The sequence below is a fragment of the Patiria miniata genome, unplaced genomic scaffold (genome assembly GCF_015706575.1).
Source record: "Patiria miniata isolate m_02_andy unplaced genomic scaffold, ASM1570657v1 HiC_scaffold_7, whole genome shotgun sequence".
Lineage (NCBI taxonomy): Eukaryota > Metazoa > Echinodermata > Asteroidea > Valvatida > Asterinidae > Patiria > Patiria miniata.
This window is the reverse complement of record NW_024037074.1, coordinates 8,072-79,121: the sequence shown is the minus strand read 5'-3', so window position 1 is coordinate 79,121 and position 71,050 is coordinate 8,072. Positions and strand designations below refer to the sequence as shown.

At 40.4% G+C, this 71,050-nt stretch overlaps 1 protein-coding gene and 1 long non-coding RNA gene across 4 annotated transcripts; both read left to right on the top strand.

Annotated features, from left to right (window-relative positions):
* The first annotated feature begins 23,331 nt into the window (after positions 1-23,331).
* On the top strand, positions 23,332-38,811 carry LOC119746055 (centromere/kinetochore protein zw10 homolog). 3 transcript variants are annotated; one of them, XR_005273685.1, is made up of 5 exons: positions 23,340-23,413; positions 27,397-27,593; positions 34,532-34,681; positions 37,402-37,465; positions 38,796-38,811. XR_005273685.1 is itself a non-coding variant. In XM_038222823.1 (3 exons), the coding sequence occupies exons 1-3, from the start codon at positions 23,374-23,376 to the stop codon at positions 36,276-36,278; spliced, it is 279 nt and encodes a 92-aa protein (XP_038078751.1). In that variant the 5' UTR covers positions 23,332-23,373; the 3' UTR covers positions 36,279-36,412. The 3 variants fall into 3 exon arrangements, 1 of the variants encoding a protein (XP_038078751.1); XR_005273686.1 differs by lacking the exons at positions 37,402-37,465; positions 38,796-38,811 and adding exons at positions 35,192-35,319; positions 36,237-36,412; XM_038222823.1 differs by lacking the exons at positions 34,532-34,681; positions 37,402-37,465; positions 38,796-38,811 and adding an exon at positions 36,237-36,412 and having other exon boundaries at positions 23,332-23,413.
* An 8,787-nt stretch (positions 38,812-47,598) lies between these two features.
* Positions 47,599-50,993, top strand: LOC119744244. The gene is made up of 2 exons (XR_005273550.1): positions 47,599-47,646; positions 49,263-50,993. It is a non-coding gene; the product is annotated as an uncharacterized LOC119744244 (long non-coding RNA).
* The last annotated feature ends 20,057 nt before the right edge of the window (positions 50,994-71,050 follow it).

Here is a 71,050-nt window from a genome sequence, read left to right as displayed (position 1 = left end):
ACAAAACAACTTTATATGAGGGCATTCAAAAGTAGAGGCCAACAAGCACTGTATTATTCAGATAAGTTTTCACCATGGGAATTACACATTTTTCTTTTGAGATATTTTCTTTAAGAATGATTAAAAGTATGGCACAGTCTTACCTAGCAACTGCAATTGGACGAGCTCGTGTTTCCATGACTCCTGGTCTCCATTCTGTGCATCATCAGTGACAGGAGATGCTAATGAGACGAGAGAAGCTGGGGCTATCCTTGAGGGCTGGATGAGTCCTGACTCCTTGGCTATGGAGATGCTCCTCACAGAGTACAGGCAATCATTACTGCTCCTCCAGTGAAGGTAAATGAAGCAGGTCTATTATCCCTGGGCCCAGCACAGGAGTAAAATGCCATGGGTATAGAAGACCCGTAGGCTTGCTAAAGTCAGGACACATTGCTATGGGTGCCGAGTCCTTGGGTATAGGTGACCCATCGGACTGTCCAGTGAGGATGGGCTAAAACATGTCACCACCAGATGTCGATATCTTAGTGTGGCTCAGCCATAGGAACCAGTGTCAGCTTGCTGCCAATAGATCCTTGCTGGTGCCAGGTTGGGCAGTTTCATCCTATCCCATATTTGCCAAGGGATCTTTATTCACAGAGTCCCGTAGGTGATGTCTTGCACTTCACCACATTCGCAGCAGATTCTCCAAGTCTGCACTTCAGGTCCTGCTTGTCCTTGTGGGATTGTAAAAGGCTGTGAATACTGATTAGTGTGCCCTTGTAAAATAATATAGCAACCGCCAAACAACTGGCCAGTGGTAAGGTGGTCTTCCAACTGACATTCAATTTGGCGTTGGCACTATGCTGAAGTTTCATTGGAGTCAACATTGATTTGAATTTGTTGACTCTCAAGCAATTTGATCGTCAGAGAAAGCAAATCCCAACTTAAGTGTCCTACATGTATATATTAAGACCTGTTCTGTATACCAATACTCTAATATAGTAAAATGCCATTTTTAATATATTTTCAAAGAGTATGGTGGCATATTGATCTCATCTAATCAATGCTCGCAGTAGCGTTAATCCTTCATCATTACCTTCAGCATTATTCCCATGCAATATTCACATGCAACTAAACTTTCAAAGTTAAGCTGATGAGTATAAAGTATTGACTCGGACATATTCAAGTTGACTATGAAAGGACAATAAATATTACCATATTATGCTATGAATTATCAATAACATATATGCGTACGAGTAATAACTTGAGTACTATATTATTCAAACATTTCCAGAGTTTTCTAATTTAAAAGAATAATTTCATATTTTACTGGTATTTTCAATGGTTTTTGATAGTCGGTAATTGAAGAAAGTAAAATATTTATGGTTAGAAAGTTGGCACATGATCCATATGTGAGAAGAATTAGATTACCATTTTTATTCGTCAAGGTAGGTCTATATCGTGTTTAAATGAAATAATCAGAGAACAGTTTCCAAATTACATTTTGATGAAACACTGAGGCACACAGAGTATGGTGGCATTAATGTTAAATCTATTTTTGCAGTAACATTACCCCCCCCCCTTCATTGCCAAAGGAATTATTCCAACGAAATTTTTACATCCATTTGTTTTATTTGCAAAGTTAAGCTGGTGAGTATACAGTATACATGTAGATTCCGACATATTAGAGTTGACAACTACATTTGTATAAAGCATGTGAAGTGCTGCTATGAAGCGCGTCACCTTTTCAGTTTGGTAGCGCACGATCATTGAGGGCGTACTTGTGGGAAAAAGAGGCGTTGCGCATTAGTCTGTTGCTAGCCAGGGAACAGAGTGCTGCATAGACTCAAATCGGGGTAATAGCACACCAGGCCCGTCATTTTTAATCCTTGTTCTGTTCTTTCAGTAAATTTTACTTTATCAAGAATGTGGTGATTTTGAGATGTGAACATGTTTTTTTTTCTTGTTTTGTTTTGTATTATAGTGCAATATTGTGGCACATGTATCTTCTGTGCATAGTTCTTATAATTTACTATTTCACTGTATTGATGTCCTTTATATTATTATATTGTTATTGTTACGTGTGTGTCACTATTTATAGCTATAGCTTCCTACGGTTGTGAGTCCAAGGGCAGACTAGCGTAGAGTGGATGCCTTTGAGATCTGGGCATACAGACGCGTTCTCCGAGTGTCGTGGATGGAGAGGAGGACCAACCGCTGGGTATTGGATAGCACAGGGAGTGAGTTGATGCTGAGACAACAGATGGCTGTGCGGAAGATGCATTTCTTTGGCCATGTCATGCGCCGCGAAGGAATTGACAAAGAAATAATCCAGGGATTGGTCTATGGGAAGGATGTCATCCAACAACATCATGGAACCAACATAAAGCAGTGGACCAGACAGGGACTTGCAGCAGCATCAAGATCAGCAGTGGATCAAGATTGTTGGCGTAGACTAGTAATGGCCACTGAGCGCAAATTGCGCCATCGGACTGAAGAGAGAGGGAGGTACTTGACCGTGATTCATTCATGTGGTATCCCCCATTCAACATGTGGTATCCCCCCTTCGGCCACTACGTTCACTGTTTAACCAAGAAGAATCGTGATTTCATATGGGACGAGTAGTGTGACAGCTCTTTCAACACCCTCAAGACAGGATTGCAGGAGGTCACTATCCTGGGTTACTCTCAACTGGAGGGCCAATACATACTCGATCTGATGCCAGCAGGGATGGGATCAGTCAGTTCTCTCGCAAATTTAGGAAGGGAAAGAAAGAGTTATCACCTATGCAAGTCTGGCATTGTCCGAACCTGGTGCCTACCTATGTTGCCCAATACCTACATGTTCCACAACCCTATCCCTGGAAGTATCTGCATCTGAGGCCTTTACTTTTAAAAGATATGCCAGGCCTGTACAAGGATTTTCAAATGAGTGTCATGTATCGTTTCTATCGGGGAGTGTTCATATCAAGTAGCAAAGACTATTCATAAGATAGAATTTGCATCAATATTAGGTTTTGTCCTTCATCGACGTACAAACGCTGTATACTCAGTGTGTTCAACCCGAGTGAAAGTCAGCAAAAGCACTCGGGTGGGAATCGAACCCACAACCTTCTGCTTTGTTGAGCAGACGTCTTACCACTCGACCACCAAGCACGTGAGGTTGTTTAACTTTTACTCGGGTGTAACACACCGAGTAGACAGTGGTTATATGTCGGTGAAGGGCAAAACCTAATTATTGCAAATTGTAAAGACTTAAATTGTGGAAGCAAAGTGTCTGCAAGATATAAATCACACAACAAAAATATGATTTAGCTAAATAACACTTTTCAACGGTACATGTATTAGTACCCGTCTCTGGTGCAGGCCTGCAATGGTGATTCATTCATGTGGTATCCCCCATTCAACTACTATAGTGGCATGGTGGCAACGTTGGAAACATTTCCATGCACTTTTCAGCTCATAAAAGGACTGGTCACAACAAACCGCTGACTTTGAGTGCTACATTTGGACTTCCGACCCGGTGCATCATTCACATACAGGTGAACAGCTAGCCAGCTGATACTACAGCTGCGTAATACACTAACTTTCAGTTTTTACCAACAAGAGTGTCCTTACCCTTCCAATCACCATGGCCAGTTCACATCGAGCAACAAAACAATGGTGTTTGGACAAGAATGAAACTGTCAAATCCTTCGACATCTGGAAACACAACCTACAATACATATCATTTCAAATATTTCAAGCTTCCTTGTAAAGTTCACATGGAACTCCACCGAGTAAATAAAACCCAATCCTGAGCTTATTTGGCCAAAACAAAAACAATGAACACGTTATATTCAACCTATCATAAGCTATCCATCTCCACATCAGAGAAAACAGCCCTGAGTAAAGATTTAAACTTTGTTCCCACTCCGGCCAAACCACTACCAAAGACGAATGAGAATTGCATACCTCATGCAAAACAAACCATTCAAACATACAAAGACCATTCAAACCTTGTGAGGAACTTTTCGAAGTCTTCTTCCTACTGGAAGAACGAGATACACTCACTACAAGCACGGCCACTACGTTCACTGTTTAACCAAGAAGAATCGTGATTTCATATGGGACGAGTAGTGTGACAGCTCTTTCAACACCCTCAAGACAGGATTGCAGGAAGCCCCTATCCTGGGTTACTCTCAACTGGAGGGGCAATACATACTCGATCTGATGCCAGCAGGGATGGGATCAGTCAGTTCTCTCGCAAATTTAGGAAGGGAAAGAAAGAGTTATCACCTATGCAAGTCTGGCATTGTCCGAACCAGGTGCCTACCTATGTTGCCCAATACCTACATGTTCCACAACCCTAACCCTGGAAGCATCTGCATGTAACCCTAAGCATCTAACCCTAAGCATCTAATCCTAAGCATCTAACCCTGAGCATCTAACCCTAAGCATCTAACCCTAAGCATCTAACCCTAACCTAAACCTAACCATCTAACCCTAAGCATCTAACCCTAAGCATCTAACCCTAACCTAAACCTAACCATCTAACCCTTACCATCTAAACCTAACCCTACCCTAAGCCTAACCCTGAGTATTTTGGGGGACATATATAGGTATTGGGGAACAGGTACTGGGGAACATCGGGTAGACCCCGTCCAAACCCAAACCTAATTACTGTGTAACAAGGCGTAAATTGCTAGCTGCTGTCCAGCTTCCTCAAGCATCGAACGCAACACCTCTAGGGCCGAGTCACCAGTAGAAGAAGCCATGCAGGCGGGATCTCTACATGTAGAGCCAATCAAATGAAGAGCCAATCAAAACAAGCGAGGCCCAACTAAAGAACGACACCATAACCTGGGTTCTGAAGGAGAAAAACGCAGCAGTCGACCATATCAGAGTGCTGTATCAATACATGGTCCAGCATCAAAAACTTACTGGTCCAACTGGGACCAGTTCGGGTGAGCTGGTGCCAGACATCGATCTTGAGGAGACATTGAGCTGGACTGCTACCAAGATGACAAAATGTGTTCATCGTCACCAAGTTTCAGTCCGGCATAGCAACCAAGATCAGAAAAGGATGTGGATGTTTGACATCATCTTCAATGCCAAGCTTAAGAAGAAATGAACCATTAGGTCCCAAAATTTAGTTTTGTTCGTTTGAGCGACCAGAATGATTCAAGGTGTAACCATCAATGCTTGGAATGTTAAGGTGTGGCTGAATCACATTCCGTTCTTTATATTGTTTCCATTGAGATTTCTCTCCCCGTGCATTGATGCGTATTCTGATATAAAAGCGTCACGAAAGCCAAGCCTTTTCATTCAGGCTTAAGCTTCAACGCTGAGTATCTTTGCTAGACAATGTGCATTACCACTTCATGTTCACGTGAAGTTACATGTAGAAAGATTCTGAGGCCATGTCTACCCAAGAAAACATACCACAAGCGTCAAACGTGAATGCTGAAGTTTTGTTTCAAAAACTTCAAACCTACTTCGATGAGAAGTTTGACAATATATCTAGTTCAAGTTCCAAAAGAGATGAATCCTCGCTGAAAGAACTGAGAAATAATTGGACGCGCAAGAGTTATCCAGGCCGGGCAACACAGCGCAGTTTGTTTTTTGTGGGGACATCGAGATTGTCTTCGACAACATCAAGCTCGCTTTACTAAAAAAAAAAAAAAAAAAAGACGTACAAAAAGCATTGACACAATTCAAAAAGGAGAGGAGCTAATAGCTGCAAGAAAACGACAAATAAAGATCGCAGATAGTAGCAAAGCAGGTTGGTTGACGATCAGCCAATTAGAAAAAGGAGACAAAAAACATCTGACAGCTGACGAGCACAAGAAAATACAAATTGCAGAAGAGGCTGCCCTTAGGAGCTGGAAGGTAGAAAGCGGCAAAAGAGATCATCCAGCGAGCGACACTATCAAGATGGTACTTTTATCAATAACAAGATTGGCGCTGATCGCAGTCTTTTTCAAGGTAGAGTTTCACTTCTTATGCTTTGTCTTGTTTCAGAGTGGCCTGAATCATAGCCACAATCCCATGCTTTAAATAAATATCAATAAGAACATTATCAGAAATGTTTGTTGTGTGAATTATTGAGGTTGTCTCGTTAGAATAAAACTGCTTTTCATGCAGATGAGCGTAGCGAAGGAGCATGAAATTATTCTTTCTGAGTACTGCTCCCATTAGAGACGTCCCATAATTTAAAAGTGTTATTAAAGTGCTCTTAAAATATTCTAAAATCATTCTTAACTTGTTTGGAAAGGTTCTTAAATGGTTCTTAAATTGTTATGAAAATGTTCTTTAGAGTTTTTCTCTTAATTTAAACATTAAACTGTAAGACATCTCCAGTACCACAGTTAACAAGAGGTAACTTTTCATGTTGGCAAAATTGTTATTTTTTATTAATGTAATTTGTGAGTTATGTGTATAAGCTTTCAGGTCGGGACACCCTGGCTTAATTAGAGGGCCCATTGTAATGCAAATCATACATCGCTACGAGTGTTGCTATGAAGCATGTCACGTGATCAGCTGCATAGTGCGCTTTCATTGATGGCGTACTTGCATGAAGTCGCAGCACATCAGTCTGTTTGCTAGCCAAGGCACGGAGCACACGAACAGTTTACCCGATGGTAAGTCTACACTACACTAAGCTACGAGTCATACGCTTCACTGTGTACAGCTGGAGGTCCAGACTGCACCGCCATGTCAGTGTGACGAGCCGACATGCTTATTGGTTGGGCCTGTGACTACACATTTTCATTATTTAATGCGTGGCTTGGATGCGCTGCATAGCGAACACTGCATTGACTTAAACTAGGGTAGAAGCACATACTGTGGAGGCATGCAATCGAAGCGTGAGTCCATTTCCTACCCAGGCTGCTAAGGATTTCACCTATCATTTTTTTAGCATTCATTATTAATAAATATGTTGAATCTAGTAACTGCTGTCACTGTCTCTTTACTGTATTGTCCACTGACTCATTCAGTTTTCTTGCCTATACATGGGGATATGATTTCTCTAAACGGTGAGGATTACTGGTCCCACTTAAAAATACTAGTTTCCTAATTCGTTTAACTGGAGGAACATAGGGAGCAAATTGCTAGTTCAGGAATATTTTTCAAGCAAAATAATCAATTGAATTAAATCATGTTACAGCCTAACATTGTACTGAATCATTTCTAAAAAGTCAAACAAGCCCTTTTGAAATACTGTGTGCCTCAGTGTTTTATCAACAGATATTTGGAAACTTTTTTCTAAATAATGATTATTCAAATGCTCGTGTACGTTTACTGTTTTCAGGCATGCAACTGGACTTTAGGGAAAAAACAAGGAAACTCCAAAACCACACAAGACTTTGTATGGTATTTTCAATTCGTAATAGCATTCACGATAAGTTAAAACAAGGAAATTAGCAGATCTGAGGAAAACTTGCATGCCTGGGTTTTGACTTTAGTTTAATTTGTTTTGACTTTTGTTCAATTTGTTTTTTTTTTCTTGATTTTTGATACCAAACAATGGAAGACAAAGTAAAGTAATAAACTGCTGACAATTATTTAAATTCGGTCATTACTGTTAAGTAGACTTCAACATTTATCTTTTGTTTGATCAGTCACAGACAGTCAAAATTTCACTTCTTTCCCCTGCCATGCCTTTTACTCGGGCTGTCACCAACAGTCAGATCTTGTTTATAGGCACTGTGACAGTCCATTCCATCAACAGACAAAAGTAGGAGATTGAAAGGTGTTCAAGTCACAGTTGGCTTATCAATATATGACAGTCAAAGCATAGCTGTATCAAGTTACATAAACAGTCACAGCCAGTCAATCCTGCTTTATGAAGACAGGGAGCACTAAACTGTTAAAAACAGTCACTTAATCTCATTTGACTGCTGGGCTGGACTTGCTGAAATTGCCCCCCCCCCCCAGGAGGGAGGGTTCACTGAGCATTTGTTTATAAAATATCATGTCATTTTAAAAGTATTTTGTTTTTTTAATCAGGACTATGATTTGTTTTTGACATTTATGCCCTCGCACTTACTACGTGGACAAGCACAAAGTTTCGACTTGAGTACGCCTACTTGAGGCAACACTTACACTCAATTAATAAGCTAGTGAAAACAGCATAATCCTTCTTACATGTAGTTGGGTTTGCCTTCTCTGACCCCAAATTCTTTAGAAAATAAAGAAATCAAATGACACCAACAAATTGCATATCAAAAGTAATTAACAATAAAAAGTAACACAAATTTGAAGTTAAAAAAAATTGAAATGTTGAATGTATTTAATAGTAGAATTAATTTTTTTATCAAGTATCAAAGATTTAAAAATGTTGCCATGCTGAGTCACAAAGTCAGGTTTAGGATAAGGGGGGGGGGGGGGGTTCATAGACTTGTTTTTTCTTTTTGTTCCAAACAATTTCTATTTCAAGAGCTCTGGTGAACATGTTTTTCAAAGGAAGTGACAAAATTAAGTGGTTACTCACCATATGCATGCATGTGCATTACTTGTGTGGCCGTCCACATAAAAGACAACTGGTGCCAATGGTTTGGCTTTGCATGGTTTACCTAATGTGGGTGATGACCTGCTTGCAACAGCAATACTAGCATCCAGTACAATTAATTGAAATAAAACAACGTAAAGGGCTGTGGCTTTCAGTGTGAACTTTTACCCAATTTTCTTTATGACTAAACAAATTAGCAAGGGATTACTTTGAATTAATCTTAACCTAAAAAAACCTAATGAACTAGACCTTCAATCCAGCCATTGACTTGAAGTTGAAGGCAACTAACTGAGGTTAGAACTAGAATTGTGTGTCTAGAATGGGAGTGTACATGCCTGGCAAGGAGGGTTGATGCATGGCAGCTTTGATTGGAATAACATTTTGCACGTAGGACAGTATCGGTAAAGAAGGGATGTAATTATGGCAAGTGATGGCAATAGGCCTAGAGACATTAGACAACATGGCAAGAATTATCACTTTACGCAAGAATTAATTGGCACTTTAGGCGAGAATTGGCACTTGAGGCAAGAGTTAGCACTTTAGGCGAGAGATGGCACTTGAGGCAAGAGATGGCACTTTAGGCGAGAGATGGCACTTGAGGCAAGAGATGGCACTTGAGGCAAGAGATGGCACTTGAGGCAAGAGATGGCACTTTAGACAAGGATTGGCACTTTAGGTAAGAATTAATTGGCACTTTAGGCAAGAATTAATTGGCACTTTAGGCAAAAATTAATTGGCACTTTTGGCAAGAAATAGTTGGCACTTTTGGCAAGAAATAGTTGGCACTTTTGGCAAGAAATAGTTGGCACTTTAGGTAAGAATTATTGGCACTTTAGGCAAATATTGGCACTTTAGGCAAGAAAGTGGCAGGCAAGACAGGACAATTAACATAAGGCAAGAAAGGGCAATTTTTGTTCACTATAGAATGTCAAGTGAGTACATGTACATGAATGTTACTTACAGAGCTGAGTTTTGAGGACAGACACCCACAGACAAGCTAAAAGGGGAACTAGATGTTAACTATTGGTGGAGTGAGTATTGGAGGCCTGTGGAATATTGAGATGCTAGCACAGCAAAGGACTCCAGATATCACTGATGATGGAACTGATGTCCTGCAGAAAAATCCTGTGCCAGACATCCAAGGCCTTTCAGACTTGGCAAGGATTGTGGCACTCAATACTTATGATGAGGTGCTACCGATCGGTAAAATGCTGAATTATCAAAAATTTCCTGCAATCTCCCCAAAGAACCATGCGCCTTATGTTCATGGAGTCCAGCGCTAAGATCCTCACCGATGTACCCAATGTAGACCTTTCTGTATTCACAGGTTTACATCAGGTTAGGTCTCAGAGTCTTACTCATCCTTGTAGGCTATTGCAGATCATGTTAGGCATGGAAAACCTAGATGCCAGTGTCATTCAGGAAGGACTAAATGCAATAAGAGCTGCCTATGAAGGGAAGTGTAATGGACCAGATGAACCTGATGGGTAGACCTTGAGTATACGAAACACTTCAGTCAGTGAAAGACTTCGGATCAAGTGTCTCAACTTGATGTACCCCAAATCGGTTGTGTTGGATTGTTGCCTTGACATAGCAAAGTTGTCGCAGGAAAGGATCGTGGTCAACGATGAAGGATTGCCAGACAAGGGTGCCAATGACTGATGAATAGATCCCAGGGCACTGGACAGATTGATTGTGGAGATGCCTATCAATGTGTGGCTCTCTGATAGACAAAAGGGCTGAGAATACTGCCAGACTGCCTGGAGGCCTCAATATCCAGGAAGAAGATTCGATCCAAGGTGAGCCAGATGCTGCTGTGTGTGAACCAGCTGAAGTGTCTCAGGAACTGCTGGAGGTACTGTGCTGTGTGATAAAATGATGAAAGTGTCATCCACAAACTGAAGATAACTGTTGCTCTCAAATCCACGAAAGCTGTACAGAACTATATGATGATATTGGCCAGAACTGGAGATGGGGTTAATCCTGTGGAAGTTCCAGCTGACTGCTTGAAGAATTGACCTGTCCACTGGATGAAGGACAGCAGGATGTAGATGGGTAGGAGATCACAAACCTAATCCAGAGAGAGGGTTTCACACTCACACAGCTTGTCTTCATGAAGGTTTCCTGACCGAGACCTTGAGACATGCCTCACCCATGGGATTGGTGATGAATACCTGGAGTCTCCACTGAAGCTGCACATGGCTTTGTTGGGATCACAAGTAAAGGTTTTCGCAGCAGCAGCAGCAGCAGCAGCAGCAGCAGCGCAGCGCAGCGCAGCGCAGCGCAGCAGCAGCAGCATGATGATGATGGTGATGGTGGTGGTGAGGGTGAGGGGGGTGGTGGCGGCCGCCAGTGGGGGTGATGGGGATGGTGAGGGTGATGATCCCAATGACACCATGAGCGCAACCTCACAGTGTTCCCAACGACACCATGGTCAACCCCGATGAAGGCTACCAGATATTCACTGCCATCCCCACAGGCTACTCATGCCTCGGTGCCAAGGGGGACTCCGACTTGACTACGCCCTGCAGAAATATGAAGCCCCACACTCCAAACCAGGTTCATGATCTGCGACCCACCTACATCCTGCTGTCTTTCTTCCAATGAACAGCCAGTTGTCCAAGCAGCCTTCTGGAACTTCCACAGGATCAACTCTATCCCCAGTTTTAGTCAATGCCTTCATATAGGAGTACTGCCTTTGTAGATCTGAGACCAAGAGTTTGTCTTCAGTACACGGATGAGACTCTCATCACTTCATCATACAGCATGGGACCTCCAGCAGGTCCTGAAAGACTTCAACTGGATTTACAGCAGCATCTGGCGCAGTGAGGATCAGGCGCCTTGAATCTCATCCCCGGATGCTAAGGTCTGAAAACAGTCTGACAACACCCTCGACCCCTGAGTCTATTAGAGATGACCGACAGACACTGACTGGCAACATCGACAACCAATCCTTCCTGCACCCGGAAATCCAAACACCAGTCAAAGAGCAACCTTGTCCGGGAAGCCTGCATCAGCAACCACAATCCTGGCCGGCAACAACTTTACCATATCAAGACAGCACTACAACACAACAGATTCAAGGCTCATCCAGTCAAGACGCAAGATCCAAAGTCTTTCACCTACCAAAGGGTCCCCTACACCCAAGGTCGAACCCACAAGGCTCACCCCGCCTATTACACAGCCCAACACAGGCAGTTCTCATCACATCCAGTACTTCCTAAATGACAAAGGTATCCGGGCTTTCCACACCCACAAGATCCACAATAGCCCACAGGACAAGCAAGCCTCCAAGACCGAACCTGATGCATCCCCTGCGAATGCAGAAGGTGTACACTGGGTACACCAGCAAGAGAACTCAACGCCAGACAGCACAAACACAGAGCACATGGCAGATGGGGAGAATTACAGGAAATCAGTGAACACCCAGCACTCACCAAAAGGGACACCATCATCATGAGTATCAAGCAGCTACATCCATGCTCTGTCCGTCTAGCAATGAAGGTCAGCAAACAGACGATAGCTCTGCAAAACTTCAGCATCACCATCAGAGACATCTGTTACCCTCTACATGTACGTAGTAGCTCAAACATCCACAGACCTCCAATTGCCTTCCTCCTCCAATTTCTTAGACCTCCTCCTCCAATGTCTTCTAAGGATGTGACGTTTCATTTTGTAAATGTTTAGCAAACATTTAAAGAACCATCTCAATGTTGAGCCCTTTCACAAAGACTGACGACTGCCCATTGTGCAGACCAACATGATCGACACAACAAATAATAAATGAGTAACATAATAAAAAGAGGGCTGTTATTGAAAACAATAAAAAGATGAGCACGTAGCCTGAAAGTAATCTAGTACTGCAGTTCTCCTTAGCTTTTAGCAAATTGAATAGGTTTGGATTATTTTTGTTATGCATGCTCAACTCAAAGGAAGATAGAGGAAAATAGGTTCCTGTTTTTAAAATTTGAGTTTTGTTAAAACTTTTGGAAAAATACGATTTAGAATTTTGTTTATTATTTTAAATGTTTAAATGTGTAAATGTCACATCCATAATTTCCTCACTCCACCAATACATAGTTCCCCTTTTGCCTGTGGATTTCAGTTTAATGTTTACACTCAGCCTGCAGAGGACAAAAATACTTTTTGATATCAGATTTTATGTATTTATTGAATTTGTTAAAAGCACAAGTAAATTAATATGCACAGTTTAACTAGCTAAATTAAATGTATGATGTACATCTTTTTTCAAAGTGGATTTTTGTTAATTTTCACCTACTGCTTGTAATTGTTTCAGCTTCTTTTAAAAAAATTCAATGTACCCACTGACACCCTATAGTGAACATAGTTGAACAGTGCAACTGCCAATGCATCAACCTTACGCTAGAATCATTCGTGGGTTAATCTCTACCCTAAATGCTTGCGATAGTTTATCATGAATTTCTTCCTGCATGTACACTCCCAGCAAGTTCTTATTAAAAAGGGGCCTATGGGTCATTCTTCAGTATGAAGTGTCTACTTTCATGTCCCGACACTTTAAGGCACTATAGCCTAATTGGAAAAAATATGGAATGAAAATTCGATTTTTGAGCAGTGAAATTAACTTAAACACGACTCCTATTATGTGCAGTGTTAAAAACTCTTTAACATAATGGACAAGATGCTCATTCTTTACAATACTCCCTCAAAACCCCCTGAAAATGCATGTCCCAGTGTATTTCTCAATATGTACCAACTGCCATAATTTGTAAAGTAAACAACTTGCAAAGGTAATTATACCTCCAAAAGCCAAGTAATATAATAATTGTCATTTCCGTCACAAAAGGTGTGACGGATATGACTTTTGCATTTTTTTCACAATGAATATTTCTTTTGGCCCTATTGAAAATAAAGGAAGCCAGCATTATTTATACAATACAATAAAGATTAAATTAACAGAGAGAGATATGTTGCAAGGATGAATGAAGTCCCTGAAAGCCATCAGCCCTGTTTTTGGTACATAATAATTGTCAATTTAATATTGATCTTCGATCAGGCCAATTAAATATGTTGAACACTTTCAAGTGCTTCAACAAGGGGGGGGGGGAATGCACATATTGTGACGTACGTGAGTAACCACTAGCTTAATTGTCACTTCCTTAACATGCTGAAAATCCAAAATGTTTAAATAGGATTATGTGAAAATCTTAGATCTACGGTTTATGGAAAAGGTACGTTGATGCGATTGCAAAGCCCGCGCTTTGTGAATGCACATCGCCATGATCGCAACCTTGGTAATACGATTCTTTCCCTGTTAAATACTCACGACCAGGCCATGAACTTCTTGCAGTTTTTCAGGGGTTAATAAAATGGAGTTGACGGCGGACGCACTGAACCAAGTACCTCCCAAATTAGCAGAGATACAACCATGAAAACATCCGGAGAAAGTGACCCAACATGGCGACGACACTTGCGAGACGGGCTTGAGTGCAGGGTCTTTTCATTGTGACATGTGCATGCAGCGCTGACATGACAACAAACCGCCACGTGTGAATTGTAACCATTCATTTTGCACCTGTCAGTGAGCGTCACAAAACAACACCACCTGTATGCGCCATCTCGTGGGCCGTCATACCTTGGGAATTTTCGTAAACATTGGTTTCGTTTGAAAGATTTAGCTTTGACTTCCAGCGATGTTATTTTGTCACTTTCGGGATATACTGGTATCGGTCTTTGTTTTGCTTTGAACATTTTTTGTTGTTGACAGACCAAATGTTATGTATGACATGCTTGTGTCGGACATGTAATTAGTTGTGGAAATGATTACGTTACTGAGCCGAAGCTAGTCCGAAATTTCAAAAACGCCACTCTCAAAGATTTGTTTAGAGGGCGCTGTTTAAAGTTACCGGTAGAAACTTTTGAACATAGACTTGGTGGCAGGATTACCCCCAGAGAGATTGACCCCTGATACCAAAAATGCTACCTCAAAATGACAAAAGTAGAAAGTTTCCTAAGAATGGTGTAAAGATTGGATGCATGGAGCACCCAAACGTTTGTCGAGACCCCCCCCCCATAAAAAAAAGAAATTCCATACAAAAAGACGGTAGCAAATGTTAGAATTATAAGGTGATGTTACATTCGAACGGTCTCTCTTCCCCCCTCCCCCCTAAAAAAAATAGTTGTGAGCAGGGGCCATGAATTGTACACCAGGCGCGGATCTAGAGGGGGGTTTGGGGGGTAAAAACAAAAAAAAAAGCTCTGTCAAAAAAAAAAAAATTATCATACAAATTCCTAAAAAATTATACTGGTATAATGTCCGCCTGTTCAAAATACGGTACACCAGTCTGTAATCTTGTGTTACTAATCGTCGAATTTGAACAGCGCCCCCTATTGAAATATGGACCTCCCCCCCCCAGTTTTTGATTTTACGGAGGCCAAGTGTCCGGAGAAAAACACCTGTTTACATTTTCTGATTTTTTGGATGATGAAACATCCCCCCCCCCCTGCAAAAATTCCTGGATCCGCCCCTGTACACTATTAGGTAATGTAGTGTGCACGATTGTAGGATTTTATCGGCACTCCCCTGGGCACTCCCCATTGAATATATGTACAAGAAAAGAAAGATACTTAATTTTTTAAGATATTTTAAATTTGGGTTCGATTATTTTTCTTGAGTACTTTCCATTAGCCAATATATCTACTTGGAAACATTGGGATTCTGTAACCAAGAAATTAAGCGTGACACGATGACATAAGCCAGAGGAAAAAAAGGGTCAATCTTTCACAGAAGATAATTTGACTGAAACATGTAAATTGTCTCAGATCTACATGTACATGTATTTAATATAAAATTTGCCATTGAAAATACAATTTTATTAAAAGTTCAAACAGTTCATTTCTAACATCACGTTGCCAGAAAACTAGAACATTTATAGAATAGAAAGTCTGATTCATTTTAAACACCGCATCCACTTTGATAATTTGCCATTGGAAATATAGTTTTTTGAAATATGAAAGAAGTGACTGTTGATTTTTAAACCAAGTCACAAAAATCCAAAATTTACAGCACATAAATTCTGATAAGTTTAATAACTATATGGTGTACATGTATTATAAATGACAAACACAACTACATGTACATTAAAGTAGGTGAATCATATCCACATCATCTACGTTCATACCAACATCCATGACAGAAAACCTTATCGTATTTGCATAAATAATCTCAACAAGGCAAATTTGCACTTCACTGTAACACACATTGTTTTGATGTTCAAATGTATTTCACTCTCCAAGGTTATACGAAATGACAAAAACCCTTCTAAATTGTATATAAATTCTTTGGAAGATGTGGCAACTTAAAACAAAGGGAATACAAATTCATCTTGATGTTTTATAATTACACATTGCACTCAGATGAATACATGCCTTTCATGATTGCATGTGCTGTCCAAATCTGGTCTCAGATTATCATGATCATGACTAATCCTACACATGCGAGTGTCATTTGACCAACTATTCAAAATGTTCACATTTGATGTTTCCCATTTACCACCAGAAGCAATGAAATACACTTCTTGTATAATCCTAATGACTGCAACTTTCTTAAAAGGTACATGTGATTATTTGCTTCTTGTACCTTTACTTTCGTTTGAAGCAACAAAATTGCTAAAAGTCTGAAGCAGGGTGCATGACAACTAACCTGTTAAAGGCTGATTGGATAGTATACGATTTAAGAAAACCGAGGAAATACATTCACTTGTTTGGGGTGTCTAGTAACTGGATTCCATTGCTAATGCATAATGTGCCGTGGACACCCTCTTTCAACACCACCTCAGTTTTCATCCACACGACACAATTTCAGCTGGAATATTTTCAAAGGGTATTTGGTACCACTCCTATCTTGACTTTGAGCAGAGTTTTTGTCATTAAATCAATGCTTCTCCAGGTCATTGCAAATGATGCACATGGCTTTGAGTTAACAGTGTTTCAATTTTATCTGTGAATGTACATTGGTCCAGTAAAATCATACTTTCAGGTACTGTAGTCCAAAAATTTTCACACAAAATTTGAGCCCTGCTAACGAACTCATTGCACACAGCAAGATGTGACAATAGCTTGTAGATTGACAACTAGTCTCTGTGGTTTCAGTAAAATATATAAAAAAAACATGTTTACATAATAAAATATGTATATTGCATTATTAATTTAGAGCACAAAATTGCATCATGACAAGTTCCATTTTAAGAGTACCGATTTCAACAATGAATTAATCATTATTTTTTTTTTAAATATAACACTGTCTCGTTATTTTGTTACATTATTATAATAATGCAATATATTTTATAATGCACTAATCGTCGGTTTCCCTTTTTGGTTTATTGGAACATTTGTTTGTTTATTTGAACAATCCTTTGTACTGATCCAGTGTAACCGGCACAAATTTGGACACCATGTATTGGTTCAGTTGAACTTGCCATTTGGGGTCGAGATGCATGTTGAGAAGATGCCTGGTGATAGATGTCTTGAGATCCTATGAGGAAAAAATGACCAAAGAATATTCAAAATGAGATGAGCAAAATGGTGGTTAATCTAAACGCAGACTCAAAACGGCAGGCTCTTGCAGGCCATTTAAAGTCTGATACTGGCAAGCGCGTAGATTGTCAGATTGACCTATGATGCAGGGTTCAACATTATTTAAATATCTACAAGCGTACTAAATATCAGAATCATGAGGCCCTTGTATGTCCTCATGTACACGTGTCAGGTCAGATCTTCTGTTTAAACGGTGGTCCGACTGTCTGGGGTACTTTCCTCTTCCACGCAATAAATATCTTTACGCAAAGTATGTACATGTGTATCACTAATTTTATTCAGTATTCATAAGATGGAATTTTGCGTCGGGGTGATGTAAATCAAATTAGGTTTTGCCCTTCACCAACGTATAAACGGTTGGTATAAACAGTCAGTGTGTTACCTCACGAGTGAAAGTTGGAAAAAAATCACTCGGGTGGGACTCGAACCCACAACCTCCTTCTTTCTAGTGCAGATGTCTTACCACTCAACCACCGAGCTAAGGGAATCAGTTGGCTGATTTGAATCTGATGTACATAGCAGCAGGTATAGCATTAACTATTCATAAGATGGAATTTTAAGTTGGGGTTATGTAAATCAAGTTAGGTTTTGCCCCTCGCCAACGTTTTTTTTTCCAACTTTCACTCAGGAGGTAACACACTCATACAGTGTTTATACGTCAGTGTTTATACGTCGGTTATTTGATTAGAGATTTATTCAGCATGCAGAGTCCTGTGGTCAAAAGGTTCCTGTGTTTGACTCATGCACGATGTTATGTTGAGTCAATCTTGACAGGGGACACGGTGCTGGTGTTCTTGGGCAAGATACATTACTACAATTGCCTCGATTGAGTACATGTGGGGGGGGGGCTGCAGACCAGATATTGCTGATCTCGAGCTTATAGCAGGAAAGTGTTCTCATGGCCTGATGAACAGGGGTAATAAGTGTGAGCAATCTGAGAGTGTTGTATAAGAGTGCTATATGAACACTGCACTATGATCATCAAATATCTTAACATCAGCACAAGGTGTTGGGCGACAATGCGTTTGAGAGTTCCACCTTAACCTTTTCTTAAGAGGGATTACTGGGCAGTGTTGTAGGACTCGAGTCTAGGACTCGGACTTGAGTTGGACTCTAGTCACATTGGAAAATGACTCGGACTTGACCATAACTCCTCGAACTCGATGACTCGCGACTCGAGTCACGTAATTTCATCAAAAGTAAAAACCTAACGTAGGGATGGGAAAGGATCATTGAGGAATACTGTTTGGATGATAAAACATGGAGGGAAGGGTTGGAGGAAGATTTTTTAGGGATGGGAATTAAAAGGAAAACACATTTTGGCTCTAAACAACATGTACAACCACAACTATATACACTGGGATTTACTTAAAAGACAGAATGGAGGATTAAAAAATAATTTTTAAAAACGATTAGTTCGGTGAACAACTAAGAACAAGTGACTTGTGACTCGGACTCGGACTCGAGGCTTGTGACTCGAGACTTGGACTCGGACTCGACGTTGGTAACTCGACTACAACACTGGTACTTGGTGACAGAGTCCACTCTACCTACCAGGTAATTCTGAGTTGACCACCCCAGGGTAGACAGGCAAAGGCCCCCAAGAGGTGACGACATGAAGCTAGTCCCTCAGCTCAGGATGGCCCTTCATCTGTAAGGCTAGGGTGTTGGAGTTGATGCCTGTACCGTCTGCTGTCTTATTAAGGATCATCTGGATGGACTTCAGAAGGGGAACCTGGGCAGGAAAACAAAATTGATGAGATGTAAATTAGCCTTTTTTATATATTTGATTTTTGTTTGCCCTTCGCTGACATATTTTGTAAACACTGTGCACTTAGTGTTGTCCGAAGGCTTAGGTGGGACTCAAACTAATGACCTCCTACACAAACAAAGTTGGGTTAAGCGCTGCTTCATCAGACTCCAAACGGTCGAGTGGTTAATGTGTCTGCACTAGGAAGCAGAAGGTTGGGGGTTCGTGTCCACCCAGAAGTAAGCTTGTTGATTTTTTTTCTTGCAAACCCTCGGACAAAACTCAATGTGTACAGTGTTTGTAAAATACTTCAGGGAAGGGCAACAACAAAAATACATATATGAAAAAGAAGATCAATAATTATATGGATGAAATCGAATAAAGTTGATTCCTACTTTCTAATTCACAATTTTGAATTTCACAACTATCCACATAGAATTGAGATGCAGACCAATGCAAATGAGTCTTCACAGATGTTTGTCTTACCTGACTGGATAATTTTACCGAAGAAACTGGCCTTGTTCTCTCCTATCTTTTTGAGTCCTCGATGGGTAATCCCGAATCTGCTCAGTGAATGGACGTAGTTGTAGGCCCAAACAGATCCAGGTAGGTCCTCAAACACTTTATATCTATCATTGAAATATCATCAATACAATTATGATTAGCATTGAAATATTTACATAGAATCAGGGGGGGGGGGGGATGTCAGGGGAAGAAAAGGGGTTGGGGATTATATTCCCCCCCCCCCAAACAAAAATGGACAAACACACTTTCCCCTTCCCAATTGTCACATCTAGTGAAGGTTTGCAGTTTGCAGTTTGCAGTAACACCATGTAGGCATGCCGAGTCTCTTTTGGGCAGAACCACACATCTTCCCAAAAAAGACTTCTACATGGTGGTACCGCAAACCTTTACTAAACCATGCCACCACGTAGTTAGACCAAGTAGTTAGCCCTTGTAAATTGTCTTGCAAAGATGTTCCATCAACACAACTGAGAATATGACAACATCAACTTGATCGTCAGGCAAGGCAGAGACTGATTTCAAATGACAACAACCCCAGAAAGTGAAGAAGAAACTCTGATCAGATGACAACCAACATTTGCCCAGGAAAGAAAAAAAAGGCAACTGATGAACAGAAATCAAATTGTGATTTGTGAATAAAAACTTCCGTTTGACATCATTCCTTATCAGATCAAATTGAATATCAAACAGAAGGGAAGTACAGAATTGTTGTATGGGTAAATAAATCAACATCCAGGGGAAGAACACAATTCATTTGGGGGAAAAAAATAACAAGGATTGATAGAAAAGAAAATCTCCTCTTTTTTTGCTGTTGTTTACATCTACATATACCTTTGTACAAAGTAATATTAGTGCTTAAAGATGATTTGAGTGAATGTTACTTTCCGTCTTCAGTAACATGACCAAATTGAAACCAACTACATGTACCAACTACCTGCTCCTCCTTCCAATCACATCCATATACTGTCACTATCCCCAAAGGCATTTTCAGGATGTATTCATCAAGTTTATTCCCACGTGACCGGTTGAACCAACTACAGGATGAGTCAAAAAGAAAGTGACCGAATTTGAAAAAAATGTTTAAAATATTTGGCTCGTTCTATCTTAATAAAAAAAAGAAGATAAAGTACATCTAATCAGACTTGTATGACTCGTGACTCGGACTCGAGTCCGACTCGAGTCACATTTTTAATGACTCGGACTGGGACTCGAGTCACTTTGACTTACGACTCGGACTCAGACTCGGGGCTACGGACTCGGACTTGGACTTGAACTGACTTGTGACTCGACGGAAATTACCGCACTGCACACGCGCACATACCGGTATATAATTCGATCGTTTTCTTTACTGTGCAATACATGTACAGGGCGCTCGATGTGGTGCGTGCGTGGCCGTGGCCGGTTACCGATATACAATGTACATGTATTGACTTATAGAAATCAATGTACTGAAACTTGTACCCTGCCATCAACACGCAATACTGCATTGGTGCAAGATTGATAGGATAAGGTACCAGACTTTTCTTGTCAGACGTCCTGTCGTTCACACGCATATTGCTGTCGCATCGCGATAACGCGATATGAATAGTCTGCTGATCTGCCCGTTTCGGTAACGTTACATGAAGGTCCGTCTACATGAAGGTCCGTCTAGCAATGAAGGTCAGCAAACAGACGATAGCTCCGCAAAACTTCAGCATCACCATCAGAGACATCTGTTACCCTCTACATGTACGTAGTAGCTCAAACATCCACAGACCTCCAATTGCCTTCCTCCTCCAATTTCTTAGACCTCCTCCTCCAATGTCTTCTAAGGATGTGACGTTTCATTTTGTAAATGTTTAGCAAACATTTAAAGAACCATCTCAATGTTGAGCCCTTTCACAAAGACTGACGACTGCCCATTGTGCAGACCAACATGATCGACACAACAAATAATAAATGAGTAACATAATAAAAAGAGGGCTGTCATTGAAAACAATAAAAAGATGAGCACGTAGCCTGAAAGTAATCTAGTACTGCAGTTCTCCTTAGCTTTTAGCAAATTGAATAGGTTTGGATTATTTTTGTTATGCATGCTCAACTCAAAGGAAGATAGCGGAAAATAGGTTCCTGTTTTTAAAATTTGAGTTTTGTTAAAACTTTTGGAAAAATACGATTTAGAATTTTGTTTATTATTTTAAATGTTTAAATGTGTAAATGTCACATCCACAATTTCCTCACTCCACCAATACATAGTTCCCCTTTTGCCTGTGGATTTCAGTTTAATGTTTACACTCAGCCTGCAGAGGACAAAAATACTTTTTGATATCAGATTTTATATATTTATTGAATTTGTAAAAAGCACAAGTAAATTAATGTGCACAGTTTAACTAGCTAAATTAAATTTATGATATACATCTTTTTTCAAAGTGGATTTTTGTTAATTTTCACCTACTGCTTCTAATTGTTTCAGCTTCTTTTCAAAAAATTCAATGTACCCACTGACACCCTATAGTGAACAAAGTTAAACAGTACAACTGCCAATGCATCAACCTTACGCTAGAATCATTCGTGGGTTTATCTCTATCCTAAATGCTGGAGATGTTTATCGTGAATTTCTTCCTGCATGTACACTCCCAGCAAGTTCTTATTAAAAAGGGGCCTATGGGTCATTCTTCAGTATCAAGTGTCTACTTTCATGTCCCGACACTTTAAGGCACTATAAATCGAAAAATATAGAATGAAAATTAGATTTTTGAGCAGTGAAATTAACTTCAACACGACTCCTATTATGTGCAGTGTTAAAAACTCTTTAACATAATGGACAAGATGCTCATTCTTTACAATACTCCCTCAAAACCCCCTCAAAATGCATGTCCCCGTGTATTTCTCAATATGTACCTACTGCCATAATTTGTAAAGTAAACAACTTGAAAAGGTAATTATACCTCCAAAAGCCAAGTAATATAATAATTGTCATTTCCGTCACAAAAGGTGTGACGGATATGACTTTTGCATTCTTTTCACAATCAATATTTCTTTGGGCCCTATTGAAAATAAAGGAACCCAGCATTATTTCCTGTAAAAAACTACTTCACATCACCACTTCAATACAATAGAGACTTAAATAACAGAGAGAGAGATATGTTGCAAGGATGAATGAAGTCCCTGAAAGCCATCAGCCCTGTTTTTGGTACATAATAATTGTCAATTATCAGATTGATCTTCGATCAGGCCAATCAAATATGTTGAACACTTTCAAGTGCTTCAACATGGGGGGGGGGATGCACATATTGTGAGGTACGTGAGTAACCACTAGCTTAATTGTCACTTCCTAACATGCTCAAAATCCAAAATGTTTAAATAGGATTATGTGAAAATCTTAGATCTGCGGTTTATGCAACAGGATTGGCACAATTGCGAATCCCACGCTTTGTGAATGCAAATCGCCATGATCGCAACCTTGGTATAGGCCTATGATTCTTTCCCTGCTAAATACTCACGACCGGACCATGAACGTCTTGCAGTTTTTCAGGTTTTTAAGAAAATCGAGTTGACGACGGACACACTGAAACCACCTCACAAGTAGAGATACAACACGTTCCTCGACAACGAATCTGGAGAAAGTTGCATGACCCAACATGGCAACGACATCATAGGGCAAGGGACACACCAACTTTTGCGAGACGGGCATTGTTACATTTTTGTAACACGCAGACAACAAACCACCACGTGTGAATATTATCCATCCATTTTGCACCTGTCAGTATCACAAAACACCACCACCTGTGCGCGCCATCACGTGGGCATACGTCATACCAAGCGCATACCTTGGGATTGTTGTCAATTTTTGTATATATTGGTAACGGTATTGTTCTGCATTGAAAACATCGATTGTCAACAGATCTAATGTTACAGTTGTTATGCTTGCATTAGACTGTTTAATTAGTTGTTAAAATGATTACGTAGACAGTTATGACTCTAAGGCGAAGCTTAATCCGAAATTTCAGAAACGTCACTGTCAAAAAATTTGTTTAGAGGGCGCTGTACCGGCGGCAGATCCAAGAATCAAGATGACGTCCCATGTCACCGATGTTCTGCTCGCAAACACGGGTAAAACTCAGCTGTTTTCCAATAATACTAACCTTTCAGACAAAGGTTCTCTCAAAAAAGTTCCAGAGATTATTGTAGGAAAAATAAAAAACTTAGTGCATTTAATTCCTATGTAGGCCGAGTATTTGAAACGCTTTTTGGTTGGTAAGTATTCGATCTTTATCGTTGCATCGGTTGCGTGATACAACGTATGAGAACGGGTGTCGGTCACTAAGCTTCGCCCGGTAATCCTTACTAGTATTATGACTACTCCAAGAACTATGAGGCTCTCCAGTGAGCCTCATAGACACAGAACCCCGCAAAATTGTTGTCAGCACAAAACACTAATTAAGTACAAAAACGTCCATCCCAACCAAGCTTTTTCCCACAGAACCGCTGCACAGTTTGCCCCTAAACTCCGTACAATACCTCATGACATACTCACGTTATGTGCACCCAACAAACATCGGTGGATTCTGTCTGTTTTCGGCAAAAATGATGAAAAATATGCCCTTTCCGCACTGAGCCAACCTAACACTTGAAACGAGCACGCGCCCTGAATGATCGCAGTCATTTTCGGTTCGATCGCTCGGAGCGCGCCGCGGGGGTATGGTGTAGGAGCGGAACGATAGTATGCGCATGCATACAAGTGCAAGTATGTACCCCCCGCGGCGGGCTCCTAGCGATTGAACCCGAAAATGACTGCGATCATTCTGCGCGCGTGCTCGTTTCAAGTGTTAGGTTGGCTCAGTGTAGTCCGAGTAACTTGGATCCAACTTATCGCCTTTTTAAAAATTTGGACATGGTCTGGCGATAGTAGGGTCCAAGCTCATTCCTCGACCTAGACAACACAGTCACTGACAGTCCCAAAAACCAACATTTTCCAACAAAAAACATCAGATTTCACCTTCAAAACGGCCTCCAAATTACTAGATATGTCACCTGAGGTACAAGTAGACATAGATGATTAAGATGGTTGTACTTAAGTTTACTTACGATCCGGAAAAAAGTGAAATTTTCCGTTCAATTCTGGAGACCCCCTCTGCCTAGGTTGTCGTTGTTGTGCTCACGTTCAAAACTGCATGATAATGGCGTCTGACCTCGACCTCATGCAAATGTGGTGCGGCGCGCTTGCGCATAATGCACTGCATGCATACCCGGCAGATTCCCCTGCGCCGCGCCGACGACTGTTTCCTGATGTAGAGCGCTGTGTAAGTTCGCGGTACGCCTGGCTAGCCAGCGCGACTCCCAGGCGTACCGCGAACTTACACAGCGCTCTACATCAGGAAACAGTCGTCGGCGCGGCGCAGGGGAATCTGCCGTGTATGCATGCAGTGCATTATGCGCAAGCGCGCCGCACCACATTTGCATGAGGTCGAGGTCAGACGCCATTATCATGCAGTTTTGAACGTGAGCACAACAACGACAACCTAGGCAGAGGGGGTCTCCAGAATTGAACGGAAAATTTCACTTTTTTCCGGATCGTAAGTAAACTTAAGTACAACCATCTTAATCATCTATGTCTACTTGTACCTCAGGTGACATATCTAGTAATTTGGAGGCCGTTTTGAAGGTGAAATCTGATGTTTTTTGTTGGAAAATGTTGGTTTTTGGGACTGTCAGTGACTGTGTTGTCTAGGTCGAGGAATGAGCTTGGACCCTACTATCGCCAGACCATGTCCAAATTTTTAAAAAGGCGATAAGTTGGGTCCAAGTTACTCGGACTAGGCTCAGTGCAGAAAGGGCATATTTTTCATCATTTTTGCTGAAAACAGACAGAATCCATCGATGTTTGTTGGGTGCACATAATGTGAGTATGTCATGAGGTATTGTACGGAGTTTAGGGGCAAACTGTGCAGCGGTTCTGTGGGAAAAAGCTTGGTTGGGATGGACGTTTTTGTACTTAATTAGTGTTTTGTGCTGACAACAATTTTGCGGGGTTCTGACTCTATGAGGCTCCACTACGTGGAGCCTCATAGTTCTAGGAGTATATTATGACCCTGTTCCTACGTAAGGAGGGAAAGACTCACCAAAACAGTTGACTAAATCATGACACTCAAAATTGACATTCTGATATTTCTTGACCCATCTGAACAATTGGCATTGAATGACCAATGACATACTTAGTCCGAGTAACTTGGACCAAACTTATCGCCTTTTTAACATTCGGACATGGTCTGGTGATGGTAAGGTCCAAGCTAATAGTGCGAGCTGGACAACATCATCCTGTCACTGTCCCAGAAACCAACATTTTCCAACAAAAAAACATCAGATTTCACCCGCAAAACGGCCTCCAAATTACTAGATATGCCACCTGAGGTACAAGTAGACATCAATGATTAAGATGGTTGTACTGAAGTTTACTTACGAACCGAAAGAAAAGTGAAATTTCTCGTTCAATTCTGAGAGCTCCCCTCGCGATCTTGAACACGTTAAATTTCTGACTCGTGTTAATGTTTGAGCGACGCGATTTTTTCTTCATGCCCAGCGTACATTCGATGGTCCCCGTATCCCGAGTGCGATTCCGATACCGAGCGCGTGCGATGCATCGATTATGATAATTATCACGTTTGTAAACACAAACTTGCATTTCAAACTGTAAAAGAATATCAGGAACCAGCTTGAACTGGTATCCGCCATAAAAGCTGCGCTAGAGTTCACGACTCCCTATTATCGTTCGAAATGCACATGTGTTTACAAACCTGATCCAGCCTACTCATTATCATAATCGATGCATCGCACGCGCTCGGTAACAGAATCGCACTCGGGATACGGGGACCATCGAATGTACGCTGGGCATGAAGAAGAAATCGTGTCGTTCAAACATTAACAACACGAGTCGGAAATTTAACGTGTTCAAGATCGCGAGGGGAGCTCTCAGAATTGAACGGGAAATTTCAAAGATATAAATTGTCTCTACAGTGTCTCTCTACAATTGTCTCTACCTTTTCAAATATATAAAAAAAACCAATAATTATGGACAAAAAACGTACAAAATGAAAAGGAAAAAACATCGTTCGCCTTTGAGTTTGGTTCACACATTTGGACAATTTGCCGGGTTTACCTTAGATCAGCCGTAGTTCCATCGGAAAGGATGATAGATTATTTTCATTTTACATGTGATTTAATGTAAGAGGAAACCTGTAGCTTATAAAAATCGTCATTTTTCGAGTAAACCCATTTTGAAAGCTTCGTGCCCTCTATGATTGTACTTAACTGCATTTCTGGGCCGGGAACCAGTCAGTTGTAAATCGTTTCAGTTAAATGTATACATTTCCAACGCGTCGAAAGATTACAAATGGAGCGCCGCAGCACGTGGCGCGTGGCTAGCCATGTTAACGGGCCAAATTCCAGGGTCTGTGTACAGGTACGTGCACACTAACGTTACATTCAACAACAAAAACGTATAACTTGAGACCTTACTTTTCTCATTGAAACGGTTTCCGACTTAAATGATATTTAAACTTTCCGTGGCATTCTTGACCATTTTCAGTGAAGACAAGTTTACAATTACTCGGCAAAACTGCAAAAATTATCCCCTAAACTGTCGCCTGTTTTGAATTTGTGACCCAATACTTTCCTACTACACGACACGGAAAAACAAAAAAAATGCAACAAATACTCTCTGTTTTTTAGCGCTAAGGTTTGCAAAAGTGACTTTGATTGCCTTAAATTCCTGTCTACGTGGAAAGAAAAATTTATCAAAGTACATTGAGCGTGATGTTGACCGATACTTCAGTGGTTCAAACTGCCACTGCAGGCATCCATGTTTGCTGATTTATGGTTATCTGTATTTCATATTTTGAGTGCACATGCGCGCAAACTAAATGAGCGGCTGAATATTACGTGCCGTATTAACTGTTACAAGTCCACAAGCTTATTGATTGGGTTTTTATATCCTAGAGTTTAAAAGTGCTACAGGCAAAACTTCATTCGAAAGTTGGTCCTGCTATTTGGGTTTTGGTGTTTTTTACTCACCCAATATTTTGTAATTCTTTGCCAAGATCTGTTGGAAAATGAAGACCTGAGGACGCGCATCGGCAAATTATCAACTCACATTGATGAGATCAAGGGTGAAATCTACCACGCCGTACACGAGAAGTATGCCAACTACAGACCCACCAGGGACTCCACCCAGGAGCTACACAACAAGGTGCAGACACTGTCCACTGAGATGCAGACTCTCAGCAATAAGATCAAGGTATGTCATAGTCTTAAGGCCCTAGTAACACATTCACGGTTGGACCTACGAATATCCACCGTTTACCAAGAATCAATTGATCACAATGAACCGTCAAGACTCATGGAGAAATTGACTTTCTAAGAATGCACTAGGGTTTCAGGACGGATAGCCACAACTTTCGGAGGTTTCTCTAGGAATACACCACAGTTTCTTGAACGGATTGTTTACGAATATTGACAGTATTACCAAGAATAATGATGTTAATGCCACAGTTGTCTGCGATTGGGCCACGGATGACCAAGGTTCTCCTACAAATAAAGCATAGTCATATTCGTAGCACAACCTTAGCAGAATTCAAGTATATCTGGGCATAACCGTAGGACATTTGTAGTGAATTCGTAGAGAATAGATTTCCACCACGAATGAGCTACAAATCTCCAAGAGTATGTACAAATAGCTACAAATAACACTACGAATTAGTACAGTTGTTCTATGGATGTCCCCGGGTTTCACTGCGCATTGATTTTCATGACGATTCACCACGGACGTTTGGAACAGTTTAAAAGTTCCGTAGCGCCTCCACGAATACCAAAGGAAGATGACGGATAACCACGCAGATATTTAGGATGAATACAGTACTCCCACGGTTATCACAATTCTCAACTGTGGATAGCTGTAGCTCCAAACAGTGAATGTATGACTGAGGCTTAACGGCTAGACATTGTTATGGTTTGATATGCGATAACCTGCTGCAGTGATAAACCCACACCCACTGACCAACCAATATCACCCACGAACCCGTCGGAACAACGTATAGGCCAATTCCTACTGGTTGTGTAATGTGCGCGCACCTTTGGCCTAATATATGCAGCGCGCATTCAAAAAAAATTCACAGTAGTTCCCAAGAAAACTTTTAAATTTCTTCAAGTAACGTAAAAGATGCAGCAAGACGTTTGTGCAACTTCACTGGTCAGCACTTTTGTTGTGTGTAGTTTGTGTGGGACTGAAAATGAACAGTAATTGCCTGCGGAAGTAGCGCATGCGCACTTCCCCCATTTTTTTTTGGGGGGGGGGGAGAGATTTTAGGAGATGGCCTAGACGTTTCGATGGTGGGGGATATTGGTTGGTTTTGATAGCCACCTCTTGCGACGGCGGGTCATCGCTGCAGCATGTAATTGCGTATCCGACCATAACATCGTCTAGCCCCTAGACTAGGTATGTGAGGCTGTGTCTGATGAGACAGGCATTGTTGTCTGTGGCAATAGCTTTTGACTTAATGCACAGAAAGATAGTAAGGGGACTAAACTCCCTGTGAAATTATCCTTTCTGGCAAGCTCTCAATTCGAAGAAATCAACGAAACTCATTTCCAATGGTGCGTCTAAAGAAGCACCATAGGAAAATTTAAATTAGTAGTTCGTTTTGTTATTCAGCGCAGTGCGCACAAGCATTGGAACGACGCACAGGCGCGCGCGGTTGCTATAATTTGTCGGATTAGTGCACGACATCGTGTAAAGCTGCAATTCAAAACAATTCGAAACATGATTTAGCAACTTTTGATTTGAAATTGAGATCCTAGAATGCTGTTTTTCTCGGAATATAAAGCTGAAGCTGAGCTGAAACTTCATGAAGTAAGTTGTTCAGTATCCTTCATTAGATTTTGAACACATTTATTGCTTCAAACGAACAAAATGCACTAATTACAAATGATGGACTAAAGCTTTAAAGGACAGGCCTTCAAAGTGATTCTGTTGAACCTTTTTAATGTTTAAACTGAGAGTTTATTGCTGGAGATGTTTGAAGACAATTGTGACAACGATTCTTGAAATCACACTTTTTTGAGGAGACAGGTTTTTAGGGTCATTGTGTTTAAATGGTGATATTTTCTGAATGGATTGACCACTTTACTTATCCATTTTTTTCATCTTAAAGTACCTTAAGATGTTTGCTTTCCCTTCATTATTTTTGATGCTACATATTTTTTAAATGTGAAATATAATTTTTGGGATTTTGGTTCCGTTTTTTTTTTAACTCACCCTGTATCAATCTTAAAGTATCGTGTATAACCACACACCTGAGACTACCGGCTTTTCTCAATTTGTGTTGTCATTTCCCGGATGAGCCCCCATTTGTCACATTCCCTGGTTTGCTCCTCCCCAAGAAAAATATAACCCTCAGTAGTCTGGTACACCGTCACACAAAATAAATTGTCGAGTGAATTGACAATTTATTTTGTTCGACAATTTATTTTGTGTGACGGGTGTACCAGACTTCTGAGGGTCATATTTCTTGGGGAGGGGCAAACCAGGGAATGTGACACTGACAGTTGGTTGCAATCTGTTCTGGGCCTGCACATTACTGATGACACGGTAAATACATGTATTGACAATTCCCTACTTTAAAGTAAAATACTTCTCTATTCTTGATAATATGCTGTGAACGTTTCTCGTTACCAGTAAGGTGTTTCACGGTAATATGCGCCAATCACAAGATGGAATTTTTGCTGATGAAAATCAAATTAGGTTTCGCCCTTCTCTGACGTATATAAACTGTTTACTCAGTGTGTTTAGGGCCTGTCACATTATATGCGATCTCATAGGAGACCTTACGGCGACCAAAAATATTTCATAAATGTAAAAATTGCAGCGAGGACGCAAGAAAATGACAATTTTCTGTATCAAAGAAGCTCAAGCTACGCTCATACTGTGCTCTTCCCACGCTTACGATGCACTCAACTCGCTCTCTATGCGCCCCTGTCAAGCTCAATTACTCTATCTAGTCGCTGTCTTGCGCCTAGGCTGCCTCAATGCCACTTCAATGTCGCACGATTCACGCTTGCAAAGCGCCCGAGTTGCGTCATTGCGGCGCCCTGGCCAGAGCGCAGAGGTGTTGCGATTGTTTTGGGCATGTTCAAAGACCTTGGTGCTCATCGGAGACCATTAAGACCCTCTGGCGCCCATCTGGTGACCTATGTAGTTGTCGCTGCGATCTTGTAGTTGTTTTTGCGCCCCAGCTAAGGATGCAGTAAGAGCGCACATAAGATGTCAGACAGTGTGACAGGGGCTTTACCTCCCGAGAGAAAGTTGCCTCATACACTAACATCAATGCGTTGTGTACCACGTGTGCAAGCACTGAGAAAAAGGAACATTGTTCTTGACAGCTGTCCAGTGACTTCTGACTCTCTGTGTGTTGTGCATGCCCTTGGCTTGGTGGCTTGCTGCTGCTTGGCCTGGCAGCATGGTGCTCTTGGTCATTTTCTGCCTGCATGTGGAATCACATGAAGCTCAATCTGCTTCCCTGGCTGCAATGGTCGGCTGGGATTCTGTCTTGGGAAGCAACGACAGCACATGTCTTGCCACTCGACCACCGAGCTAACGGGATTGGATGGAAAATTCCATCTTATAATAGTTTATGCGGTACCAGCCGCTATGTACATCAGATTCGAACCAGCCACCCGAACCCGTTAGCTCGGTGGTCGAGTGGTAAGACATCTGCACTAGAAAGCAGGAGGTCGTGGGTTCGAGTCCCACCCGAGTGATTTTTTCCAACTTTCACTCGGGAGGTAATACACTGAGTATACAGTTTTTAAAAACGTTGGTGCAGGGCAAAACCTAATTTGATTTATATCACCCCGACGCAAAAATTCCATCTTATAACGACAGCACAGTTTGAGGAATGAGAAAGCCTTGACTACAGCTGCACGATAGTCAGCATTAGTCAGCACTGTAGACGAGGGAATTAATTGAGCTATTGATAAGTCTGAGGATTTTCTGCAAGTTCTAGATATTCAATAGCTTGGGCAGGCAAAGTATAAGTTGTTCCCAGAGTATAAATAATTGCAGCTGAAACGTTCAGTGAGTTCAGAATGAAAAAAATGGCAGTATTGATGATAACCATACAGAGGAGCTTGCCTGCTCGCTTGGGACAATTTGGCAACTGTGCTGATTGCTTGCACACTTTAACTACTACCAAGATGTACAAAGCAAGAGTGGCTACTAAACAGGTAGTGTTGGTAACAAAATTAATCCAAAAAAGATGTCTTTAAAGAAAGTCTCTGGCAAGAATATTGGGATCACACCAACAATAATTGTTGCCACCCAGAGTCCTGCTGATATCTTTGCTGCTCGAGATTTAGAGGCTTTTTCCTTGAATGTCAGAAGATTGCGCACTGCAGAGAATCTCTCAGCTGCTATGATCACTACAAAATAACTAGAAACAGCAACAAACATGTATTTGAATCCCAGGACATACCGTTATTTTGTTTTACCGTTTTGGATTTCCTCAAAAACAAAAACCGTGAACGAACTATTGACCGTTTTGTCGTTTTACAGTTTTGTAAAACGGTCAAACTGTATTAAGTCACACACAAAAAATACTTTTTGTTGTTGTTTTTAATTGTAGAAAGCATTAAACGGTTAGTTGCTTTGTTTTAGAGTGTTGTTTTACATAATCATGACAATGACAAAATGGTCAATAGTCTTGCCGACCATTTTTTTGAGTTAGGTTCGGCAATTAAGCAATGCACTTAGGAATGTTAATGCGTCCTTGGGATCGAGTCATTGCTTGGGCCCTCTTTACATTTTCGTTCTCACTACAGAATTTGCGAATTAGCTATTGAAGAGCCGCGTCGACTTAAACTCCAATTTCCTTCAAAATATTTGCAACTTCATCAAACGTCTTACCATCCTGTATCCATTGTGAAAAGTAATGCCCTCCCTTGCAGTTTTCCAGCGCCATTTTTGCTTGCAACTCTTTAAGCCCGACCAACTGATTCGCATGAGAAGGGGGTCAGGGCCCGCGCCAGGAATCACACCACGCATTAATTATGCCGAGCCAACACTCGTGTAAAGCAGGGTCCCCCTCCACCCCCTTGCCCACCGCCACAAAATGCACCACGGACTGTTAACTATGACACTAAAATAAAAAAAACAGTGTGTATTCAATACTGATCGTTTTGCTGTTTTTCTAAGTTATTTGTGTAAAACTGTAAAACAAAAATAATCAATCGTTATGAAATAATGAATTTTACTAAACTTATGAAACGGAGAAACCGTATTTATCTTAATACTGTTTGTCGTTTTATAAAACTGTAAAACGGTCAATGGTTCGTTTACTGTTTTTGTTTTTGAGGAAATCCAAAACGGTATTAAAATGAAATAACGGTATGTCCCGGGATTTATTTGACACTCTGGAATGCTTTGTACACTTCGGAGGAACACAATACAAATATATATTGAGTCATAAGGAAGAGCAAGTCAGCCACAGCCAGATTGGATAAGTAGCTGTTGATGATTGTACTCATTGACTTCACTCGAATGACTGTGAAGAGAAAAACCAAGTTTAAGCAGAGGCCGATTGGTGCATTGATTTCAGTACTTAACCATAGTATTTGTTAATTTCTTTTGTGAGTCTTGATAAAGTTCTCAAGGTGCTTTTCAACTTCATCGTTCTCCATATCCAACATTTTATTCAGATGTAGCAAAGAGTGTTCTGTCCTATTTCAAGATCACTCCAGTTTTATACTTACAGCGAATATAAGACCTGGAGCAATGTGTAGTTGAAACAAAAAGCTTCTGAATTTTTTCCCCTTAGTGTTTTTTTATCTCTAAGATTTGTAAGGATTAGTTCTTTGTTCCTTGTTTTGAATGCATACTAAACCAAAGTAGACAATAGAGTTTCACAGTTGACTTTGGCATAGATGTGCTTCAGAATGACTTTTTATTTTCTCTTCAAGACTTTTTTCCATGTACATTGTGTAATCTGTCACTAAGGTTTTGCTCATATCTAGCTTACTTAGGAAAAGGTGAAAAGGCACTCTGCACTTTTTACATGTAAAGTTTTACAGCTCATAAAAGATCACAGACATAACGTAACGCTTGAATTATCTATAACTGAATACAATTAGATGCAGATCAAAAAAGGACACAAAATCTTTCAGGTCGTTCACTACATTTTGCTTACAACATATTTATTTATATCTCACATATAGAAACTTGACACAAGCTTTAGATTTGGTGTTTGGATAATCAAGAAAGACATTTAAAATACAGATACAAATAGTCACTGCATCAACAAAGATTTGAAACCATGGAATTCCTACACTCTCTTGCTTGAAATTGCAAGTGTACTTAGACTTCTGCTATCAAATGTTGTACTAAGAAATTACCCATGAACTTTTCTTTTTGTACTTGGGCCAAACTGATGACCAGCTTTGCCAACAGATTGGCTACCGTCCGTACATTATTGATACTGATTGTGGGGGGGGGGGGGGGGGGTGGGGAACCAGCCTATCCAGCAAGAACAGAAATTATGTTTGGCAGCCAATAATTTGGAATTGTAAAGTAATAGTTCAATAACTGAACGTGAGCTTTTTTGTGTTTGGTGTTTCATTCAAAAGTGAATAACTTTTGTAATGCTTGAAAAATAGCAGATTGGTAAAAGAAGTAAATTTAGTACTTCATCTGGCATTTGTTGAGTAAAACTGTTATGTGGACAGTTTTCCTTGTTTTTTTCCCTAGAAGGTACAGCATTAAAGGTTGCATGTCTGTGTAGAGTGTGTGTGCGGTTCACAGTTTCAGATGATTCTTATTTTATCTGATAAACTGTCTAAGTTGAACACATTACTCTCATTGTTTCAAGCTTAATCTTTAATTTGCTCATGCACTACCAGAACTATGAACTGTAGTTAGGAGAATGGTTGTATGTAGAAAGATGACAAGTTCCACACACAATCCATTACCCTTTGGAGATACGGTGGACACAATACGAGGCGGCGCTATTTGGTCTGGGTCTAGTCTTTAGCATAAGTTACCCCAATATACCCAAATCAAATAACACCCTTGTATTGTGTCTGCCATATCGCAAAAGGCTTAGAGCAGTTGAGCTTTTCACTTTTTCCAAAATTTGTTAAGACTCTGGAATGCTGAATGTGCTTTTCACATCTTTTCCCAATCTACAGGTTAAACAACATGGTGACTCCACTGTGGAACCAGCCGTATGAGGACCAGCTATCCACCAAACAGACCAACACCAGGGAGTTTCTGAGGAATTTATCCAAGATGCTGCAATGGAACATTGGGGAGATGTCTCCCTGGCTGAAGCAACAAAGGTGAGCTACCCACCAAAGACACGGGATGGTTGTGGGCCAGAATGGAAATGTGGTCTTCCTTGACAAGAAACTGTTTCCAGACACAGTTTTCTGGCAAGTGGACTTACATGTACAGCTGCCCTGAACATTTGTTAAAGCCCCAGAACATGTTTCCTCTTTTTCTTGAGAATCAGTCAAACTCACCAAAGTTTTACCTAATTTCTGAAATGAACTGTCTTCCCTACACACAAAAGTCACAAAATAAAATAAAAAACAGGAAAACCCAACCCAAAGCCAATCAATTCACAGCTGCTTGAGTGGGACTCGCATGGAAAGGACAAGTGCTCAAAGCCAAGGTATTGACTATTAGTCAATTGTGGCTTCATTATTGACACGAGTTTCTGTTGGCACTTGTCATTGGATTTAAATGAATAAGAACTGCCTCCGCATTGGCTGCCTGTGCAAGGGGTCTAGTGGCTGCTATTGCTGTGGTTACAGGTTCACGTTCCTGCAATAACTCTTTTCCCGTAGCTTACCAAGCCAGTTGAGGACCTGTACACTAAGAGCCTCGCTCTGAAGAGAAGCCAAGAGGAATCTGATGAAAACACCCAAGAAGCTAAGAGGAGGAAGGAGGAGGACAGCTGACCAGTAGAAGAGAGGTGAAGACATTGAGATAGAATGCAGGGTTGGGCTGGATTCGAACCACCATCCATTAGAAAAGTACTCCGGTTCTCAACCAACTGAAGTCATTACAACACTCATTTCTGTCACTGTGCTCTGTGGTATTAAAATCATGCAAGTGTAGAAAAAGGCTCATTTGATGGAATTTATCAATTCTGTTCTGTCCATTTATTTTGGAGGATTTTGTAGGATATAGGAAGGTAGACCCTGCCTTTACTGCCATTTAGGCTTGATACCCCTTGAAAGTGGAAGTTCAAAGAATGTGATTTCCTTCACTGTAGTAGATTTTTTGAGTAGTTCAAGTAGTTCATGATCATCACAAGAAAACCATTCTGACATCCAGAGATTACTATTTTAAGAGCCCAACCAGTCAGTTCCATAGCTCATTTGACATTGTGAACATGAAATTTGTTGAGTGGAATAGTTACGTGGTCAGTTTTCTCTTCCTTGTCATTTATTCTCCTTGAAGGGAGAGCATCAAAGCTTCCATGTCTGTGTAGAGTTTGTGATTCACACTTTAAATGACTCTTATTTTATCTGATAAACTTTTCAAGTTGAACACATTTCCCTTAGTGTTTCAAGCCTAAAATTTACTTTGCACATGCACCACCAGAACTACGAACTGAAGTTATGAGAATGGTTGTATGTAGAAAGATCACAAGTTCCACTCACTATCCATTACCCATTATGAGATATGGTGGACACAATACGAGGGTAATATTTGGTTTGGGTGAGTCTTTTGTATTGACCCCAAATTTACCCAAATCAAATGGCGCCCTTCGATTGTGTCTGCCATGTCTCAAAAAAGGTAATAGCAGTTGAAGCATTCACAATTGTGAAATTCTTAAGACTCTGAAATACTGAGGGTGCTTTTTGCTCTTCTCCCAATCTGCAGGTTAAACAACAGGGTGACTCCACTATGGAACCAGCCGTATGAGGACCAGCTATCCACCAAACAGACCAACACCAGGGAGTTTCTGAGGAATTTATCCAAGATGCTGCAACGGAACATTGGGGAGATGTCTCCCTGGCTGAAGCAACAAAGGTGAGCTACTCGCCAAAGACACGGGATGGTTGTGGGCCAGAATGGAAATGTGATCTTCCTTGTAGAATAAAAAACACACACACACAAAATAAAGGAAAAAGCTCACAAGAAAAAGTTTACAAAAGCTGCTTGAGTGGGACTTGCACCAACAACAACAGCTTACTAGTGCAGATGTCTTACTTGACCACCAAGCTTGCTGGGGCTGACTGGCTGGTTCCAATCTGATATAGCAGTTACCACAACCAATGAGTTTAATGGATTGTTTACGTAGGGGACTTGTGAATGTTAATATCTGGTTTGCCATTCACCAATGCAAATTTGAAAGCTTTCTTGGGTGGGATATGAACCCATGACCTCCTGCTTACTAGTGCAGACATCTTAAGGCCCTCTCACAGTGTCACGTTCTGGCATGGAGTTTGTACTGCTACCAAGAAAATTGACTAAAACGCGGTGGGAATGTAGATGACGGCGTGGGGACTCATTGATACTAGTTGAGGACTTCAGAGGGATTCCAAGGACTTTGCTGAACACCAAACTGCCGTGTTCGTTTTGGATATGCACAAAACAAACGTTGCACCTCGGCGTTTTGACCAGAACGCGGCAAGTACTCTGCGCAAACTCCTCGCGAATGGCCGTGACGTACTGGCAATGCGCAGGCAGACGTGAGCAACGTTGTGAGAACTCCACGGACGTGCATGCATCAGGACTGCGCGTTTCCTCTGCGTCTCCTGCGTCTATGCCGTTCAAAATGTGAAGACTCAATGACTATCGCCAATTTTGGCCCGAGTATTTATACACGACGCGCTTCTGGCTGCTGATGTTACACGTATGTTTTAAGGTCGCATCAAGTTCACGATAAGAACTTCAAGAGCATGGTATGAATTTAATATTTCAACCAGGATTTTATGATAGACTAACATTACGGTGTGTGAATCTTTTGTGGGATAAATATTCCTGACATTGGAGATGTCTGATTTGTTCCTTTAATTTTCATTGTTTGTTTCCTCATCAACAGCCAGTATTAGAGAGTTATCGCAACAAGTGTGAGTTTACCATCGGAAAGAGTGTCTATGGCATCGGTGAGTGAAACTGGCATTCATTTTTTTTTTATTCATCCAACCTCTACGTTTTGTGGTTCTGCATCCTTTGGATTTGATGATTTCTGGGAAGTGTCATTGGTGGGACGTGAACCCCACCCCCTGCTTATAGAAACTCTCTCATTTAGGGGCAGATTGAGACCAACTGTCCCTGGACTTACTGACAAACTGCGTCTCTCTGTTAAGGAGAATACAGGAGAAAGTGTGGATATGTAATTTAAGAATTCGCGAAGCGCCGAGTGAATTCGTAAATTAAGAATCCACACTTGTGAGTGTATTCTTCGACTTAAACCATTGCGTCAACAGAAGTATTGGAAAGAATGCTGCAACCTGACGCCACTCTTTTCTTCATATACCATCTCAATGAAGGCCATTCGTTGCAAAAATGATGATAAGACATGAATCTGGGACTGATAAATGTTTCCAAAATTGTTAGGAAATACTTGAAATGATTCTCCATAGACATTGTACACAAGCACGGAAGTGGCGTCAGGTTGCAACATTGTTTCCTGACGTGTTTAGCATGTGTATCGACACACCCGTACAACCAATTAAGTCATTTTGTGTATATAGGCTCCTTACGTTAAAATGGATAGTTCAGACGACGATTTCTTTCTGACAGTGAAAATGCAGTGGTAATTTTCGGGAAGCAAATTTTCACGCAGACAGTCCTTTTCATGCTCATTATGGAGAACAATTGTCCGACGTGTTCAAAGTGTGGATTCGTAATTCCGAGTCCACACTTTGTGACCAGTGTAAGAGATTCGTAGATCCGAATCCACACTTTTATCAATAGTGTGACGTCATAGCAATGGTTTAACACAGCATAAACACCAGGGGGTTGGGGATTTATCCCCACCACCCTCCCATGTTTTGATCAGAGGTGGGGTATGAGCAATGGCATCAACATGTGTTAGGAAAAATGCTGCTTGTTGAATCCTGTCAACATGACTTTACGAAGAAGTTGAAGTAGTTCTGATGGAAGCAAAGAGCAACCCAAGGCACTCTTAAATGAAAGTAAAGTTTAACATCAAAGCGTTTCTTTTCTTGGTTTTTTTTTTTTTAAAGATAGAGCACACCTATCCACCAGTATTGGTGTTCAAGGCACTGCATCATTAAATTAAAAGTGCACATTGCCTGGAATGGACATAACATTTCATACAATGTGCGTGTTATGAACACCGCAACTGAAAGTTTCAGGAATTTATTTTCTCAGTTATTCCCCTAAATTCTTGTCGGGTCTACATGAAACTTGGCCCTGGATAAATTGTGCAAATATTTCAGTTTCATGTCTTATTATTTTCATTGACAGATAACACTGCTGGTTTCCGGCTTGGCGCTTACAAAGGTAAGTATTTCCTCTGAAGTTTCCTTTTTGCAAAAGACGTAGATCAACTTTTATGTTTGATTGGATCGGCTGTCGAGGGGCTTGGCCTATTGGTAGCTACTGCTGATCAATCCCAACCAATCAGAATGCAACACACAGAAAGATTGACAGGTGTACATATTGTGCATAGTCTATTATGTCTGTCAGGAATTAATTGTTGAAAAGAAAGAAACAAGCCACAAAAGACTTAAACCCTTGTCATCCCCTTTGCTGACCAATATGTTGGCTTACTTTTGTGGCATGAATATTTCAACATTGACCAGCAAGCTCTTTTACTCAATAGGGATTTTTTAACAATTACATTTGTACAAACAAGAATTAGGTTTTAAATACAAAATTCAGGAAAATCACTGTTTATTTAAATGTTGCTAGTGTACACTTTTATTTATTTTATCACTGATCTTGCTTTTACACGCAAATTTGTTTGTCCTATAAAAAGTATGTGACTTTTAGAAACATGGTTTGCCCTGTATTTTTTTTCCAAATATTACTAGGTATCAGAAAGACGTAAGAGCTCAAACACCTATTTCTGTATTATTTGTGTTTAGAGTTTTAAATTACACAAGGAAATAGCAGCTCTATTGAACATATAAAAAGCAGCAATTCCTCGGATACTGTGCAAATTAAGATACATCTTGTATGATGCTAACTTTACAACAACATTCATATTTTACAGCATTGATTTTTCAATTACCCAAATTTGAAGTACCCTTGAGTCCATCTTAAAGAAATATTAGAATATTGCTTTGCATTTAAACATCATACAGACATGCATGGAGCTCATAATGTAATACAACAGACTAGTAGTGCTACACAGATTATGTACAATTATAAAGCATGCAAATCTCACCAGTTCACATTCACTTTTCATGTGAACATCTTGGTACCAAACACTGACTAGTCTAGCCACAGACTCCCGTGTTTGAATTCACCCAATGAACGGAAGTGGAGGTCCACATTTCTTCAATTTACTATAGTAATCAACTTGCAATATTTTTTTAATGTGTTGTAAATTGTAATGATTTTTTTTCTTGTTCAGAACCCATTCTTTGCCCTTGACTGGATAAACCTAGTAAAATCACCTAGGTTTTTGAGGTCAACTTGCACGCTCTATTGACAGAAGTGGAGTACAAAATGCTGACTTTAACTATCAACTACATTTTTTCCAGCTAGTAGCTGTGAGGACACCTTTAATACACCAGACTTAAATCCCATACTGTACATTTAAAGCCTACAATGGTCTCGTATATTATATATCTGTGCTCTGCAGCAAAACATCTATTTAATTGGATTTCTCCTTGCTAAAGATAGAATTTAAGAAAGTTTGAACAAAAATTCTGCACTTTATTTGGTCTGCAAAAAGTATTTTTCACGTTGTGCTACAAGTATGCACAAAGATTGGTGTAATGTATTTGGAATCAGATGCTCCTAATGCATAACTTGCAACTTTGTTGATCTGTTACTTAGGCTGTGTCTGAAACGCGCTTCTAGAGCTATGGCTACGGCTATTGTCAGATTGTTCCCATGTAATTGTTTTGGGTGAAGACCTAGACAATATAGCTCTAGCCATATCAAGTTTTTTTTAATCTGTTCATTTGTGCATCAGGTCTTGACCCACAAGATAACCATTTCACCAGCACCTCTGACGTACCGGTGACTGGCGCTGCCATAACGGATCCTTATCACTATCTGATGCAACAGCACTTCACCTCAGAGATCTTCAAGATTGAGATCCAAAACCTCCCAAGACATTTTGGATTTGCGGTGAGTTTGCTCCCTAAATATTGAACCCTCAATAACAATAACCATGCAGTTTGTGCCTTTTTAGGAGTATGTATGTATTGTGCTCCATGCTTGGGGTTTGTCAAGGTCTGTTAATAACAGCATCAAAAGGCTGTAAAATGAATTTCACTAAAACATGAAATATCCTAGCCCTGTGTTTGTATGAAAGTAGTGACCACATTTTACGCACACTTTTTTGCATTGCCCGTGCACATGTTCGCAATTGTTTCTAATGTTGCTGTGATGTCGATTTAGGTATTTTACACTTCACAGCTTTGGGGTTTTCTGTATAATTTATGAACCTAAAATTCATTGCATTGTACATGTGTAAAGGTTTGTACATTGAAGCATCTCACTGGCTGCATGCTATGTGCTAATGAACGCAACAGTCACATCAATCTTGATCAAAACACTTTTGTTAACATTCCTTTCCCCTCAAACAGCAGTGACACTGAAGTTCCAGCTCATGACTTCACTGTATTTCTCATGAATATGCACCTTGGCACCATCATGAAAATATGTAAAAGCCTGAAACATCCAAAGACTTGGAATACAGAGGTGCATTTCCTAAAATTAAAACCTCCAAATCTGTTTCAAAGGCATTTAAAAAAAATTTATTTACAGTGAAAAATTTCAGGGTTATCCATATGTTAGTACTAATACTTGTATACTTTCACACTGAAAATATAACAAACTTGCTCATTTAAAGGAAGGGTAGATCATTTGTCATTTGTGCATTTTTTTTTTGGAAGCAATGAAAGTGCTCAAAATCTAAAAACGGGTGCTTAACAACTAACACGATGAAGTTTTAGCTCTGTGAATGCAGTATATTCCAAAACTATATTCTAGGAGCTCGGGTTCAATTCAAAAGTTGCTGAGTCATGTTTTATATTGCCTCCGAATTCAGCCCCAGGGACACATTCTCATTCAGTCAATTGCAGCTACGCGATGTCATGCACTGAACTGACGAATAATGGCAACCTAGTGTGCGTGTTCGTCGTGTCAACGCTTGCGCGCACATATTCATGGATTCACCGAATTTACAAACCAACTACGTGAACTAACTTGATGCATCGTTGGAAATGGCTTTCTTTCATTGTTTCCTTCAAAATGACAGCATGTCAGAAAGAATGATTTCACAGGGAGTTTAGTGCCATTAAAACCAAAAGCCTTTTAACAATAATTTTGTCAGTTACTTTTTGGATAGCTGCAAATGATCTACTCTACCTTTAAATACGAACAAAAGTTTGATTCAAATAATTAAACTATTTGGGATTTGTTAATTTCTGAACCTTTTACATACATACATTGCATGAATACCAGCTGTTCCCTTTACTGATAGTTGGTTGCAATCTGCTCTGGGCGGGCCTGCACATTACTGATGTCATGGTGCGTACATGTATTGGCAATTCGCTGAAGTAAAACACATTTCAACTCCAGCATATTGTGTTGTTAACGTTTCTCGATGTCAAATCTACTTAATTGGCATTCCAATGAAGAAGATGTATGAAACGGCCTTAAATCTACTCTACACTTTGAACACAGCAAGTTCAAAAGCAGCACTCACTCTACACACTGCTGCCCTTAAAGACAGCTTGCACTTATCAGGTACCAGTGAACATTGTTCTTGACAACTTTCCAAAGATTAAATCCCTTCTGGTTCTGGATGTGCATACTGCTGCCCTTGTGCTGATGGCTCGGTGCCAGTCAGCCCAGGACATTGTTCCTGAGTACTTGCAAGTGACTGCTGGCTCTCTGCTGGTTCTGGATGTTCACACTGTTCCCCTTGCATGGATAGCTTGCAGTCAGTCAGACTAGAGCATTGTTCCTGATGAGAACTTGCAAGGGCTGGGGTCCCTGCTGGTTCTGCATGTACCTCAACATGCACTTGAACATGCTGCTGACTGTGCATGGATGCCTTGCTGCTGCTTTGCCTGGAACATTGTTCTTGACAGCTGTCCAGTGACTGCTGACTCGCTGTTTGTTGTGCATGCCCTTGGCTTGGTGGCTTGCTGCTGCTTGGCCTGGCAGCATGGTGCTCTTGGTCATTTTCTGCCTGTGGAATCACACAAAGCTCAATCTGCTTTCCTGGCTGCGATGGTCGGCTGGGATTCTGTCTTGGGCAGCAACGACAGCACAGTTTGAGGAATGAGAAAGCCTTGACTACAGCTTCACGATAGTCAACGTTTGTGGCACTGTAGACCAGGGAATTTATTGAGCTATTGATCAGTTGCAAAATTTCAATGCATATAGTCAGAATATGTATTGTCTCTCCAAGTTCCAGATTGGCAACAATCTCAGCAGGTGAAGTATAATTGGATGACACTACACGTGCATGTATTGCCATAATTGCAGTTGCAACGGTCAGTGAGTTCAGAATGAAGAAAATAGCAGTGTTGATGATAACCATGCAGAGGACCTTGCCTGCTTGCTTGGGACGGTTCGGGAACAGGGCTGATTGCTTGCATACTTTCCATACTACATAGATGTACAAAGCAAGAGTTGCTATCGAAGAGACAATGTTGATAATGGAAAGAATCCAAAAGTAGACTTTATCGGAGACAGCTTCTGTTAATGGTACGAAAATCAGAATCACACCAACAATAATTGTTGGCACCCAAAGTCCTGCTGATATCTTTGCTGCTCGAGATTTAGAGGCCTTTTCTTTGAACGTTATAGGATTGCGCACTGCAGAGAATCTCTCAGCTGCTATGGTAACCACAAAGAAATTAGAAGTAGCGATGAACGTGCATTGGCCACTTGATATTGCATTGTTGACCAACAAGTTGTACTCTGTAGGTGAAGACAGTGCAAATATGAAGTAATTCATAAGGTAGAGGGAGTCAGCCACAGCCAGATTGGATAAGTAGATGTTGATGATTGTACGCATGGACTTCACTCGAATGACTGTGAAGAGAAAGACAAAGTTTAAGCAGAGGCCGATTGGTGCAATGATTTCAGCACTTAACCATGTTATTTGTTTAGTTCTTTCTCCACTCATGTAAAAGTTCTCACGATGCTTTTCAACTTCAGTTTTGCACCCAGTTGATGGAGTGGAGCTGTTTTGGTAGCCATCACCCATAGTTCATGCACAATGTAGCATTGAGCTCCGTGAGCCACATGTTGTTCAGATGCAGCAAAGAATGTTCTTCTCTATTTCAAGATCACTCCAGATTTATACTTACAGGGATTATAAGACCTTGAGCAAAGTGGAATTGAAACAGAAAGTTTCTTGTTCTTTTCCTTCTTTTTCCCCCAACATTTCTGTCCGATTTTAATGCATGTGACTATCTTGTGGTATCAGTTCCTGTAACCAAAGCAGATGCATGTGAGTCAGTTTCACTACTTGCACTGACATGAAATCTGAGAATTGAATTTGTTTCAGTTTTAATGATTGGCTCCAGATTAAACATGCGTATTGTGTACATGTAATTGTTTTTTTATGCAAGTCGTTCCTTCACAAGGCATAAATGCCACTCAATGTGAAGGCTACCGCACAAGAAGAAAAGACAGAAAAAGAAAGAGGATGATAGAAAATGAAGACAATTAAGTTTAGTGTGTATGAGAGATGCATGTTCACATTGCGTTATACAGGGTTATTAAAATAAAAAGTGACCCGCCCTCAAGATTTTTTTTCTTACAAGGAATGCGATAATATTGAAAGCTAAATGAGCTAAGTGAGAATTACAGATTACACACAAGTATTCAAATACAAATGAGATTTTAATAATTGAAATCAAGAGAATTTTTACTATCAAGTTGTGTGTTTTGAATATGAGAAGCAAGTTAACTCTCTTTTTTCTTCGAAATATCGATGGTGATTTTTGTATCTTTTCCTTTGCAAGTTCTCGTTCATTCATGGAGGTGGGAAAACAATTGATGTTTCATTATCCTCATTGGGAGATGTATTATCAGTTCGCAACACGGTAATTGATAAGTGGTGGACAGCCAAGTTTTGTGATCATTTTATTGAAATAGACATGAATTGGGAATAGAGTTTGCAATTTAAGTGAAATTTTCACAGTTAATAGTCAATAAGATGCAGACTTGTATTCGAGTCACGAAACATCGAATCCCAGTCCGAGTCCAAGTCACATTTCTCGAGTCTAAGTCCGAGTCCTGAGTCCTCCAGGTCAAGTCCGAGTCAGAGAGTCACAAAGGTTGAGTCCAAGTCCAAGTCACGAGTCACCTCTTTGTATCAAAAAACGTACATTTTAGGGAATTCAGAGATTCAGAGTCACCTTTGGTATAGTATCGAAATACGTACATTTCAGGTGCTGTAAATTTTCATTTTTCCCCACAGCTTTTCTCTAATTTCCTTACAAAATGAGGAGTTCATTTGCAAAAACAGTTATATAGGCAATTCAGACAAAACTGGTATTGGCCTAACTTTTGCATTTAAAGTTCAGGCGTTTCAAATATCTTTTTTTAGACTTCTATATACGTGAAAGGTGGCGATTGAAGTTGGACGTAGTGCCGGTTTTCTCCTCTATTTTCTTCCTGCAGAACTTGCATTCTGCACTTGATCTTCCATTGGCATTTCTCTTGAAGTTAAGATATCCAAAATTGACAATTTTTGCATTGGATGCCATCATGATCTACATACGTTGCAACTTGCATGTAACGTTACCGAAATGGGCAGATCAGCAGACTATTCATATCGCGTTATCGCGATACGACAGCAATACACGTGTGAACGACAGGACGTCTGACAAGAAAAGTCTGGTACATTGTACCTTACCCTATCAATCTTGCACCAATGCAGTATTGCGTGTTGATGGCGGGGTACAAGTTTCAGTACATTGATTTCTATAAGTCAATATATCGGTAACCGGCCACGGCCACGCATGCACCACATCGAGCGCCCTGTACATGTATTGCACATTAAAGAAAACGATCAAATTATATATGTGCGCGTGTGCAGTGCGGTAATTTCCGTCGAGTCACAAGTCAGTTCAAGTCCAAGTCCGAGTCCGTAGCCCCGAGTCCGAGTCCGAGTCGTAAGTCAAAGTGACTCAAGTCCCAGTCCGAGTCATTAAAAATGTAACTCGAGTCCGAGTCCAAATCACGAGTCATACAAGTCTGATAAGATGTACTTTATTGTTTTTTTTATTAACATAGAACAAGCCAATTATTTTAAACATTTTTTTTCAAATTCAGTCAATTTCTTTTTGACTCATCTTGTAGTTGGTTCAACTGGTCACGTGGGAATAAACTTGATGAATACATCTTGAAAATGGCTTTGGGGATAATGACAGTATATGGATGTGATTGGACGGAGGAGCAGGTAGTTGGTAGTTGGTTTCAATTTGGTCATGTTACTGATGATGGAAAGTAACATTCACTCAAAACAACTTTAAGCACTAATATTACCTTGTACAAAGGTATATGTAGATGTAGACAACAGCAAAAAAAAGAGGAGATTTTCTTTTCTATCAATCCTTGTTGTCTTTTTCCCCCAAATGAATTGTGTTCTTCCCCTGGATGTTGATTTATTTACCCATACAACAATTCTGTACTTCCCTTCTGTTTGATATTCAATTTGATCTGATAAGGAATGAAGTCAAATGGAAGTTTTTATTCACAAATCACAATTTGATTTCTGTTCATCAGTTGCCTTTTTTTTCTTTCCTGGGCAAATGTTCGTTGTCATCTGATCAGAGTTTCTTCTTCACTTTCTGGGGTTGTTGTCATTTGAAATCAGTCTCTGCCTTGCCTGACGATCAAGTTGATGTCGTCATATTCTCAGTTTTGTTGATGGAACATCTTTGCAAGACAATTTGCAAGGGCTAACTACTTGGTCTAACTACGTAGTGGCATGGTTTAGTACAGGTTTGCGGTACCACCATGTAGAAGTCTTTTTGGGAAGATGTGTGGATCTTTTCAGAACCACACATCTTCCCAAAAGAGACTCTGCATGCCTACATGGTGTTACTGCAAACTGCAAACCTTCACTAGAACACTGTCTTCCACAAATGTGACAATTGGGAAGGGGAAAGTGTGTTTGTCCATTTTTGTTTGGGGGGGGGGGGAATATAATCCCCAACCCCTTTTCTTCCCCTGACATCCCCCCCCCCCCCCCCCCCCCGCCCCTGATTCTATGTTAATATTTCAATGCTAATCATAATTGTATTGATGATATTTCAATGATAGATGTAAAGTGTTTGAGGACCTACGTGGATCTGTTTGGGCCTACAACTACGTCCATTCACTGAGCGGATTCGGGATTACCCATCGAGGACTCGAAAAGATAGGAGAGACCAAGGCCAGTTTCTTCGGTAAAATTATCCAGTCAGGTAAGACAAACATCTGTGAAGACTCATTTGTATTGGTCTGCATCTCAATTCTATGTGGATAGTTGTGAAATTCGAAATTGTGAATTAGAAAGTAGGAATCAACTTTATTCATCCATATAATTATTGATCTTCTTTTTCATATATTTTTTTTTTTGTTGCCCTTCCCTGAAGTATTTTGCAAACAGTGTACACATTGAGTTTTGTCCGAGGGTTTGCAAGAAAAAAATCCAACAAGCTTACTTCTGGTTGGACACGAACCCCCAACCTTCTGCTTCCTAGTGCAGACGCATTAACCACTCGACCACTGAGCTTGCTGTGGCAAGCTGGCCGTTTGGAGTCTGATGTAGCAGTGCTTAACCCAACTTTGTTTGTGTAGGAGGTCATTAGTTTGAGTCCCACCTAAGCCTTCGGACAACACTAAGTGCACAGTGTTTACAAAATATGTCAGCGAAGGGCAAACAAAAATCAAATATAAAAAAGGATAATTTACATCACATACATTTTTTTTTCCTGCCCAGGTTCCCATCTGAAGTCCATCCAGATGATCCTTAATAAGACAGCAGACGGTACAGGCATCGACTCCAACACCCTGGCCTTACAGATGAAGGCCCATCCTGAGCTGAGGGACAAGCTTCATGTCGTCACCTCTTGGGGGCCTTTGCCTGTCTACCCTGGGGTGGTCAACTCAGAATTACCTGGTAGGTACAGTGGACTCTGTGACCAAGTACCAGTGTTGTAGTCGAGTTACCAACGTCGAGTCCAAGTCCGAGTCCAAGTCTCGAGTCACAAGCCTCGAGTCCGAGTCCGAGTCACAAGTCACTTGTTCTTAGTTGTTCACCAAACTAATCGTTTTTAAAAATTATTTTTTAATCCTCCATTCTGTCTTTTAAGTATATCCCAGTGTATATAGTTGTGGTTGTACATGTTGTTTAGAGCCAAAATGTGTTTTCCTTTTAATTCCCATCCCTAAAAAATCTTCCTCCAACCCTTCCCTCCATGTTTTATCATCCAAACAGTATTCCTCAATGATCCTTTCCCATCCCTACGTTAGGTTTTTACTTTTGATGAAATTACGTGACTCGAGTCGCGAGTCATCGAGTTCGAGGAGTCATGGTCAAGTCCGAGTCATTTTCCAATGTGACTAGAGTCCAACTCAGATCTGAGTCCTAGACTCGAGTCCTACAACACTGCCTAGTAATCCCTCTTAAGAAAAGGTTTAGGTGGACCTCTTGAACGCATTGTCGCCCAACACCTTGTGCTGATGTTAAGATATTTGATGATCATAGTGCAGTGTTCATATAGCACTCTTATACAACACTCTCAGATTGCTCACACTTATTACCCCTGTTCATCAGGCCATGAGAACACTTTCCTGCTATAAGCTCGAGATCCTATCTGGTCTGCACCCCCCCCCCCACATGTACTCAATGGAGGCAATTGTAGTAATGTATCTTGCCCAAGAACACCAGCACCGTGTCCCCTGTCAAGATTGACTCAACATAACATCGTGCATGAGTCAAACACAGGAACCTTTTGACCACAGGACTCTGCATGCTGAATAAAACTCTAATCAAATAACCAACGTATAAACACCGACGTATAAACACTGTATGAGTGTGTTACCTCTTAAGTGAAAGTTGGAAAAAAAACGTTGGCGAGGGGCAAAACCTAACTTGATTTACATAACCCCAACTTAAAATTCCATCTTATGAATAGTTAATGCTATACCTGCTGCTATGTACATCAGATCCGAACCAGCCAACTGATTCCCTTAGCTCGGTGGTTGAGTGGTAAGACATCTGCACTAGAAAGTAGGAGGTCGTGGGTTCGAGTCCCACCCGAGTGATTTTTTTCCAACTTTCACTCGGGAGGTAACACACTGACCGTTTATACCAACCGTTTATACGTCGGTGAAGGGCAAAACCTAATTTGATTTACATCACCCAGACGCAAAATTCCATCTTACGAATACTGAATAAAATTAGTGATACACGTTTACATACTTTGCGTAAAGATATTTGTTGTGTGGAAGAGGAAAGTACCTCAGACAGTCAGACCACCGTTTAAACAGAAGATCTGACCTGACACGTGTACATGAGGACATACAAGGGCCTCATGATTCTGATATTTAGTACGCTTGTAGATATTTAAATAATGTTGAACCCTGCATCATAGGTCGATCTGACAATCTACGCGCTTGCCAGTATCAGACTTTAAACGGCCTGCAAGAGCCTGCCGTTTTGAGTCTGCGTTTAGATTAACCACCATTTTGCTCGTCTCATTTTGAATATTCTTTGGTCATTTTTTTCCTCAGAGGATCTCAAGACATCTATCACCAGGCATCTTCTCAACATGCATCTCGACCCCAAATGGCAAGCTCAACTGAACCAATACATGGTGTCCAAATTTGTGCCGGTTGCACTGGATCAGTACAAAGGATTGTTAAAATAAACAAACAAATGTTCCAATAAACCAAAAAGGGAAACCGACGATTAGTGCATTATGAAATATATTGCATTATTATAATATAACAATTGTAACAAAATAAGGAGACAGTGTTATATTTTTAAAAAAAATAATGATTAATTAATTGTTGAAATCGGTACTCATAAATTGGAACTTGTCATGATGCAATTTTGTGCTCTAAATTAATAATGCAATATACATATTTTATTATGTAAACATGTTTTTTTTATATATTTTACTGAAACCAAAGAGACTAGTTGTCAATCTACAAGCTATTGTCACATCTTACTGTGTGCAATGAATTCGTTAGCAGGGCTCAAATTTTGTGTGAAAATCTTGTGGACAACAGTACCTGAAAGTATTATTTACTGGACCAATGTACATTCACAGATAAAATTGAAACACTGTTAACTCAAAGCCATGTGCATCATTTGCAATGACCTGGAGAAGCATTGATTTAATGACAAAACTCTGCTCAAAGTCAAGATAGGAGTGGTACCAAATACCCTTTGAAAATATTCCAGCTGAAATTGTGTCGTGTGGATGAAAACTGAGGTGGTTTTGAAAGAGGGTGTCCACGGCACATTATGCATAAGCAATGGAATCCAGTTACAAGACACCCCAAAAAGTGAATGTATTTTCTCGGTTTTCTGAAAACTTATACTATCCAATCAGCCTTCAACAGGTTAGTTGTCATGCACCCTGCTTCAGACTTTTAGCAATTTTGTTGCTTCAAATGAAAGTAAAGGCACAAGAAGCAAATAATCATATGTACCTTTTTAGAAAGTTGCAGTCATTAGGATTATACAAGAAGTGTATTTCATTGCTTCTGAAGGTAAACGGGAAACATCAAATGTGAACATTTTAATAGTCAAATGAGTCTTACATATGTAGGATTAGTCATGATCATGATAATCTGAGACCAGATTTGGACAGCACATGCAATCATGAAAGGCATGTATTCATCTGAGTGCAATTTGTAATTATAAAACATCAAGATGAATTTTTATTCCCTTTGTTTTAAGTTGCCAAATCTTCCAAAGAATTTATATACAATTTAGAAGTGTTTTTGTCATTTCGTATAACCTTCGAGAGTGAAATACATTTGAACATCAAAACAATGTGTGTTACAGTGAAGTGCAAATTTGCCTTGTTGAGATTATTTATGCAAATGCGATAAGGTTTTCTGTCATGGATGTTGGTATGAACATAGATGATGTGGATATGATTCACCTACTTTAATGTACATGTAGTTGTGTTTGTCATTTATAATACATGTACACCATATAGTTATTAAACTGTGCTGTACATTTTGGATTTTTGTGACTTGGTTTAAAAATTAATAGTCACTTCTTTCATATTTCAAAAAACTATATTTCCAATGGCAAATAATGAAAGTGGATGCGGTGTTTGAAATGAATCAGACTTTCTATTCTATAAATGTTCTAGTTTTCTGGCAACGTGATGTTAGAAATGAACTCTTTTGAACTTTTAATAAAATTGTATTTTCAATGGCAAATTTTATATTAAATACATGTACATGTAGATCTGAGCCAATTTACTTGTTTCAGTCAAATTATTCTGTGTGAAAGATTGACCATTTTTTCCTCTGGCTTATTTCATCGTGTCACGCTTATTTCTTGGTTACAGAATCCCAATGTTTCCAAGTAGATATATTGGCTAATGGAAAGTACTCAAGAAAAATAATCAACACCCAAATTTAAAATATCTTAAAAAATTTAAGTATCTTCCTTTTCTTGTACATATATTCAATGGGGAGTGCCCAGGGGAGTGCTGATAAAATCCTACAATCGTGCACACTACATTACCTAATAGTGTACAGGGGCGGATCCAGGAATTTTCACAGGGGAGGGGATTCATCAGCGAAAAAATCAGAAAATGTAAACACTTGGCCTCCGTAAAATCAAAAACTGGGGTGCGGGGTGGGGGCTGGTTCCATATTTCAATAGGGGGCGCTGTTCAAATTAAATGATTAGTAACACTAGATTACAGACTGGTGTACCGTAATTTGAACAGGCGGACATATACCAGTATAATTTTTTAGGAATTTGTATGATAATTTTTTTTGTTTTTTGACAGAGCTGAGGGGGGGGGGGGGGTTGACACCCACCTCTGGATCCGCGCCTGGTGTACAATTCATGGCCCCTGCTCACAACTATTTTGTTGAGGGGGAAGGGGGGAGGGAGAGACCGTTCGAATGTGACATCACCTTAATTCTAACATTTGCTACCGTCTTTTGTAGGGAATTTTTTTTTTTTTTAATGGGGGGGGGGGTGGTCTCAACAAAAATTTGGGTGCTCCCTGTCCCCCCCCCCCCCCCCCCCCATTGGTGGAACTGCACCTGAGGGTGAGTACCCTCAAATGACTCGGCCCATTTCGGTTCTGTAGGCCACATTTCTTGCGTTTACCACAATTTGGCAAACAAATAATGGACTGAGCTGCAGCTCTGCTATTTGCCCAGGATATAATACATATACGTAAACACAAAAACAAACATACATAATCTTTACACCGTTCTTAGGGAACTATGTTCTACTTTTTTTCATTTTGAGGTAGCATTTTTGGTATCATGAGGGGTCAATCTCTCTGGGGGTAATCCTGCCACCAAGTCCATGTTAAAAAGTTTCTACCGGTAACTTTAACAGCGCCCTCTAAACAAATCTTTGAGAGTGGCGTTTTTGAAATTTCGGACTAGCTTCGGACTCGGTGTCGTAATCATTTCCACAACTAATTACATGTCCGATACAGGCATGTCATAACATTTGGGCTGTCAACAACAAGAAATGTTCAAAGCAAAACAAAGACCGATACCAGTATATCCCGAAAGTGACAAAATAACATCGCTGGAAGTCAAAGCTAAATCTTTCAAAGGAAACCAATGTTTACGAAAATTCCCAAGGTATGACGTATTGCCCACGTGAGGGCGCATACAGGTGGTGTTGTTCTGTGACACTGACAGGTGCAAAATGAATGATTACAATTCACACGTGGCGGTTTGTTGTCATGTCAGTGCTGCATGCACATGTCACAATGAAAAGACCCTGTACTCAAGCCCGTCTCGCAAGTGTCGTCGCCATGTTGGGTCACTTTCTCCGGATGTTTCATGGTTTTATCTCTGCTAATTTGTGACTGTGAGCTACTTGGTTCAGTGTGTCCGCCGTCAACTCGATTTTATTAACCCCTGAAAAACTGCAAGACGTTCATGGCCTGGTCGTGAGTATTTAACAGGGAAAGAATCGTATTACTATTACCAAGGTTGCGATCATGGCAATGTGCATTCACAAAGCGCGGGGTTTGCAATCGCATCAACGGACCTTTTCCATAAACCGTAAATCTAAGATTTTCACATAATCCTATTTAAACATTTTGGATTTTGAGCATGTTAAGGAAGTGACAATTAAGCTAGTGGTTTCTCACGTTCGTCATGTGCATTTTCCCATGTTGAATAACTTGAAGTGTTCAACATATTTAATTGGCCTGATCGAAGATCAATCTGATAATTGACAATTATTATGTACCAAAAACAGGGCTGATGGCTTTCAGGGACTTCATTCATCCTTGCAACATATCTCTCTCTCTGTTATTTTAGTCTCTATTGTATTGGAGTGGTGATGTGAAGTAGTTTTCTACAGGAAATAATTAATGCTGGGTTCCTTTATTTTCAATAGGACCCAAAGAAATATTGATTGTGAAAAGAATGCAAAAGTCATATCCGTCACACCTTTTGTGACGGAAATGACAATTATTATATTACTTGGCTTTTGGAAGTATAATTACCTTTTCAAGTTGTTTACTTTACAAATTATGGCAGTAGGTACATATTGAGAAATACACGGGGACATGCATTTTGAGGGGGTTTTGAGGGAGTATTGTAAAGAATGAGCATCTTGTCCATTATGTTAAAGAGTTTTTAACACTGCACATAATAGGAGTCGTGTTAATTTCACTGCTCAAAAATCTTATTTTCATTCTCTATTTTTTCGAATTATAGTGCCTTAAAGTGTCGGGACATGAAAGTAGACACTTGATACTGAAGAATGACTCATAGGCCCCTTTTTAATAAAAACTTGCTGGGAGTGTACATGCGGGAAGAAATTCATGATAAACTATCTCCAGCATTTAGGATAGAGATAAACCCACGAATGATTCTAGCGTAAGGTTGATGCATTGGCAGTTGTACTGTTTAACTATGTTCACTATAGGGTGTCAGTGGGTACATTTAATTTTTTGAAAAGAAGCTGAAATAATTAGAAGCAGTAGGTGAAAATTAACAAAAATCCACTTTGAAAAAAGATGTATATCATAAATTTAATTTCGCTACTTAAACTGTGCATATTAATTTACTTGTGCTTTTAACAAATTCAATAAATATATAAAATCTGATATCAAAAAGTATTTTTGTCCTCTGCAGGCTGAGTGTAAACATTAAACTGAAATCCACAGGCAAAAGGGGAACTATGTATTGGTGGAGTGAGGAAATTATGGATGTGACATTTACACATTTAAACATTTAAAATAATAAACAAAATTCTAAATCGTATTTTTCCAAAAGTTTTAACAAAACTCAAATTTTAAAAACAGGAACCTATTTTCCGCTATCTTCCTTTGAGTTGAGCATGCATAACAAAAATAATCCAAACCTATTCAATTTGCTAAAAGCTAAGGAGAACTGCAGTACTAGATTACTTTCAGGCTATGTGCTCATCTTTTTATTGTTTTCAATGACAGCCCTCTTTTTATTATGTTACTCATTTATTATTTGTTGTGTCGATCATGTTGGTCTGCACAATGGGCAGTCGTCAGTCTTTGTGAAAGGGCTCAACATTGAGATGGTTCTTTAAATGTTTGCTAAACATTTACAAAATGAAACGTCACATCCTTAGAAGACATTGGAGGAGGAGGTCTAAGAAATTGGAGGAGGAAGGCAATTGGAGGTCTGTGGATGTTTGAGCTACTACGTACATGTAGAGGGTAACAGATGTCTCTGATGGTGATGCTGAAGTTTTGCAGAGCTATCGTCTGTTTGCTGACCTTCATTGCTAGACGGACAGAGCATGGATGTAGCTGCTTGATACTCATGATGATGGTGTCCCTTTTGGTGAGTGCTGGGTGTTCACTGATTTCCTGTAATTCTCCCCATCTGCCATGTGCTCTGTGTTTGTGCTGTCTGGTGTTGAGTTCTCTTGCTGGTGTACCCAGTGTACACCTTCTGCATTTGCAGGGGATGCATCAGGTTCGGTCTTGGAGGCTTGCTTGTCCTGTGGGCTATTGTGGATCTTGTGGGTGTGGAAAGCCCGGATACCTTTGTCATTTAGGAAGTACTGGATGTGATGAGAACTGCCTGTGTTTGGCTGTGTAATAGGCGGGGTGAGCCTAGTGGGTTCGACCTTGGGTGTAGGGGACCCTTTGGTAGGTGAAAGACTTTGGATCTTGCGTCTTGACTGGATGAGCCTTGAATCTGTTGTGTTGTAGTGCTGTCTTGACATGGTAAAGTTGTTGCCGGCCAGGATTGTGGTTGCTGATGCAGGCTTCCCGGACAAGGTTGCTCTTTGACTGGTGTTTGGATTTCCGGGTGCAGGAAGGATTGGTTGTCGATGTTGCCAGTCAGTGTCTGTCGGTCATCTCTAATAGACTCAGGGGTCGAGGGTGTTGTCAGACTGTTTTCAGACCTTAGCATCCGGGGATGAGATTCAAGGCGCCTGATCCTCACTGCGCCAGATGCTGCTGTAAATCCAGTTGAAGTCTTTCAGGACCTGCTGGAGGTCCCATGCTGTATGATGAAGTGATGAGAGTCTCATCCATGTACTGAAGACAAACTCTTGGTCTCAGATCTACGAAGGCAGTACTCCTATATGAAGGCATTGACTAAAACTGGGGATAGAGTTGATCCTGTGGAAGTTCCAGAAGGCTGCTTGGACAACTGGCTGTTCATTGGAAGAAAGACAGCAGGATGTAGGTGGGTCGCAGATCATGAACCTGGTTTGGAGTGTGGGGCTTCATATTTCTGCAGGGCGTAGTCAAGTCGGAGTCCCCCTTGGCACCGAGGCATGAGTAGCCTGTGGGGATGGCAGTGAATATCTGGTAGCCTTCATCGGGGTTGACCATGGTGTCGTTGGGAACACTGTGAGGTTGCGCTCATGGTGTCATTGGGATCATCACCCTCACCATCCCCATCACCCCCACTGGCGGCCGCCACCACCCCCCTCCACCCTCACCACCACCATCACCATCATCATCATGCTGCTGCTGCTGCACTGCGCTGCGCTGCGCTGCGCTGCTGCTGCTGCTGCTGCTGCGAAAACCTTTACTTGTGATCCCAACAAAGCCATGTGCAGCTTCAGTGGAGACTCCAGGTATTCATCACCAATCCCATGGGTGAGGCATGTCTCAAGGTCTCGGTCAGGAAACCTTCATGAAGACAAGCTGTGTGAGTGTGAAACCCTCTCTCTGGATTAGGTTTGTGATCTCCTACCCATCTACATCCTGCTGTCCTTCATCCAGTGGACAGGTCAATTCTTCAAGCAGTCAGCTGGAACTTCCACAGGATTAACCCCATCTCCAGTTCCGGCCAATATCATCATATAGTTCTGTACAGCTTTCGTGGATTTGAGAGCAACAGTTATCTTCAGTTTGTGGATGACACTTTCATCATTTTATCACACAGCACAGTACCTCCAGCAGTTCCTGAGACACTTCAGCTGGTTCACACACAGCAGCATCTGGCTCACCTTGGATCGAATCTTCTTCCTGGATATTGAGGCCTCCAGGCAGTCTGGCAGTATTCTCAGCCCTTTTGTCTATCAGAGAGCCACACATTGATAGGCATCTCCACAATCAATCTGTCCAGTGCCCTGGGATCTATTCATCAGTCATTGGCACCCTTGTCTGGCAATCCTTCATCATTGACCACGATCCTTTGCTGCGACAACTTTGCTATGTCAAGGCAACAATCCAACACGACCGATTTGGGGTACATCAAGTTGAGACACTTGATCCGAAGTCTTTCACTGACTAAAGTGTTTCGTATACTCAAAGTCTACCCATCAGGTTCATCTGGTCCATTACACTTCCCTTCATAGGCAGCTCTTATTGCATTTAGTCCTTCCTGAATGACACTGGCATCTAGGTTTTCCATGCCTAACATGATCTGCAATAGCCTACAAGGATGAGTAAGACTCTGAGACCTAACCTGATGTAACACCTGTGAATACAGAAAGGTCTGCATTGGGTACATCGGTGAGGATCTTAGCGCTGGACTCCATGAACACAAGGCGCATGGTTCTTTGGGGAGATTGCAGGAAATTTTTGATAATTCAGCATTTTACCGATCGGTAGCACCTCGTCATAAGTATTGAGTGCCACAATCCTTGCCGAGTCTGAAAGGCCTTGGATGTCTGGCACAGGATTTTTCTGCAGGACATCAGTTCCATCATCAGTGATATCTGGAGTCCTTTGCTGTGCTAGCATCTCAATATTCCACAGGCCTCCAATACTCACTCCACCAATAGTTAACATCTAGTTCCCCTTTTAGCTTGTCTGTGGGTGTCTGTCCTCAAAACTCAGCTCTGTAAGTAACATTCATGTACATGTACTCACTTGACATTCTATAGTGAACAAAAATTGCCCTTTCTTGCCTTATGTTAATTGTCCTGTCTTGCCTGCCACTTTCTTGCCTAAAGTGCCAATATTTGCCTAAAGTGCCACTTAATTCTTACCTAAAGTGCCAACTATTTCTTGCCAAAAGTGCCAATTAATTCTTGCCTAAAGTGCCAATTAATTCTTGCCTAAAGTGCCAATCCTTGTCTAAAGTGCCATCTCTTGCCTAAAGTGCCATCTCTAGCCTGAAGTGCCATCTCTTGCCTCAAGTGCCATCTCTCGCCTAAAGTGCCATCTCTCGCCTAAAGTGCTAACTCTTGCCTCAAGTGCCAATTAATTCTTGTCTAAAGTGATAATTCTTGCCATGTTGTCTAATGTCTCTAGGCCTATTGCCATCACTTGCCATAATTACATCCCTTCTTTACCGATACTGTCCTACGTGCAAAATGTTATTCCAATCAAAGCTGCCATGCATCAACCCTCCTTGCCAGGCATGTACACTCCCATTCTAGACACACAATTCTAGTTCTAACCTCAGTTAGTTGCCTTCAACTTCAAGTCAATGGCTGAAAGGTCTAGTTCATTAGGTTTTTTTAGGTTAAGATTAATTCAAAGTAATCCCTTGCTAATTTGTTTAGTCATACAGAAAATTGGGTAAAAGTTCACACTGAAAGCCACAGCCCTTTACGTTGTTTTATTTCAATTAATTGTACTGGATGCTAGTATTGCTGCTGTTGCAAGCAGGTCATCACCCTTATTAGGTAAACCATGCAAAGCCAAACCATTGGCACCAGTTGTCTTTTATGTGGACGACCACACAAGTAATGTACTTGCATGCATATGGTGAGTAACCACTTAATTTTGTCACTTCCTTGAAAAACATGTTCACCAGAGCCCTTGAATTAGAAATTGTTTGAAACAAAATAAAAAAAAACAAAAACAAGACTATGAACCCCCCTCCCCCAAAACACCCCTACCCTTATCCTAACCACTGACTTTGTGACTCAGCATGGCAACACTTGTTAAATCTTTGATACTTGATAAAAAATTACTTCTACTTTTTAAATACATTCAACGTTTTCAATCCTTTTTTGTTATAACTTCAAATTTGTGTTACTTTTTATTGTTGATTCTTTTTGATAGGCAATTTGTTGGTGTCATTTGACATTTCTTGATCTTTTAAAGAATTTGGGGTCAGAGAAGGCAAACCCATCTACATGTAACAAGAATTATGGTGTTTTCACTAGCTTATTAATTGAGTGTGAGTGTTGCCTCAAGTAGGCCTACTCAAGTCTAAGCTTTGGGCTTGTCCACGTAGTAAGTGCGAGGGCATAAATGTCAAAACCAAATCATGATTTCTGATTTAAATATTTTTTTGGTATTTCCATCAGTTTTTTACAAAAAACTTGAACACCTTTGAATCTCCTGCTTTTGTCTGTTGATGGAATGGACTGTCACAGTGCCTTTAAACAAGATCTGACTGTTGGTGACTAGCCTGTGTAAAAGGCATGGCAGGGGAAAAAGAATTGAAATTTTGACTGTCTGTGACCGATCACACAAAAGTTAGTGTTGAAGGCTACTTAACAGTAATGACCGAATTTAAATAAGTGTCAGCAGTTTATTACTTTACTTTGTCTTACATTTATTTTGGTATTCAAAATCAAGAAAAACCAAAACTAAAGTAGTCAAAATTCAGGCATGCAACTTTTCCTCGGATCTGCTGATTTCCTTGTTTTTAACTTTTCGTGAATGCTATTACAAATTGAAAATACCATACAAAGTCTTGTGTGGTTTTGGAGTTTCCTTTTTTCCCCCTAAAATGCCAGTTGCATGCCTGAAAACAGTAAACATACATAAGCATTTGAATAATCATTATCATTAGAAAAAAAGGTTCAAAATATCTTTTGATAAAACACTGAGGCACACAGTATTTCAAAAGGGTTTGTTTGACTTTTTAGAAATGATTCAGTACAATGTTAGGCTGTAATATGATTTATTTCAATTAATTATTTTGCTTGAAAAATATTCCTGAACTAGCAATTTGCTCCCTATGTTCCTCCAGTTACATGAATTAGGAAACTAGTATTTTTAAGTTGGTCACCAGTAATCCTCACCGTTTAGAGAAAACATATCCCCATCTATAGGCAAGAAACTGAATGAGTCAGTGGACAATGCAGTAAAGAGACAGTGACAGCAGTTACTAGATTCAACACATTTATTAATAACGAACGCTAAAAAAACGATAGGTGAAATCTTTAGCAGCCTGGGTAGGAAATGGACTCACGCTTTGATTGCATGCCTCCACAGTATGTGCTTCTACCCCAGTTTGAGTCAATACAGTGCTCGCTATGCAGCGCATCCAAGCCACGCATTAAATAATGAAAATGTGTAGTCACAGGCCCAACCAATAAGCATGTCAGCATCCAAGCCACGCATTAAATAATGAAAATGTGAGTCACAGGCCCAACCAATAAGCATGTCGGCTGGTCACACTGATATGGCGGTGCAGTCTGGACCTCCAGCTGTACACAGTGCAGCGTATGACTCGTAGCTGTCACAGTTACCCTTTTGTTTTAGGGACTGTGGCTGGAAAGATAAAATGATTAGATTGCAAACACCAAATAATCACAACAATGGACAAGATCAGTTCTATTTACACAATTATTATTTACAATTTAATTTATAAGTCCACTTCTTCTTGCAGTATTTACAATATTTCTCCTTAAGTCATAAAAAGGATTATAAATTTCTTTTAAGTCATAAAATGGATGATTAATGCGGAAAACAACAAAAATATCTCACAAAATAAACTATAAGTATTCTTTCTTCTCAGTTTTAAACTCTTAACTTGAAACACAACTGAACCAAAAAAATAGTAATTAAAGGAATATCTGTTTTTACTTTCTGAACAAATTAAACTCAAACAAGAACGCTAGGTGTGGATACTTTCAAACCACTTCACTTCTACGTTTGTCCACTAAGTCATAAAAAAAGCAATGTACCGGTATACTAACTTTGGATGTTTTCCAAAGGATCTATTAAAAAAACAACAATGACCAGTTAACTACTACTTCCAAATTCAATTTCCAGTCAAATTTGCCAAAAACAAATACCTCTTCAATTTATAAATCACAAAAAACATGTCTTGTAAATCAAGATGATCAAAGAAATCTATCTAAATAGATTTCAATAACAATTAAATGTTATTGCAAATAATAAGAAATAATACAGTTCACCGTATTTTAAACCTTTGTTGTTCTGCTGCTGATTTCAGCCTCTCAGTGGTGTTACACTAGAGATGACAGCCCTTCCGGTGTCCTCTGTCGTCTCTGCGACTCTACCTCAACTCGACGGTTGCTACTGCATTAATCCACGTCTTGAGCATCCCGGCTCACCAACCATCTACCTCAAATTTGCACTACAGGCTACAAGGGCCAAGGGCCATGGTTTCCTTGTCATTCACGATCTTGGATTCGCTGATCCAGCCGCTCTTGGTCTCAGCTCCACACCACTATTTGCCCTTAAGCAGTCTGTAATATCTGCTTCTGCAAGTTGCAGCAAATGCGGCAGCTATACCGCTTGCAAGAAAGCGCGCGGCTCAGAGGATCAAAGCATGACATCCATGTCTATCAAAAATCAAATGTGCTCTGCCGTGGCACACCCAAAAATCTCTCTTATACCAGCAATCACTGCAAACCAACCGTGATACCTAACATTCCGCTTCATTCATTACAACCTCAAGGAATTCAAACACAAAGATTGAGGACGAATTGGATAAGCTTATTCAATTAAACACAAAAGGCATTACATGCTATTGGTATGGGTAACACAAAGTAAGAGAATTCTACTGCTCCTGTCAGTCCTGTATTGCTAAACAAAATAGTAGGTTATTTACATGTTGGCAAAGAAATCCATGGCCCTGTGTAAATAAGAGTCAGAAGTTAATAAATAAACATGAAGAAGTCTACAAGCACATTTGGAAATATATAAAACACTTCAAATCTAAGGGGAATTCTGACAGTAGCATAGTGTAGTGTAGACTTACCATCGGGTAAACTGTTCGTGTGCTCCGTGCCTTGGCTAGCAACAGACTGATGTGCTGCGCCTCTTCATGCAAGTATGCCCTCAACGAAAGCGCACTATGCAACTGTTCACGTGATGTGCTTCATAGCAACACTCGTAGCGATGTATGATTTGCATTACTATGGGCCCTCTTTAATTAAGCCAGGGTGTCCCGACCTGAAAGCTTATACACAATAACTCACAAATTACATTAATAAAAAAAAACAATTTTGCCAACATGAAAAGTTACCTCTTGTTAACTGTGGTACTGGAGATGTCTTACAGTTTAATTTGTTTTAATTAAGAGAATACTTTAAAGAACATTTTCATAACAATTTAAGAACCATTTAAGAACCTTTTCCAAACAAGTTAAGAATGATTTTAGAATATTTTAAGAGCACTTTAATAACACTTTTAAATTATGGGACGTCTCTAATGGGAGCAGTACTCAGAAAGAATAATTTGGGACCTAATGGTTCATTTCTTCTTAAGCTTGGCATTGAAGATGATGTCAAACATCCACATCCTTTTCTGATCTTGGTTGCTATGCCGGCTGAAACTTGGTGACGATGAAGGTTTTGTCATCTTGGTAGCAGTCCAGCTCAATGTCTCCTCAAGATCGATGTCTGGCACCAGCTCACCCGAACTGGTCCCAGTTGGACCAGTAAGTTTTTGATGCTGGACCATTTATTGATACGGCACTCTGGTATGGTCGACTGCTGCATTTTTCTCCTTCAGAACCCAGGTTATGGTGTCGTTCTTTAGTTGGGCCTCACTTGTTTTGATTGGCTCTGCATGTTTTGATTGGCTCTGCACATCCCGCCTGCATGGCTTCTTCTACTGGTGACTCAGCCCTAGAGGTGTTGCGTTCGATGCTTGAGGAAGCTGGACAACAGCTCGCAATTACGCCTTGTTACACAGTAATTAGGTTTGGGTTTTGGACGGGGTCTACCCGATGTTCCCCAATACCTGTTCCCCAATACCTATATATGTTCCCCAAAATCTTCAGGGTTAGGCTTAGGGTTAGGGTTAGGTTTAGATGGTTAGGGTTGGATGTTAGGTTTAGATGGTTAGGTTTAGATGTTAGGTTTAGATGGTTAGGGTAGGGTTAGGTTTAGATGGTTAGGGTTAGATGGTTAGGTTTAGATGGTTAGGTTTAGGTGGTAGGTTTAGATGGTTAGGGTTAGAGATGGTTAGGTTTAGAGGGTTAGATGCTTAGGGTTAGATGCTTAGGGTTAGATGCTTAGGGTTACATGCAGATGCTTCCAGGGTCAGGGTTGTGGAACATGTAGGTATTGGGCAACATAGGTAGGCACCTGGTTCGGACAATGCCAGACTTGCATAGGCGATAACTCTTTGTTTCCCTTCCTAAACTTGCGAGAGAACTCACTCATCCCATCCCTGCTGGCATCAGATCGAGTATGTATTGGCCCTCCAATTGAGAGTAACCCAGGGTACCTCCTGCAATCCTGTCTTGAGGGTGTTGAAAGAGCTGTCACACTACTCGTCCCATATGAAATCACGATTCTTCTTGGTTAAACAGTGTACGTAGTGGCCGTGCTTGTAGTGAGTGTATCTCGTTCTTCCAGTAGGAAGAAGACTTTGAAAAGTTCCTCACAAAGGTTTGAATGGTCTTTGTATGTTTGAAGGGTTTGTTTTGCATGAGGTATGCAATTCTCATTCGTCTTTGGTAGTGGTTTGGCCGGAGTGGGAACAAAGTTTAAATCTTTACTCAGGGCTGTTTTCTCTGATGTGGAGATGGATAGCTTATGATAGGTTGAATATAACGTGTTCATTGTTTTTGTTTTTGGCCAAATAAGCTCGGATTGGGTTTTATTTACTCGGTGGAGTTCCATGTGAACTTTACAAGGAAGCTTGAAATATTTGAAATGATATGTATTGTAGGTTGTGTTTCCAGATGTCGAAGGAGTTGACAGTTTCATTCTTGTCCAAACACCATTGTTTTGTGCTCGATGTGAACTGGCCATGGTGATTGGAGGGGTAAGGACACTCTTGTTGGTAAAAACTGAAAGTTAGTGTTATTATACGCAGCTGTAGTATCAGCTGGCTAGCTGTTCACCTGTTTGTGAATGATGCACCGGGTCGGAAGTCCAAATGTAGCACTCAAAGTCGGCGGTTTGTTGTGACCAGTCCTTTTATGAGCTGAAAAGTGCATGGAAATGTTTCCAACGTTGCCACCATGCCACTATAGTAGTTGAATGGGGGATACCACATGAATGAATCACCATTGCAGGCCTGCACCAGAGACGGGTACTAATACATGTACCGTTGAAAAGTGTTATTTAGCTAAATCATATTTTTGTTGTGTGATTTATATCTTGCAGACACTTTGCGTCCACAATTTAAGTCTTTACAATTTGCAATAATTAGGTTTTGCCCTTCACCGACATATAACCACTGTCTACTCGGTGTGTTACACCCCGAGTAAAAGTTAAACAACCTCACGTGCTTGGTGGTCGAGTGGTAAGACGTCTGCTCAACAAAGCAGAAGGTTGTGGGTTCGATTCCCACCCGAGTGCTTTTGCTGACTTTCACTCAGGTTGAACACACTGAGTATACAGTGTTTGTACGTCGATGAAGGACAAAACCTAATATTGATGCAAATTCTATCTTATGAATAGTCTTTGCTACTTGATATGAACACTCCCCGATAGAAACATACATGACACTCATTTGAAAATCCTCTGTACAGGCCTGGCATATCTTTTAAAAGTAAAGGCCTCAGATGCAGATGCTTCCAGGGTTAGGGTTGTGGAACATGTAGGTATTGGGCAACATAGGTAGGCACCTGGTTCGGACAATGCCAGACTTGCATAGGTGATAACTCTTTCTTTCCCCTTCCTAAATTTGCGAGAGAACTGACTGATCCCATCCCTGCTGGCATCAGATTGAGTATGTATTGGCCCTCCAGTTGAGAGTAACCCAGGATAGTGGCCTCCTGCAATCCTGTCTTGAGGGTGTTGAAAGAGCTGTCACACTACTCGTCCCCATATGAAATCACGATTCTTCTTGGTTAAACAGTGAACGTAGTGGCCGAAGGGGGGATACCACATGTTGAATGGGGGATACCACATGAATGAATCACGGTCAAGTACCTCCCTCTCTCTTCAGTCCGATGGCGCAATTTGCGCTCAGTGGCCATTACTAGTCTACGCCAACAATCTTGATCCACTGCTGATCTTGATGCTGCTGCAAGTCCCTGTCTAGTCCACTGCTTTATGTCGTTGGTTCCATGATGTTGTTGGATGACGTCTCTTCCCATAGACCAATCCCTGGATTATTTCTTTGTCGATTCCTTCGCGGCGCATGACGTGGCCAAAGAAATGCATCTTCCGCACAGCCATCTGTTGTCTCAGCATCAACTCACTCCCTGTGGTATCCAATACCCAGCGGTTGGTCCTCCTCTCCATCCACGACACTCGGAGAACGCGTCTGTATGCCCAGATCTCAAAGGCATCCACTCTACGCTAGTCTGCCCTTGGACTCACAACCATAGGAAGCTATAGCTATAAATAGTGACACACACATGTTACAATAACAATATAATAATATAAAGGACATCAATACAGTGAAATAGTAAATTATAAGAATTATGCACAGAAGATACATGTGCCACAATATTGCACTATAATACAAAACAAAACAAGAAAAAAAAAACATGTTCACATCACAAAATCCCCACATTCTTAAAAAAGTAAAAATATACTGAAAGAACAGAACAAGGATTAAAAATGACGGGCCTGGTGTGCTATTACCCCGATTTGAGTCTATGCAGCACTCTGTTCCCTGGCTAGCAACAGACTAATGCGCAACGCCTCTTTTTCCCACAAGTACGCCCTCAATGATCGTGCGCTACCAAACTGAAAAGGTGACGCGCTTCATAGCAGCACTTCACATGCTTTATAGTTGTCAACTCTAATATGTCGGAATCTACATGTATACTGTATACTCACCAGCTTAACTTTGCAAATAAAAAAAATGGATGTAAAAATTTCGTTGGAATAATTCCTTTGGCAATGAAGGGGGGGGGGTAATGTTACTGCAAAAATAGATTTTAACATTAATGCCACCATACTCTGTGTGCCTCAGGGTTTCATCAAAATGTAATTTGGAAACTGTTCTCTGATTATTTCATTTAAACACGATATAGACCTACCTTGACAAATAAAAATGGTAATCTAATTCTTCTCACATATGGATCATGTGCCAACTTTCTAACCATAAATATTTTACATTCTTCAATTACCGACTATCAAAAACCATTGAAAATACCAGTAAAATGTGAAATTATTCTTTTAAATTAGAAAACTCTGGAAATGTTTGAATAATATAGTACTCAAGTTATTACTCGTATGCATATATGTTATTGATAATTCATAGCATAATATGGTAATATTTATTGTCCTTTCATAGTCAACTTGAATATGTCTGAGTCAATACTTTATACTCATCAGCTTAACTTTGAAAGTTTAGTTGCATGTGAATATTGCATGGGAATAATACTGAAGGTAATGATGAAGGATTAACGTTACTGCGAGCATTGATTAGATGAGATCAATATGCCACCATACTCTTTGAAAATATATTAAAAATGACATTTTACTATATTAGAGTATTGGTATACAGAACAGGTCTTAATATATACATGTAGGACACTTAAGTTGGGATTTGCTTTCTCTGACGATCAAATTGCTTGAGAGTCAACAAATTCAAATCAATGTTGACTCCAATGAAACTTCAGCATAGTGCCAAACGCCAAATTGAATGTCAGTTGGAAGACCACCTTACCACTGGCCAGTTGTTTGGTGGTTTGCTATATTATTTTACAAGGGCACACTAATCAGTATTCACAGCCTTTTACAATCCCACAAGGACAAGCAGGACCTGAAGTGCAGACTTGGAGAATCTGCTGCGAATGTGGTGAAGTGCAAGACATCACCTACGGGACTCGGTGAATAAAGATCCCTTGGCAAATATGGGATAGTGATAAACTGCCCAACCTGGCACCAGCAAGGATCTATTTACAGCAAGCTGACACTGGTTCCTATAGCTGAGCCACCTCTAAGATATCGACATCCTGGTGGTGACATGTTTTAGCCCATCCTCACTGGACAGTCCGATGGGTCACCTATACCCAAGGACTCGGCACCCATAGCAATGTGTCCCCACTTTAGCAAGCCTACGGGTCTTCTATACCCATGGCATCTTACTCCTGTGCTGGGCCCAGGGACAATAGACCTTCTTCGTTTACCTTCACTGGAGGAGCAGTTATGATTAACTGTACTCTGTGAGGAGCATCTCCATAGCCAAGGAGTCAGGAGTCATCCAGCCCTCAAGGATAGCCCCAGCTTCTCTCGTCTCATTAGCATCTCCTGTCACTGATGATGCACAGAATGGAGACCAGGAGTCATGGAAACACGAACTTGTCCCAATTGCAGTTGCTAGGTAAGACTGTGCCATACTTTTTAATCATTCTTAAAAGAAAAATCTCTCAAGAAAAATGTGTAATTCCCATGGTGACAACTTATCTGAATAATACAGTGCTTGTTGGCCTCTACTTTTGAATGCCCTCATGTAAAGTTGTTTTTGTCCTGTGGATTAATTGTCTTGGTCCTGTGGATTACTTGTCGTGACTTTGAAACATTGCAAATCACAATACGCATCTAGTCAATATCTATGTTCGTTCATTTTCCTGCCAACTAAGTTGGCATGTAAACAGTAAAAACATGATATTTTTTCCATCGTAAACTATGTACCTTTCCCACCCAGCACTTTGTCCAGTCTGGAAGCTGGCTGCCCTTATATGCTTGTACCTCTTTCCTGTTTGAATCAATCTTTCACTTTGATTCACTCAGGCCACTTTTTCCCCCTGTGTCCCTTTCTGTTGCCTTGATGAATTTGCCCTGCTAGTGTGTCATTATGTAGGTTGTGTTGCCTGACAAAATGACCAAGTGGCCATATTCAAGGGAAAGTGTCACTGTTGCTGTTAGGCATACAGAGTGCATACTCCCATAAATATCACTTTCAAACAAACGTTTGATCTGAAGTGTAAAATCTCTTTAAAATGCTAATTAAACCAAACTATGTCATCCGTCACTGACCAAATCTTGGTCAGCAACAATGTTTTCTGTAAAGTTACTGGACAAGCATTATCAGATAGTGATTTTTCTGTGGCTTATATCTCTTCTCTTTCTTTTATACAACTGCAACTTCTCAGAGAGTTCTATGTACATGTCAACCATTGCAAGAATGTAAAAAAAAAAGAAAAGAGTTTTTAATCGGGTTTTAAACAATTGTGTAACATGGTGCACAACTTAAAAACAAAAATGAAAGAAAAGTTAGTATCACTTGATAAAAGAAGTCATTTGTGGAAGTCCCCCTCCCTATTTTTCACGTAAAACACCTCATAGTTAGGATTGAATGATAAAGATCTAATTTCCTATTAGTGAGAATATTTTTCTAGCTAAAGCTGTAATATGAAATGTTTGTTGTGTGGTGTATGAACATATGAAGAGTGTATTTCCAAAATGCGATATACGCCATTTTCTTCCCTTTGAGAATCCTACTCTCCCCTGGCTGCCCAAAAGCACTTTATAGCTGTTACACAGGGTGTGCATAAAAAAATGCATCAGTTACAAAAACTGTGCTTAAATAAACAATCAAGGAGCTATGATGATATAAGCTTTGGTAGTGTGTATAGCACTTGACCATCAGCTTTAATTTGAGACCAATTGCAATTTATGTTCTTCCGAATGGCTGAGCAATTTTTTTTTAACTGATGATTTTTATATCTGTCATTCAATATAATTAACCCATTAGCATCTTGGTCTGTATTTTATTACAGTGTATTTATTCACTGAAAAAAATTAATCATAGGGTGCCTTTTAAGTAGCTCACTGGGATCGACTCTGTAAAGGGAGACGTTAACTACTGTATGACAGCCGGACTAATCAAACATTCAACCATGGGCCATCACGATCCTCACGTGATGTCCGTACAAAATGCCCATTTCAGACTGGGTGTTAAGTTTGAGATTTACTGCTTTTTAGAGAGTTGCAAAAGTAAAATGTTGGGCTGGAATTACAGCCTCTAAAGTTGAAATTAACTACATAAATAATTACCCTTTTGCTTGAAATAAGTTGATTTTTGGTCCGCTCGACATTTTTGCCGTCTAGCCGCCAAATTTGTTCGTTTCTTGAAATGAACAACACTTGTATGCATGGGACCTGTTTCCACCACCGAGTTTGGTCCTTGAGCAGTTTCTGTGGTGGCTGACTCGAGACGTTGGAGCGAATTGAACAGCAAGGGTTAACCTGAGACATCGATCTGGGTGAGCTACATGTACATTGTACTCGAATGTACCCTAAGAGTGCTAGGGCAGTTTTGGTGCTACAGTGAGTAACAGGCAGGGCAGTTTTGGGCGCTAGTGCAGTGACTAAAAGTTAAAAAAAATATGCAGGCCTGCACCAGAGATGGGTGCTAATACATGTACCTTTGAAAAGGTGTTATTTAGCTAAATCATATTTTTGTTGTGTGATTTATATTTGGCATACATTTTGCTTTCACAATTTAAGTCTTTACAATTTGCAATAATTAGGTTTTGCCCTTCGCCGACATATAACCACTGTCTACTCGGTGTGTTACACCCGAGTGAAAGTTAAACAACCTCACGTGCTTGGTGGTCGAGTGGTAAGACGTCTGCTCAACAAAGCAGAAGGTTGTGGGTTCGATTCCCACCCGAGTGCTTTTGCTGACTTTCACTCAGGTTGAACACACTGAGTATACAGTGTTTGTTCGTCGATGAAGGACAAAACCTAATATTGATGCAAATTCTATCTTATGAATAGTCTTTGCTACTTGATATGAACACTCTCTGATAGAAACGGTACATGACACTCATTTGAAAATGCTCTGTACAGGCCTGGCATATCTTTTAAAAGTAAAGGCCTCATTGGCCTACATGTAGGTTGGAAGTAACATGGCTTGACAGGATCATTTGCAAGTACTCAAAATTTGCCTTTTGAAATAACCTGTTAAATAAAAGCACAAATTGTGTACATTCATGATCTTTAAAAGATACATGACACTTGAGCTGAAAAGTCAGCCATTTTATTTACATTTCTGTTATTGCAAATGATGCTATTGGCCTTTCAAGATAGCTTTTGCTATTGGTTTTAATTTCTGTTGAAAAGCACTGATTATACAGTGCCAGTAATTATAGTATACAAATAATGAATATTTGTGAGTGCAATGGTGAGAATAATTTCAATAGTGGAATGGAACTTTTCATTTGTCACCGAATGGAATTATTCTTACCACTGCACGAACGTGAAACATTCATTATTTGTAAAATATAAATTATCCTGATGCAAATTCCATCAAAAGTCAAATACTGACAAAGTGTAATTTTTCTAATGATGAATGGAAAGAGAGCCCACATGTTTGCAATTGTAGTGGCTTGGTGTAAGAGTATGGTGTTGTAATTGTAACAGCCCTTGGGTATGTTGCAGTTAGAATGTTAAGTGGATTGCACCAGAATTCCTGGTGTCAGTTTTACAGGACAAAAAGTAATGACAAAACTCTTCAATGAAAAGTATGCTAACATACAGTAGTCTGCTTTTACAAATATGTCTAAAAATAGGGAAATTGTTTAAACTGTATGTTGACCAGTATAGCTCAGCATGTCAATGCAATACTGTGTATTTACTCATGTAGGGCATTTATTGCTCAAGATGCATGGCACTCAAACACAAAGCTGAAGGTACCATGGAGCACTTGGTCTTGGTAAAACACCACGCCCCACACACAGGAGTCTTACAATATTGATCCAATTTTGTACCAGAGAGCCCATCTGCCCATTCACTGCTTGTACACGTTATACCGTGGTCAATGCAGGGTACATTGAAAATCAAAGTGGGATAGCAGTGGCACCCAAGTCATATTTAAGAGGATGACCTCCTTGGTGTGTGCAAGATACAATTATTACACATTATTGATGTGCAATGCCGTACACATTTATTTATTTGTTGGCAAGATGGCTTTTGTGCCAAAAGTAAGCCACTACTTCCTGCATCTTGGTGCCAAGACATGATATAACTGTGCGTTTATTTCGGTGTAAAGTAAAAACTTTACCCTTGGTTAAAGCCAAATTTATCAGATTTATAAATAAATGCAAATGTGAACATGTATGATCCGGCAAGGATTCTAAAGAGTAATTTAATAAGCAGTGAATGCAGCTGTGTCATTGCAATTGCTTCTTCAGGGAGTTTGGACCCTTCCCGTGCCGATCCCCAGGTCCAACTGACTCAGTCGCTAGTACCTGATAATAAAAAGGGTCTCGATCTCAGGGTGACAAGTTTACAGTGCAGTGGAAACGATCATAGGTGAACTTTGCGCCATCCCTGATCAACACGAGGCATTGATGCACGGTGGAATATTTGTCTCTAAAGAAACACAGCAGAGCTGTTCACGTACAGTTTAAGTATAGCAGGAAATGACAGTGACAGCTCATCAGATCCTGGTCGACTTTTACCCGTATTATGCAGCAGAACACCTGCAGTATTAGAAATCCAGGATAAGCCTTACTGGATGATATGCAAGAACTTGGCATAAACACCTGCAGACTCAACTAGGCCTGAAGTGATTGCAAGTAGTACAAGCTGCCCCTTGCTGTACTAACTACGCCTAGTGAGATGGTTGTTTTTCCCCAGTTGTCACATCGGTAATCCTGCCTAACCTCCACTAACGGTGTAACAGATAAGCATCTAGTTGGCCGTTTAAAGAGATGTCCTGTACATCAGAGATTCTTTCTGCCATTGAAGTAGCTCAATAAAAACTGTACGTGGACATGTTTTCTTGAGCTGTAGAGATGTTGCAGAGACTCTGCTTAAAAATGGAAACTTTGCAGCAGAACATGGAATACCTGCATGTCGATGA

Excerpts from the sequence above, each read along its gene's own strand:
- LOC119746055 (XM_038222823.1), top strand. The coding sequence starts at position 23,374 with ATGACGTCCCATGTCACCGATGTTCTGCTCGCAAACACGG. Across the intron at positions 23,414-27,396 it reads TGTTCTGCTCGCAAACACGG|ATCTGTTGGAAAATGAAGAC; the intron begins GTAAAACTCAGC and ends TTCTTTGCCAAG. Across the intron at positions 27,594-36,236 it reads CTCTCAGCAATAAGATCAAG|GTTAAACAACAGGGTGACTC; the intron begins GTATGTCATAGT and ends CCCAATCTGCAG.